Source organism: Fringilla coelebs (assembly GCF_963513975.1).
Source record: "Fringilla coelebs genome assembly, chromosome: 6".
In the NCBI taxonomy this organism is placed as follows: Eukaryota; Metazoa; Chordata; class Aves; order Passeriformes; family Fringillidae; genus Fringilla; species Fringilla coelebs.
The window spans coordinates 50,645,250-50,717,338 of record NC_140034.1 but is presented as its reverse complement, the minus strand read 5'-3'; the positions used below and the strand labels follow the sequence as shown (position 1 = coordinate 50,717,338).

Sequence of the window (72,089 nt, the reverse complement as noted above, 5' to 3'; positions counted from 1 at the left end):
GACATTTGTATTAGTACTGCCATTAAGAGTTTTTACAGTTAGGGCCAAAATGATTTAAAGGCTTTGGCTTCCAAATATTTCATTAAGCCATGCCTTCGGATTTGCTGAAAATGCTTCTTGCTTTTCTGAAAGCAAGATTTCACACCACATGTTTGACCAAATTTCTTTGTAATTCCCACTCTCAGGAAAGTTAAGTCATTTCTCGTTTCATTGTAGGAAGTCACAAAAACAAACCTGTCATTCATCCATGCCCCACAGGCTTTCTGACTCTTCTTTTGGCACTTGCCTCAGTACTGGAGAATCTTCATAGATAATCAGGCAATGAAGTGTAAATGCTTTTCAGTGTAGGAAGTAAAAGATAGCCCTTTTTTTGTCCAGAAAAAATGTCTAATGTTGACAAAAGCTCAGTTCTCTTTTTAACCTTTAATGTGATGCTGTATTTGAGCATGGATTCTTCCTCACCACTTCTTTCTTCTATGTCAGTCTGTATTCAATAATGAGAGGCATAGTGCAAGGACCACCTTTTCTGGCCATGTGGGAATGGATTGCCCACAGTTATAGACATTACATCCAAAGCAGCATGATTGCACTATTTTTGTGTCTCAATATATAAAAAAGCTGTCCTAGGGATTACAGGCAAGTCTAAGTAATATACGCATAACATAAGGGCTCCTGCTGTGTATTTTTGACACCCCTTAGCAGTGAGAATTAAGATCTGTGACTCCCCTCTCTCAGCTGATAACATTAAGACAGGCTGCACAGAGCCTTTCTGAAATCAAATTGCTCTCTGTGCAAGCACAACAGGTCACATGGGGACTGTCAGACAAGAACAGTTTGGAACTGCAGGTGTACAGAAACAAGCCCTGTTTGCTGCTCCAGGGGAGGCTGTGTAGTGGTCTCTGACTATTCTGTGACACAGGGACATGCTTTTGCTGGGGACATGGACAGCAACTGCCCCCAGCAGCTCATAGCTATGCAAAGAGGTAATCTCTGGGGGAAGAGAACCCAGCCATCACAGAATAATTAATCTTGCATTCCACTCGAGGTCTCTCCCACACAAATGGGAGAAGGTGTGTCATGATTCAGATCCCTGCCAAAATAGCACAGGGCGGCATTTTGCAGTTTAATTATTTCAACAGATCATTTATTCTTTCTGTAAGAGCAAGCTTGACTGGAGCTCTCATCCTTGGAGTACCAGGGTGAACTTCATCTGATGCAGTTTGCTTTTCCTGAGTGACTTACAAGAGCCCTGTGGGAAGCACAGCAGACTGCACATTCCTTAGCAGAAACTGATGCTCAGGAACTTCCACCTGAACATGAGGAAGAACCTCTCTACTGAGCAGTGACTGAGCACTTACCAGGCTGCACAGAGAGGGTGGGGAGTGTCCCTCAATGGAGATATTCCAGAACCATCTGGACACAATCCTGTGCCATGGCATGATCCTGATGGGGCAGAGAGGTTGGATGAGATGATCGCCCTGTGGTCCATTCACAGATCCATTCTGTGATTCTGTGAATTTAGTAATTTCTTCAGTTAATGTTGTTTTTTTTCCCCTAGAAATGTCAGAAGTGGCTTCTTATTTTAGTAGTTTTAGTTCTGCACTTACATATTAGGGACTTGGTATTTTAAAGTAGGTTTGTAATAAGTTCATAAAACTTTTGTAAAATCTCAATGCATTCAGCATGTACTTTTTTATGTCACTCTGGCTTTCTCAGAAATAAAAATTAAGGCAATGAACCCCTAGTTAGACAATTAAAACATTGGATACTGAAATGCTTTTCAGAGAAATATATGAGGGCACAGGTGTGACTACCAACAAGCTCTTGGGTTCTCTAACCATGCAACTACTATATTGAGAGAAAAATGCACAGATACAGGAAGTCAGTTGTAGAAACAAAAGAGAGTAAGGGGCTACAGTTTCCTGTTTTTCCCTACTGGAAGATAAAGATGTATTTGTATAATTTCCTGACCCACTATATTGAGATTAGGATGAATTTGATTTGATCTCACTGCAGAGTTCCTGAGCTTGAAGTATCCCTGGTGAGGTAAGCAAAGCACTCAGCAATTCACCCCAAGAGTGCCATCTTATCCATCTCTTTTTAAGGGACTAGTGCAACACTGGCTGAAATTGGTGACGTTTTTACTGCAGAGTTCATAAGAATTGTAGCCATCCAACGTGACAGAAAAAAGGGCCCTGCAGCCACTATGGAGGACACACGGACAAACAGGAAATAGATCTGCTTTTAAAGCGTCCTAGTGTTTACTGCAGGCAATCTGCAAGTGCACACCAAACACTCTATGAGTTCTTCATAACTCGTAAACTGAGGCAATTCCATTTCACCTTTACACAGAAATGGCCTTGTTCCTCAGCAGGGAGAGCCACGGGTCACAAGCACAGGCAGATTTCTGCAAGGCAGCAGGGTCACTTACCTTATCTCAGTCATGGAAATGGCACGTGAACTGGGACAGAGTCCCCAGGATCTTCCTTGGATATTGCCACAGAGGCTGTGTTTCAGCTTTTAGGAGCTTTCTTCACACTCCACTGCTGCAATGGAATGTTTGGGTTTAATTCACTACTATTAATAAAATAATGTTTATAAATATAGGTACTTAAGACAGGAGGTAATCTCTGATCCAGCAACCAATATTTGTGTTGTTTTTTTTATTTTTAAAGGCCAAGCTTAGGAGAAATGAAGCACAAGGGCTGCAATTCAATCCATACATCTTCACGGAGCAAATCTTCCTGAATCTTTCAGCTGCAGACAGCACCTGACCAGAAGATAGTTAGCACTAATTCCTAGTGAACTTTAACCTTCCTTAAATAACACATATAAGAAATACCAGCAGCACAAATAATACTCTCCCCTTCATCCCCCTCAGTAGCTGAAACAGAAATTTGTAGAATGAGAAAAGCAAATAAACCCACCACACATATGATGATGCTGAACAAAGGTGAAAGCTGAGCTGTAGTCTGGTTTGCAACAGCCCTTTACCTCCACTTGAGACAGCCAACCATGGCTTCACTGATGTACACATTAGGGATAAACAGCAGATTCCCTTACAGAGTAGTAGCACTGGCAGTGATTCATTCAATAAAAAGCAGCTCATGTCCACCCCATCACAAACCTCCAGTAAAGAGATTCTATTTATCTCTCCACCTACTTCTTATTCCAGTCTTCCTCAGCGCTCATTATTCTCTCAGCAGTCAGAGCATCTGAACTGTTTCTTCACCAGCACTCATTTCTTCAGTTCAGACCTCAACAGAGACATCTCCCAGTAGGAAAGCTTGATCCCCACTCAATAGGATTATTTCTAATAATAATTAGAAATAATAATAATTAGTCCTCCATGGGCTCCCAAACCCCTCACAGCAATTCCTTACTTTGCCCTAGGCTGGTCACAGTGGATCTCTAACAGTAAGTCATCTTTCCCTTCACACTGTCTTGGAGTCCACTCTTTCAAGGAATTCCTTTGCTGGTCTCTTTCCTTTGTGTTCATGTTTCCCAGCTTCAGTGACTGACACAGCCTCACTTCCATCATTGCTGCCATTTCCCTCTTTCTTTCCATAAAGCTTTCCTGAGCAACTCTTCCAACTCAAACCCTGTATCTTTGCCATCATCTCCTTTCTTCAGCTGCAGTGTGCTAAACCCGAGATTTCGTTCAAGCATGTTGGAGACAGAATTACAGTTTGAGATCATAAATGTCTGAGATCAGAGGTCATGTGTCAGGCTAATACAGTGTCTATTAAATGTGTCCCCAAGCTGTGTTAGATGCACTTGTAAAAACAGAAATAGCAGTAGCAGCAAGGAAAGAAGTTGCTGAGAATTTCCCAGAGCTGTAGCACATGCCAGGCAGAAAAGAAGGAAATGACAGTAATCAAGGTTAGACCCCTCTGTCAGAACTGTCTACTTGCCCCTCATACAAAGATTTTGCACTGAGTTCTTCTGATGCTCATCACCTCTAAGGGGGCAAAATGAAAACCCATTATCCCACAGGTTAAGGTGAATAGCTAGTAGGTGGGCTGGGAACAGCATCTGACAATTGTAGTAGCTTGTTTTCCCTAAGTAAAGAGAAGGAAAAGGCATTGTGCATCAGAAAAGCATGGAAGTGGCCTGAGGCTTCTCCTTGGACACTGTTAATCACACATAATCCTTACCTTAGGACATTTCCTTAGGCATTGTCAAAGAGAAAAAGAAAGAAAAAGACTTATAAGTTCAGGATATCATTAAAAGCATGTTAAGGGCCAAATTAAAGGAGGAGAGCGATGGAGGAAGGTACTGGAAGGTGAGAAATAGTATCAAAGGTTAAACTAAGTCTAAGTTTAAAAAAACTCCAAACAACAGAGAGTGGGAAGCTAGTGAACATGAATAAAAACAGAGCTGAAAACCTCTGAACATCAAAATATTCCAATATGCAATATCAGATCATTCTGATCATGTACGTACTGGGAATAAAGCCAAGAAACTGGAGAAAAGGAAATGGAAGAATATGAAGGAGAAAAGGAAATCTAGAAGAAGTATCCATTTCAATACTGAACCACTTCACAGTTTTCCCACTTTCACTAAAATAGATCATTACAAGCAAGCAGCTTTTTCCAGAGGGAAGCAAGTTAATAAAAAATTAAAATATTATCAGCTCTTGCTATAAATGATACTTGTCTCTGTGCCCAGATAAGCAGGTTTTTTCCCTCCATCTGCTGTTATTGGAAAGATTTTACAATATTTCCTCATGCTGCCTCCCCATGACTCCAGAATATAACATGGTGTAGACTGGGGCTATGGACAAATTTTATAGAAAGGAATAAGAGATGATAAATCTGGTTCTAAAAAGTTAGCTGTCAAGGTCATCTGCTGACAGGTTCCATATGACTGCCAGATTACTGTTTGAGTTCAGGTACTGCCTAGGAATATCAGACAGAAACTGAGAGTCTGTTTCTGAATGCAACATAGAGATAATTAACATAAATTACACCACTTCTAATGAATCACACCACTTCTAACAAATTAAAAAATGTAGACAAATCCTGTGCTCAGGCCGTTTCAGTGCAGAAGCTCACAGTCCAAGAGTTGGTTCTGACACAGTGGAAAGACTAAAGAGGAAAGAGTGACAGGGGCAGGCAACAAAATAACCAACAAGAAAGCAAATAAAGTCTAACAGGAAGCCAGGACTTTGAGGATACAGCTCCTTATTTGCTCAGTCTTCATCTCCTAAAAGTTGTGACAAGGTTCCCCCTCAATACATTTTGTTATAGAACCTTTTCATCATTTCTGGTTCATTCTATTCAGCAGTCACTCAAAAGTTAGATAATGGAAAGTAATATTAAAGGTTATGAAAGAAGCAGAGTAGAGTTCAAATTTTGAACAGACATGTGAGCCTTGTTCTTGCCTCTTCACTGGAGGAGAAAGGTGGGAACTAATACTCTACACCTCTGCTAAATACTCGCCTGATGTAAGGAGACCTGCAGTAAAAAAACTCTCATTTAAAAAAAACACATTTAAGAAGTTCACCGGAATTTTCTGCTTTTTTTATGGAAGGGTCTCCTAACTTCTGCAGATCATTCAGTATGAGGTCTTACAGAGTTACAGACATGATATAATCTTCCCTAATTGCTATCAGTCATTATTTCTTCACTAGTCATCATTGTTTTTCACACTCTGGTAGATTGCTTGTCCTCATTTTAATCAGTCAACGCATCCCACGAGTCAGAATCTGTAAAAATGTCAAGTCAATACTTAATTCTGTTAAAGTTGAAATTGAAAACCTTATCTCATAAACCAAACTACATTTTGCAGTCTGGGCTCTGAGTCAAAGTCAGGTGACGTGAGGGAAAATTCAGAGAATCAGAAGAAATTCCTGGAACATCTTGTAAGCCAGTGACAATAAATTGTGTGCCTCACCAAATTCCACCTCAGGTAGATCCCTGCCACTCTACATTACAGTACACTGTCACAGGCTTACCATTTCCAGGAAAGATAATTGTATTTTAGTGGGGACTGATTCTGCATCCATTAGTGGCCTGCTTAGTGCTGAAAGGCTTGATGAGTTGCTCAAGATATCTAGAATAGTATTTTATCACACAATTATTGGAAAAGCACCAGGCAGACTATCAAATGGCTCTCTCTCTCTCATTTTTGGGGTTTTTTTTATAATTAATACTGGAAGAGACACTTTCCTGCTTTTACCTGCAGGAAAATTCTGCAATCCTTAAATACACAGAAATCACAAAGCAGAGAGAAATTTAAAAAATATATATATAGAGGTGCCTTTAAAGAGCAGTAGATACCTAATCTACAAAGTTTCTCTAATTTTCAAGCTTCAAGAGAACTCCATTTTTGTGATTTACAGGAAGAGAAGAGTAGAGACTTGTGTTCCTGCTTAGATGTTTGCTGGGAACTCAGTCTCCCAGCATGGTGACTTTTTACTTGATGGTTTAGATAGATGTACGATTGAATTTACAGCCCAAATTACCTTCATAATATTAGTAAATGAGACTACACTGCTCTGTATTTATAGTCTTCTTGGAAATGTGAGATTCATCTGCCCTTTCAGAGACAGACATCAATGGACAGGCTAAGAACACCAAGCCAAACATTTTCCAGTAAAAATAATTTTATCTATTTTTAGGTTCGTATTATTTTACTTATTTTAGATATAATCAAGCAGATGCAGTAAAACCATGGGGGTTTGAGCTGCTGAGAACCCTGAATTTTCTGTGAAAGGTAAGCTGAAATAAGCCAGGTAGAAGGTATCCCTGGATGGGACCTGCTCAGCTCCTGAGAATGAGGAACATCTTGTGACTCCTCACAACACCCTAGGATGGCTTTAGGGGCACAGGGTAAGGGGAATGCAAATAAAACAAAGCAAAACAAAAAAATCTGAGCTGGGAAACTTAATAATTTCTCATCTGAATGGGTCTTACAGCAGAGCAAGGGCAGCCTTTAGAAATGCCACCACTAAATGTGGGCACTCACCTCTCTGGGAAATGTCTCATCCTCCAATCACTGTTGGACCCCTAAACTACAAACTCAGGTCACCAACATGTGGGGAAAGATTGCTGTGTTTAAAAAAATCACTTGTTTTATTAAAGCAAAACCTAAAACATTAAGAAAGATTCATAGATTTATAAAAACCCTAAAAATAATTTCTTAGGTAGGGCTCTTTAGCTGTTAGCATGGACTTCATTAACTGAATTCCCAAATAGCCTTGAGGCATGACCAGAACAATATTGGCAAAATCTCCCACCCTGAGCAATTGGACATGAATTTTTTACTCCCTCAAACAGAAATAAAACACAAAATTCTGCTGCTGACTAAAACCAAAACCAACCCCTCCCTCATTTTCTACGCATCACTTACTCAACAGAAATAGGGTGGGGTTAAAGGGTCCCCACAGTATGGGAAGGGGGATGCAGAGCTGCAACAGAAAGGGGACAAAAGTCACTATTTTTGGTACGCTCTGTGCTGGCAGCCACATCCCCACATCCCACTGGGACACTGCAGAGAGCAACTCCAGCTCAGAGCAGCCAGGGCCAGAAGGACATACAAGCATTCCTCTGCCTGAGAGCATCATTAGGTTTTCTTTGGGTTTGGGAGAGGACAGAGAGTGTTTGAAGTCACAGCTGCCTCTCCTGAGCAGCGAGATTCTGAGGAGATTTTTTCCCCTAAGTAGCCCAATTTCAAAGGACTTATAAGACCTGTTTAGGAAAATAAGGAAGGGTCTTCACTGTTATTCTTTTTATCTTGCTGTTCAGCAAATGGGACACAAATTAACCCTAACTTGTAACTTGCAATTATTTTGCACCTGTTTCTTGGGTGTGCTTCTCACAGAGGAAGAGAGAGCCCAGGCTGCCACCACCAGACTAGGGCTGGTGAGAAGGTCAGACGTCAAGCACTTGCAAACCTGTGCTGCCAGGATCCAGCTGAAGAATTCAGAACTGCTGAGGGGGTTAAAGCACACTCCAGGACACAGGCTTGGCTGGCTGCTGTTATCCAAACAAGCTGGCAGCAACTCCCTTTTCCACTGAGAAGAAAGGCTCCTGTGTTAGATTTGATAACTTCACCTTTCATCCAGCAAGTCTCCTCAGTATGAAATGAAGGGAAATGGGAATCCTGCACGATGGACTTAAAGCCATCAGCTTTTTGTTACTGGCTCAATGTTTTTAAAATTATGCAACAGAGTACCTGGGAAGTTCTGGGGAGTTCTTGGGCCTTAGGCTCACCTGGGAAAGATTGGTTTCTAAGTCAGACTTCCAGCTTGATTTGTGGGCTGCTTTGAGTCTGCTACTTTTACTGTTTCTGGTTTGTTTAGCCTTTTTTGCAGTGCCTCCTCAAACAGTGAATTTTTCCACATGCAAGTTGACTCCCACCGTGTATTTATGGAGCTCTGTAAGACAAACTTCCATCCAGGTCTTGCTGAAACACGGGTAATAATCTAGTTTGATTCTTGCTCACTAAATCAATGGGATTTAAACACTGACCTTATTATTTTAATGGCTTTAGGAAATCAGTAAACTCCTCTTTGAGAGCTGGTACTTGAAATAATCCCCAAAATATAGCACACAAGGTCAAGCAGAAATGCAAGCCTAGCTAGAAACCTGAGCATGGCAGGAGGTTTTTGTCGAGTCCTGCCTTTGTTCTTGGACACTCAGGCACACACATAATGCCAAGGAGGGCACGGAGCAAGGACAGAGGGGAGCTCACCCTAAACCAGCACATCATGAAAAACACCTTGGTGAGCAAAGGGGAATGTAAGAGCTGTAAGAGCATGGAGTCTTGGCTTTAGTGCTGAAGGAGGACCACTGGCCTCTCCAATGAACCAGGTCAGTTCCTACCAGTACCTCTTTCACCAGTTTCTCTTCAGTCAGACAATCAACAAGACCCTGGATAGGCTCATCAGAGTAACATAAATTCTAACAATGCCTTTAAGTGCAGCAAAAAAAGACATGTCAGACAAATAAGCCAGGGAAGATACACACGTGCAGTATTTTCCCTGAGTGATGGAAAAGAGCAGGTGGCACAAATCCCCAAACCCCACCATTTAGAAAGTTTTCCCCCTTTGATTACCCAATGCACTTTTATTTTGCCTTTGCTGTCTGATCAGGCAAAAAAAAAAAAAAAGAAAACAATACTGACTTTTTGAAACTACAAGGACCTAAAGCTCCCCACAAGCACAAAGGACCAAAGACCTGGGATCACACAGCAATCCAGACCTGCAGAGACACTGTGTAATCCTGCTTCCTTTTTTCTCTTAAGCAGAACAGAAACTGCACTAACATCCTGAGAGGCAGAGTCACCAAAGGGTGTGCTAGATGACCCAACAGACCTTTTGCACCTCTAATGTCTGATTCAGTGCAAAGAATGCAGACCTGTGAATCATGACTCTGAGCTGAACAAGCAGTGACACAGCTGGAGCCAAGAGACCTCCAAACATCACCACTCACCCAAGGCATCATTGTAGGCATATAATGAACAGAAAAAGTGATGTGTTTGAGACAGGAACACAAACCAGAAGGCAGTCTGCCAGCCTGATCCCTCTAGCAGCACGTTTCCCCACCCAGGTGGATTCTTTGGGCTAAAGAATGCGTGGGCAGGGGGTGGAAAAGAATCCCAAACGTGGTACCTCTCTGGCAGGTGGAGGATCTGATTCACATTGTAATCATTTGTAATGGCCTGCAGCCAGAAGGCCAGATGCTGTCGTCTCCTCAGATCTCACAAGCAAAGCAGTGTAAGCTGGATCAATATTTGCAGTGGAAGGTCTCCAAGTGGCACCAATGAGGGCAGGAAACGATGCTGATGAGAGCTGGGCTGGACCCAGCCCTGAGCCAGAACTGCAGGATGAGCTTTGGAAGGAGTTACTCAGGCAGGGTTGCCACTTCTTACACAGGGCTCTAAAGGGCAGCCCTGGTGATGAGGGGTCAAGAAAAGCACTTTCTTTTGGAAAGTGTTTCCTGATACCCTGGACAACGTCCAGCCTATACAGTTGCATCCTAACTCCTTCCTGCAGCTGAAGACAACAAGGATTTGCCTTCCTAGCAAAACCCCTGCAGGGCCCTGGGCTCTCTCTTTATGTGCAGAAACACAGTGATCTGCAGTTCTAGTTAACTCTGGCAATTTAACAGGCTGGGGTTACTGAACTTGCCCCAGTATCTTAGACTGATTTCAATGTCTAAGGATAACGCTTAAGGAATGCATTGGTTTTCTTGAGCTGTTTTCTCCAGTTAAAAATAGTATTCAAATAGATAATTCTAAGTTTGAAAAGAGGATCTTTGCATATGCTTCAGCCCATTTTGTCTATTTTGGGAATGGACAAAGAATTTGAGACTGAAAAAATAAGTACAAGCAAAATACAGTTGTCTCCTTGTTACTGAAACAAACACCAAGTCATATATTCTCATTGTCATAAAAAAGACTTCATGGGGACAAAGAGACTCAATGCTACAGCCTGCAGCAAAGATACCATTAATAAAATAAATCACATCATTCACCACTACAAGTGGTTCACTTTAAAGGCAAAACATAGGGAGAATAGGACTGTGTGTAGTTGGATGAAAGAGTACAATCTGTATCAGTGTACTGCACACGTCAACGCTGCTCATACAATGAATAAAGAGGAAATGCAGCACAGTCAAATACCTTTATTAATCTTCTGCACAATGACCTTCTACTAAAGCCATATAGCCAATGGTTTACATGCTATATAGGCTGTCAGATTGCTCCCCTATGAATAAATAAAATTCCACAGGAAAAAAAAAGTGAGGATGAAAGCTCAATTATTGGTATCTTTTAAGGCTCATGGGGAAAAATTTCAATAAAACATAAGATGACTTGGGGCCAAAAAGGAGCACACTGAAGTTTTTCAGCATAAGCAGCAAACTGATACTCCTGTTAATACCAATTTCAGCCACATTTGACATACCACTTGAGATGATTTTTTTTTCTTCATGTAAATCAGCTGGCTGGAGGACAGAAACCCAGGCAAGTAGTCACACAGAGAGGAAAAATGGATACTATGAAAGAACAGGCAGACTAACAAGGGCTTAAATACTGACCTACCAGTCAACCCCTCCCTAACTCTACATTAGCCAAAATGCTACTGCTTGTCCAGAGAAATACAGAAAGGGAACTAGAAAACCTTATAAAAGCAGAAGGAAAAGCAGTGTGGATATATGAGCATGTGAGGAAGGCACAAATATATATCGGAAAGCTACATTAGCTCTGCTGTGAACAAAAAACTTGCTTTTCTCGTGGAATTTTATAGTTGTGCTTTTCAACTGAGAAATCCACAGGCCAAACCCTTCATCCTGCAAAGGAAACTTGGTGTCAACACAAAGTGCAGGTTTAAATCAGACAGAGGTTCTAGCACAGAGTGCCTAGAATCTGAGGAGACTTTGTGGTGCCAGCCATCCTGCAGCCCCCTCAGACAGCCTGTGACAGGAGCAGGGCTGATCTGAAATGCATTGCATCACATCTTCCTGTAGCACAAATAGCTCTCAGTACGTCTAAGGTTGATTTTTAGACAAGAGAGGTTCTGAATTTGAGAGAAGCAATAATCTCCCCAAATTAGTGCTGAGGTTCAGGCTGTGATTTATCCCTCCATTTAGTTATTTACATGCTGGGAAATGTGTAAATAAATGCTTTCTAAATACTCACCAAACTCTCAGCTCACAGGCACACTCAGGTACAGTCAGAAAATATAAAAAAGTCCAGAAGAGCTGCTGAGAAAGGGGGGTGAAATTGCCAAAAGATGAATTTGCTTGAAAATTTTACATTGAGTGTTGAAGGCAAAAGGAAAAGCTGAGGCAGAGTGTGCTCAGGAAAAGATGCCATCAATTAATTCTGTAAACGAGGATGAGCTCGAACAGGAGAGGGAACAGCAAACACAACCCATCTTCAGTGCCTTGCAGGGGTACAGGGAAGGGTGCCTTGGGTCTGGGTCATCACAAGCACCCAGGCACTCTCCATTTCAGCTCCCCCCACCAGCATGGCTCTGTTCCTCACCTGACTGCTTGGTCCTGGTACAGACCTCGAGCAGGAGCGTTGGGATTTCCCACCCTACAGCAAAACCAGCCTGCTTGATGGAGCAGGAACTACCCTCTACAAAAGGGGAGGAACTACCCTCCACAAAATATGATGTATGTGGTTTAGCTGCACTGGCTCCAGATGAATTAGAAAAGTAAGGAATAATTAAAAGTGACTTTAAATCAATAAAGCAAAGAGCTATGTCTACATGAATATATATATGGATAACAGATCTCCTACAAAGGGGTCTGATTCAAAGTCCATAAAATTACTTCAAATAGCATCCTTCACAGCTGCATTCCCTTTTAGAGCACAGAAGAGGTGCATAGCTGTATTTAGGATCTCCAAGCAGAGAGCCCAGGAGCAGAGTAAGAACTGAAGAGTTTTTATGCCAGCAGAAAAGTATACTTTCTTCTCCTCTCCTTTCTTCTTTACATGAACATATTACGCAGTGCCAAAAAAAAAAAAAAAAGTAAAAAAGAAAAGGAAATGAAAAGAAAATGGATCAGTTGAAGCCTCCAGGGAAGATAACCTTCAAAGGAAATTTAGCGGAAAATTGAAGAAAATAGAAGCTGAGATTTCTCATGTACCTCATGGCTACAGAAATAGATAAGTAGGAGGAAAGGCTGCAAGCAGCTTTGCTCCTTTTTGTGACAAGAGAGAAAGCCTCAGCCTGAGCCATATTCAATCAGTTCCAAAGGGAGAGAGATAACGAGAAGTTAGAAATACCCATGAATAGGTTTGAAGTCTACTGCTTCTGGACACACATCATTGAGAAGAACATGAAATCTCAACACAGAAGAGAGTCAGGGAATCAAGTCATCAATGTGTGACACACTTAAAAACTCACAGAAACACCCAAGCAAACTTTTAGAAGTTGACAGTGTTATCAAACCACCATTAGGCTTCCAGAAGCTCTTTCCTATAATTACAGTTATTTATGTGGATGTGTAGAAAACTACTTCATCTCGAACACAACACTCCTGAAACTGTGGTATATGAGTATAGCTGTACTAGCAACCAAAATTTAACACTTCATTCCATCAACGTGTTGTTGCCTGCACAGGGAAGGGAGAATCTAGAAAAGAAAAAAAGAAAAGCATGGGAAAAGTATGAGACAGAAACATCAACATTAATATCTCTATTTGCAATTAGGAGCAATTCCAAGAGACAGGGGTTGTTTTGTTTAGGTTGGGGCTTGGTGTTGTCTTTGTTTGGAGTTTTTTAGCAGGATACAGATTGAACACTGGGTGAGCAGAGAGATCAGAGCAAGAATTCCAGTGTTCCCTTGGCTATACTATCCTGAATTGGCAGCAGGGAAAAAGATCAGTGTTTTCTTTAAGGTTTCTTGGCTTAATTAATTTGCCTGTTGTGGCAGTGTGTCCTGAAGTGGGAAAGTCTGCTGGAGGGAGAAGAAGACACCGAAAGAAATGTGAGATTGTCTTCTTTAAAGTGAGGGAGAAGGGTTTAGCAGAGCCCAGCACAGGAGGTGCTGCTTGTGTGTGCAGGGGAAAACCTTGCACCCATCCCCTCCTGAGACCAAACTATCCCACTGCTGGCCATCCTCTGGTACTTGCAGAATCAAAGATGATCCCAACAGCAGGAATCTTTACAAAGGGTAGCCATGGAAACAAGACACTCCTACCAAAAAAAAAAAAAAAGCTATTCTGTACCATTAAGGGATTGCTGTTATACCTCATTTTCTCTCACACATTTCCCCTGCAAACAATTAAGCACCTGCAGTTTTAAGATGATGTTTGCAAATGACTTGAATCCTTCAAAGCAGCCTCATCACAGATAAGCACTGGGGAAAGAGCGGAAACTCTTCCAATTGCCCAGCTCCCTTCCGTGGTTGCTGGCCTGTGATCAGCACTGGTGGTAGTCTTGCAAAACAAATAAATCTTTAAACAATAAGCTACAGATTAAAAGCCTGAGAGGATCCCCTGTGACCCATCCAGAAATAAGAGCATTACAGAGAGGGCTGGAGGCCGGTGGTGCAGAAAGTTGAGTCACTGGAGACATGAGTTCATATTTGATGCATGGGTAGAGGTGAAATGGGCTTCTGGCCCTCAGACACTTCAGGGATTTGTTCCAACTGCGGCACTTGCACTGTAGCTTTTTCCTGATGAGCCTAAGGACTGGAATAATGGATGTCCTGTAGGCAGAAGCAACTGAGCTTCAACAGCAGCACCGTGTGCAAATCTGTACTCAGTACCTGCTTTGTTTGCTGTCAGAAGCACCACGGGGTACCTGTCATCCTTGGGTTTAAACACCAGCTACATGAGTGTAATACCAGACCTGGCTGGGACCATTTCTGCCACTGACCAGTGAAAGATGTGTATTTCCCCTTCTGCTTATCTCTCTCAGACTCAGATGAAGTGCAAATCTCCCTCTTGAGCACAACTGTACCTTCCTCGGGACATCCAGAGGAATAGAAGCAGCACGAGGACATGCTGTAACAGAGAGTGTGTGTGCAAAGCAAGATGTGCTATCCCTCATCCTGAAAACTCAGAAAGGGAAAGCATGGACAGTCCTCTCTTAGCTGTCCTTGATGGGGGATCAGTTCCATGCCAGCATGATCAGAAAAGAAGCAGTCATTCCAAAGATCAGAGGAGTCAGTTGCCATCTCTTTGAAGCTGCTGTTTCTCCCAGCAGCACGCACGGCACGAGAGACAAACACAATTCCTTTGGGCAGCAGCGATCCCTATGCCAGTCCCTGGCTCCTCTCAAAGGAGGAAAGGAGGAACTCAGAGCAGGAGGCTCGAGCAGCAGTGCTTCCCTTTCCTTCATGGCACAGGCAGTGCCCTTGTGCACAGCACAGCCCTTGGGGGAACTGACTTCACTGCACCCTGCTCAGGGCCCTGGCTGCATTTACCTGGTGAAAGAAGAATTATTTAATTCAAAATGCAGTAATATCTCAAAACCCACTGGCTATGAAAAAAAGGACAGTGCCACAAGATTGCTACCTTCTGTAAGGCATTGGAGCAGTAAATCCAGGTCCTTTTCCATTAAAAACAAAGCAAAAAACAAACCTGACAAAGTAGGTGCATAAAAGGATTTTCCCCTACGGCTGACACTGAATCTAAATTAAACCAACTTGTTTTCATAATTTGAAACCTCTGGTTTCTCCATAATTACAATGTTGTGAAATGAGCAGGAACAGCTAATATAGACCCACAGGGAAAATTATATTTAGTGACCCTATAATGATCCAGGATGAAGAAGATGCAATAAAGGAACCCACAGTATTCACTAATGAATAAGAGCAGTAAGAAAGGAGGAAACTAAACTTAATGAATGTATATAGGATTTTGATGTAGAACCTGCAGGCAAAAGTAGCCAACAGTTTTATTCCAGCAATGGTCTTAGCTATAAAACACTTCATTAGTGACAATCAACTTTCCCCATTTGCAGAATGCTCAACAAAAAACTACTTTAAAAGTATTTTGCCTTTATAACACGCTGTGAAGAGGTCTTAATATTTTTTAAAAATGAAACATTCTGATAAAAACGACTGCAAAAAAATCAACTGATTTTAGAGTGGCTGCTTCCATCTGCTTTTCCCTTGCACTGCTAAACAGTCTTCCTGTTGACCATCAAAATTAAAACAATCTCACAGTGATAATGTGTTTTCTTTTTTTTTTGTCTAAGCTTTTATTATTATTTGTGAAGTGCTTAGAAAAAAACCCAAAACTAAAAGCAAACCACTTACAGAGGTGATTATGGAAAATTACAGAATTACACAATGTTAGAAGAAATTTCCCTTCCTACACACAATCTTCCTTTGTTTCTTTCTTACAATCCTTTGCTCCTTGCAGTATAAGAACATCCATGAGAGTAGGTAAAGAGAAGGCAAAAATCAGCTGAAGCCCTTATGGGATGGCTCAGCTTATGTGGTGTTAGCTGATGGCACGGCATACCATGGTCCATACATGTCTAGCACATATTAAAACATACCATCCCTTTCTCCATAAAACCTATCTGACCATTTGCATAAGATTCAAGTCACAATTTTACAGTGGGAATTGTCAGCTTATAGTTAACACAGCATCCTGGCTAAAGCCCAGTGTGAGGAGTCCCTTTTGGGAAAGGTGAATTCCCTCTCACTGACATAGTTTGCACAAATTAAACTGCAATTGCACATCACATTTGCACTGCACCGACTCTGATTCATGCTCATGCTGTGGCACGTAGAGACAAAAGCAGAGAATAAACTTTAGCCTGCTCCAGCATCATTAAAGAACGCAGCAGTCCATACAGACAAACTCTACCCTGCCTACTTAACACTCCTGTCCTTCAGGATTAAATATACACTTGCCTCTAGAGTACAATTACAGCTGGTATCAAAACCTGACACTCTATTCTAATAGCTTTATAAAATTTCTGAGAAGGGTGAGCTGCCATTTCCTTCCAAGTCCTTGAGAACCCCTTCTCCTACCTCTCAGAAGCTGGGAAAGTGCTCTGAGCTGGTAGAAAACACTGAGTAGTCAGAAAATAGGATTCTAAGGAATTTTCTAAAAATTCTAATTTTTAAAAGTTTACTCTTAAAAAAATTTGAATTCTTTATTAAAATAGTCCTATGTTACAAACAGTGTTACAGGCAGGAGGCAAATGGATGATTGGCATTTTGATTGTGCATTAGAAACTCCTCGCTGATAAACAAGGAGTGTATGACGTCCTGTACAAAAGTTTCTGCCTTTCTTATATTCAGAGCTGCCCACAGAAGTTAATAAATACCTCAGAGACTCATTTCATCTCTCAGCAATGTGCTAGATGAAGAATTGTGAAGCCATTTATTCTGCAAAATCCCATTAGTTTTTGATAAACTCTTTCAGACAAACGGTAATTTTGAGTGATTCACCTGAACAAAATAATGTGCCCACACTTTCAAAATGCCATTGGGGTGAGGTCAGGCAGAGAATGAGTCTACCAGGATAAATGACTGCATTTGTCTCCTGTCACAGTCCTTCTCTTTGGGCACAAAAAGAACTTCCCTAAGATTACAATTTGACAGAGATCGAGAGAACGGATTGATTTTTAATTCTCAGGAAGTTTTCAAGAAATTTGGAGTAATAGACCCTTTTAAAAAGCTTCAGATGCTCTGAGAGTACATGGGGTTGTGTTGTGAGCTCATCCCTGTGGGTTTTGGTGTAGGGGAACCAAGGAGCAACCTTGTTTCAGTTGCATATTGCTACATTATGCACAGTTGTGAACACCTGTGGAAGGAAACACGCAGTACCTGGGTTTCAAAATACAACACAGTCCTTGGCAGGGATCCCTAACTCCCCTTGGAGGAGGGCTGCTAAGCTTTTATGTAGAAGCAAGCTTCAGCAAATTTGCAAGAGGTACAGGAGGTTTGTCCTAAGGATATCAGCTGAGGCCCTGACCCCAAGACAGACAGGAGTAACTACTGCTCCAAGCATGGTTAGCAACCTGCCTGTGGATTTTATAGTGAATGCACTAGAGGAAAAACCATCCCATTGCCCTCAGGGGCAGTCCTCCTTGTCCTTCTCTTGTGGGGAGCAACAGCCCAGCCTCAGCCAGCCCCAAACCTCTCATGCTCCAGGTTTTAAGATTCCATCTTGCTCATGTTTCCAAGAAGCTCTCACCTGGCTCTGACTGGGACACCAGCACCAACTTCTAGGGAATGACAACCTTCCTTGCCTGCTTTTTCAATGACCTGATGTACTAGTCCCAAACCTAGCTCTGAGAAAACTTGAATTCACACTCAGTTACTGCAGTGCTGACATTGCAGCATGGCTGTGCATGAGGTGATACTTGCTTGCATGCCAACAGGGCAGAGATGGTCATCAGTCAGTTATTCCCAAGCTTAAATCCTGTTTTCATCACACAAATTCTGCATGGAAACAATTAAGACAAGACCCATTTCTCAAAGCAGCTGCTTAAGTTATGAAAACTGAGGCTCAGTGGAACTTCAGAGAGACAAGTATCTTTTGCTCAGTCACAAGCACCAGAATTAATTTTAGACATGGGAGCATCACACAGGTATAAGCAGTCAAACAAAATTGCATTGGATTTCCACTGGGCAATCTACTCAACCCAGCTGGATTTTGAAATGATTCCATGGAGCTCCTCTACGTGAATGGCACCAACTCAACATACTTTTGTGATGACTGAACTTTCTGTGATAATCTATAATTTTAGAGCTCTATCACATTTAAGGCTGACATCAAAAAACATGAATAGACAAGTGTTTGTAATACCAGCATGACTTACATCACCCAGGAAAACTCTGATCATGTGATACAGACCCACACCACAACATACCTCTGCTCCCTTGTCATTCACACCCTCCATATAGCAGAGTTTTAGGGCAGAAATATTTCTGAATGAGCGCTGCCAGGAGTTTAGTGGACGGTAACATTTCTTCAGTTGTCATCGCACTTCCAGCTCCTAATTATTCAAGTGCATTTTTAGGTTACTTTAAAAATACATCATATCTGCAAAACAAGAAGTTAAAAAGCCCCGCCCATAATTTCAATAACTACACTGATTGCACATAGCACATTTTAGGCCAGCAAAGTGCATATTCCCTTGCTTTGGTAAGATTTGGGCACTTCCTGGCAGAGGACAGTGCCATTAAAGGATTCCTGAACAACTTGGGGTCACGGACCTTTTTCACAAAGGTAGATATAGAATAGTAGCACAGAAAGCTGAGGGAATTAACTCCTTTAAAAGTTTATCATAATCTGATCAAGCAGGGTCAGCTAAGCCTTTCAATGGGCATTTAAGAGTTCTTTGGAGGAAGATCTAACTCCACTGCTCTTCCCTTTTACTATAAATACAAAACCCTTCTGTCTTTCCTTGGTGAAGTATCTGTCAATTTGCAGATTCTCCTTAAAACAGCAAGATCTGAGCCTCTAGGCTTCCCTTCATCATCTTGGTTTCTTTGCAACCTGAGGCAACTGGAGACTGGTGGAATATACTGAAGCACTGAAATCATGGAATGGTTTGGGTTGGAAGGGACCTTTAAAGGTCATCCAGTCCAATGCCTGTGACATCAGGAGACCACTGTTATGGGATATATGTGGCAAACTATGGCTGTTTGCGGGGGGTATCCTCAGCTTCCCCCCTAAAAGAAGGGGGAAAGCTGAGGATACCATTCCCTGAGGGTTGCTCTCCTGCCCCTTCTTGCACCTGGCTTCCCTGGGACAAGATGGTGACAAAGGTATTGCAGGAAGGTTGGGGTCTCTCAAAGGCACTGAAACAGACACTTGTTGCAGCCCTCTATAAGTGGATTTAGCCCCCTGCATCCAGGGATGTGCACACGATTTAACAGGAACAGTCTAGCAAGAAGAGGAGCGTCCAAAGTACTGCCCACAAATGCCAACAGGACGATTGCATTTGCCCCCAAAAGCGGCTGTGCCTGGCTCTGTTAAAGACAAACTCGAAAACAGAGCTAGAAAATATGATTTCACTGTAACAAACAAGGTGTTGCACAAGTCTTTTCACTCCTGGTGGCATGGGAGCAGCAGGACAAGTCTGAGAAGCCCAGCTTCCAATTATCTATCCATTTCATTTCCCTGGCTCATGGGAAAGGTTACTTGAAACACACCAGGCTGTCTCTGCTGCAGCTTTGTCCTGTTACTGCTAAACAACACCTTGTTGCTGTAAGCTAGAAAAATTATAAAGAAAAGCCTTATAAAAACAGGCCTACTCTGTTAGCCTGTCATTTCTTCTAAGTCAAGCCAGCACTTTGCAAGCTCCCATGTGAAAGCAATCCTGGTGTGAGCAGCTCAGTAGCACAACAATTACTCCTGGGTGAAAAAAAACCAGCACCTGTATAAACTGGTTTTACACTGTTAGATAAAGAAAAACTATTTCTCACAAACAACCTTTCCTGCACATACACCCTGGGGTTTGAGTGACCAATCAATACAAGGTAATAACTTGTTACTCACCAATAAAGAAATTGGCAAGAAAGATACTGACCAATTGGAGTCACACACGAGGTCTGTAAAACTGCATTAAAAGTTCTGTGAATAAAGAATGGGCTTTTTCCACCATGAAGAAAATGGAGTCCCATGTGATTTATTCCCTTAACACATCACTTACCTGTCTGTTTATTAGCTTTTGTGCCTGTCAAAAACTAGTCTTGCTGTACGGAGAACTTACTGTCTTCACACAAAACTACAGCAAAATGTAAATTCCATCATGGAGATGGCAGAGCCTCTGTTCTTCAGCCTGCTGCTTATCAGAGCAATGTGCTCACAGCCATCCAGCTCCCAGTTCTGTCTCACTGTACTCAGCCAGAGCTGTCTCTGAAATCTGTCTATGCTCAACTACCTGCCCATCTAATGAGGAGGAAGTGAGGACTGTTGACCACATTTTCAACAACTGAGCTTTTGTACAGAACTTCACCAGCAGATCTCAGAACATTTCACAAAGGTGGCAGCCTATCTCCACAGCTATGAAACTGAGGTCCTAAGGCAATTTCCTGGATATATGAGAAAAACTGACCTGCTCCCAGGTACCATCCATTAAATATTGCTACAAAAACCAGTTAGAACCTTTTGAAAACATTGTTGTCCCAGTTACAAACTCCAATAATTTCCAAGAAAAACAGCAATGCAAAAATACATTGTTTAAAAAAAAAGAGCAAAGATTAAACAAGATTTACAGGTTTGTTATTTATGTGCTTTACTTGGGAAGTTAAGGACTATGCTTCCAGAAATAAAAGTTTGTATTCGTTAGGGCTTGTATCTTCATGCTTTATAGCAACACATGAGGAATTAGTTGGAACACACACAATTCCTGATTTTTCACTTAATTAAGAAATGCATTCCATAGTCTCACACAATCTGTATTTTCCATAAATATTACCTTTGACTGATTACCTGATAAATGCCTTCATGTGCTCTTAGCACCTGCCTGCTGCAAGAGCAGGTTTCTGTGGTGTTTCTACGGTAACATTCCCGTTTATTAAGGCTGGATATAGTAGCACTGCTGAACTGGTACATCTGAAAGTGCAAGTGAGAACAGGCGTAGGAAAAAAACACCTGTTCTTACTTATGGATCAGGCATCCAAACCCTGCTATAATTGCATTTCTTAGTAAAGATGCATTAACATAGTGTGACATGCTTGAAAACACACCACTAAACTAGCAGGTCAAACACACTAAAGTTTTAATAGCTTCTTTTCTTTCACTGTTAAAAGAAAGTTTGATACGGCTGTCAAAAAATCCCACTTAAGAATCCAAGGCAATTCCTGATAATCTGAGTAAAAGATTAATCTGTTTTCCAGGATGGAAATATTTATAGAAGTAAACTACAGCAAAGAACATTGGATGAGCCAGAAAAGAAGAATGTTCCTTCAGAAGGGTTTTTACCGGTAGGTAGGCACCATCTGAGCAGGTAAACAGGGGCCTGAATGCAGCCTAGTAAACTGGGGAAGACTGGATTTATAGGAACTTTATAAAGTTTATTTATAGGGGTATATTTATGGAAAGTTTATAGGGGTTTTAGGAGTGAGTGCAGTCAGCAGGACTCTTCCTGGGCACAGGTCTGGGACCTTGCAGCCAGTCTGAAGCCAGCACTGATATGTGCTTTGCTGCATGTGCGATCAGTTACAGATTCAAGCTGCCTTCTCTTCTCCCTCAAGCTCAAGCATGGATGAAGGGATACAGAATCCTTGAAGATGACAAGACTTCAAAACCCCACTCCTTCTCCTCATGTCAATGTGGATGCAATTGTAAGCAGCCAGTGAACACCCTCATTTTCTAAATGGTGAGAACATCAGTTCACCTGAACTCACCAAACAAACTGGGTCACTTGCCTTCCAGGTTGGTATCAAACACACATCACACACAAGAACTTAAGCAGACCATTTCAAGTTGCAGTTTTCAGCTATTAAGAGTACTGTAAACAAGCAGAGATGGTGCTTAAGACCAAACAGACTGAAGCCCAGAGCATAACTCCCATCTGGTACAGAGAACTGTGCATTTGGTCTCTTGACAAGATGCCTGATGATGTAGAACAGCCTCCTACTGACAGGAACAGTCTGAAAGGTCTCAGAGCATGGGGTAATGCCTCAAGCAGGCAGCTACTTTTCTGCATGAGGTAGGAAAGACAGAGGTTAGCTCATGGCTGAATTGAAACTCAGACACCCACCTGGAGATGAGCTTTGATCTGCTCTGACATGTTGCCATTCTGGTACTGCAAGTCTAGGCTTGGTTTTGGCCAGGAATGAAGCTATTGCCACGTCCTGGTCCCAGGTGAAGATCCCACAGACAGACCTAACTGTGCAGGTCCTGGCAGCCACGGGGTAAGTGAGGCACAGGTTTGTGGCCTGGGTCACAACTTCAGGTCCCACCAGAAGGAAAACTGCACCAAGTTCGAGCCCATCCCAAAGGCTACTGAATGTGCAAAGCAGATCCCACCTAAAAACATGCACTGCATTATTACAAGAGATGGGTTTTCAGTGGGTTTTCAGTGCCCACGGGTCCCACAGAGCTCTGCCACAAGTCAGGACATCTCTGAGGTGAAAATTCGACCTTCCCAAATTTGAAGGGGCTTCCATAAGCCTGTCACCCACCATTCCTGGCCTCAAAAAAGAATCTCCTGCTATGGTGCATGCTTCTGCACATGAACAACCCTTTCATCTCTCAGTCATAGCTCAGAGGAAACTGGTCCACTAGCACCACTAAGTTCAATGGATATTAAAAAAAAATGACAGAATTTCATTTGAAATATAATTAAAAGTAGGGATGCCTATGCAACACATCATGGTAGTTTTGGACAGATCAAGTAGAGATCATCGTGAGTAAAAAATAATTAAAATCAAGGAAGGAAAAAACAAAAGGACATGGGGAATCCCATCTAAGTGAAATTTCTACAAAGTAATAAAATATTTACATATAGCTTAAGAACAACACAGCAGAAATAATTGTTTATTCTTGTGTCTAAATATTAGTGATAGAAGTTATTCAGAAAGATCAGATTAAGAACTCATTACCTCATTTTGAAATTTATCCCCAAACTTTGGATGTAACTAAAATCAGAAGCATGATAAAATTCTTACAACTCTTTCTGGTACTGTGAGACCTTAGAAAAAGAAGAGACCACACTTTTAGTGAAAAGATGTAGTGTGACCATCTGCTGTGACAGACTTTGATCAGCTATTACAGGAAAGACCTGAAACATCATCAAACCTGAAAACCACTGTGAATAAGATGCAGGAACAGTGAGACCCACTAACACTGCTTCTGAGCTGGGACCAGGATAACAATAAGCTCAGTATCTTCTGCTTCCCCTAAAAGAAATTCCAGTGGAAGAAAGAGCAAAAGAGGCACTTACAAGCCACAGAAACTGCAGATCTTGTACCTGTCTAAAGTAACTGGCTTAGACAAGTATAAAATGGCTACATTTTATATACATAAAATTTTTGTATTTTATAATCAAATTATGAAATACCTACAATCTATAGCTGGAAGAATTATGCTCATCTTTCAAAACAAAAGATATCACATTTTGCTAGCAATTCCATTCTATTCTTAACAATTGTGGATCACCGATGAAATTTAAAAAAAACCCACAGTTTATAGAAATTTAAAATCACAAGTTACAGAATATACACAAAATTTTTAAAAAATCCAAAGAAATATCTAGTGAAATACAGTGAATATTTTATGGCTTTGCTCAAACAGAAAATGGCCTAGGTTAGTATTACAAATGTACAGGCAAAGTTACAGCTAGAATTTCTTATATTACACCAACTTCCCTTTCTTAGTGAATTCATTTTCACATCTCTCAAATGGGAGATCCTCCCTAGGCCAGCTGTGCACAGCCAAATCTATGTCACTGTGCTTTAGAAAAGTAAAACCTCCAGAGACAAGACAGTGTTTGAACAGATGTACTGTATTAGTAATCTGAGCTGTGAATTGGTGTGCACTGCTTACACTTAGCTAGGCAACCTAAAAATATACAAAAACCAATGGAGAGTGACCCCAATAGTGGGCCAAAATTACTCCCTACTGTTTATATGACAAAACTTGCAGCACACCCCTGCACCAGACCCTTTACTTTCTTCCTTAACACTTTAAAAAAAAGACAACAAAAAAACAACCTCTGAAAATTTATCAGTTGCAAGACAGCACCCCCTGGTGTAACAACACAAGAAAACTTTGAAGAATTTATAAAATGCTTTAAATTGGTGCTGGGGTGCTGCTCAATTAGGATTAAATGACTGAGTCTTTCAGCTGCAGCTTTGTGCCAAAAAGCACACAACAGAGAGCAAACACCTCAAACAAGGCTTCACAGTTTTCAGGGGGGCATAAAGCTGCCTTTACAGAACCACTTACAAATCTTTCTCAAGGTCAGTGTACAAATGAAGTTCCTCTGTGGCCTGTTTTTTAATTTATTTTTTTACCTATAAAGTTTCTATAAATCCAGTCTCCCTATTCATGCTTTCTTAGGATGAGCCCCAAGTCTTATTTGACTCCCAAATAAGAGCTGCCCAGATCTGCCTGACCTCAGGTAAACATTTCTGCTTCTCATGTTAGCATCTAAATAAGACATAAATACAAATCCTCATGAGGCCCTGAATAAAGAAACCTGGCCCTGATTCCTGGCAGCAGGGACATCAGGAGCAGGGGCATAGGAGAAACTGGCTTCCTGCTATTCTAACACTGCATCCTGCAATGACTTTCTAAAACTTTTAATGGAAAAGCAGCAAGCTTTCTTGCTCCGCTTACTCCTCCCAGTAATTTATTCCTGTTCTTGTAGAAGTTTCTGAAATCAGAGCAGTGAAATAACCCTCCCTTAACCCTAGCACAGTATATGCAATACACACTGCTGCGCAGAAAACAGGGTATAAGAACTTCTATACCAAGTTTGGAACAATTCAGAGCCACAGCTGTACACCAGCTTTTACTGCAGTGAAAAAGCTGCAAGTGGCTCCTGAAGAATGATGGTCTGTGCAAGATATTCCTTTGTATGCACAAGACCAGAAGCAATTTGTTATCTGAGCTGCCGAGCAAAAGCTTAGCCAGAACACAATAGGATGGATGTATAAAAGAAGGGAATTTCATCTCTGAAGCATAGACATGAAACACAGATCTAACATTTTTAGTGTTCAGGCTACTGAAAAAATGCATGCCACCAATGAAAATGTCTGTACAAAACTAATTCTGCAGAAGAGCTACTGGAAAGTATGGGAGGTGGAAAATTAATCCCAAAGTCATGGCAGCTTCTGCTGCACAGATGTTTCCATGTCCTTCCATAAAATCCTGACAGCAAAAAATATCCCAAACAAAATTATGTTCCCCTCCCAGCTGACTAAGAGCCACTTGAAATATGGATGTCTGCACGTGCCAGGATGTTTTCTATTCTCCAATGAGGAGAGCAGATTGTGACTGAAGCATGGCTTGGATAACACATACTGGAAGTCATTCTCCTTCTCCAAAAACATCCTTTCCTTGGCTGTGGTCAGCAAATTCATCCCATCCAAACCAGTCAGTGCCCATAGAGCTATGATTCAGTCTCTGTTAGTGTCTTACAACTCACAGTGTCTTCATGAAGAGATGAAACCATCCATTGGACTCCTAGGATTTTCTTTTATCTTGGTTTGGCTGTAAGTGACTGCAAAAAGAGATTCACCACACTCACCCCAGAGCAACACACTGATATTCATGGAATTTCCCAGGAGCTCCCATACACCATACTCCTAATGCTTTTCTCCCATCAGCACCACTCACCCCCAAATTATGAAGTATTGAACAGTTAAGATCAGAATTTGATTATCTCTACTACATCCTTGTCAATTTGGAGTAAGTTCCCAGAAAGGAATACAGCTGCTGCGGGGTCATGCAGAGACACAAGGACATTATCAAGGCAGTCCTGCATACTCAGAGCTTCAGCTCTTGCTGCTATCATGTTATTCACGAGTTAACAATGGCAGAACCAAACAGGGATTTCAGAACAAGAAAAATTAATAGGTCATTCAGCAAAACCATGCTCAGGCTTCGCAGTGCACTTCTAGGGCCATCCTTTAGTCAGATAAAATACTGTAGTCCTAACTATTTCATTTCAGAATTTACATGTGTGCTCCTTGCGCTTACTCAGAATGATAAAATGTATTTTCATCACTGAGGCCTTAAATGTTTTGGCAATCAGCTACTCAGAATATTCTCTTCTGTCCTTCTGGAGTAGGTCACAGCTGTGGAAATCCAGCAGCACGACTTTCAGCCAACTGGAAGAGCACTGCTGGCTCTAGACACTCTTCTGTAGAAGCAATTGCTTGCAACAATTTAATAAATTCAGAATTAATGCTGAATAGATACAGCTGACAGTATTTTCACTCTATGGTTATATGTTTTAATCCACTGCTAATTTGTATAAGATTTAGAAGCCAAATGGTGTTAACTCACTTCAACATCCTGAACTGACCTTCACTCACAACTCTTCCTTTTCAACATAGCTCAATTCATTGCAAGCTCACAATGAGTCTGAATCTTTCCTTCCTGAGCTCACACACATGGCCAATGGCTGCATTCACTGAAAAACTGCTTATGCTGCTAGAGCTTTAATGCTGCACTTGGATGTCTTTTCCACAGTAACTGAAGAATAAGAACTCCACCAGCAATGTTTTTTACTCAGGATAACAATGCTAGGAAAGCACTTCAGAAACAAAGTTTAAGGTTCTGCAACCTGATGGAAAGGGCTGAATTTTGCCAGTCTCTTTTTTGATACTACAAGCTTGTTTGCGCCAAGTTATTACATTACCATCTAGAATATATAGCCTTTAATTTAGTTGGCAAATTTATATTCTCCTAGGTATACCAGAGTATTTTAATAATCATACTCACACATTCACATAGTCAGGCCTAGTCATTATTGCAAACACTGAAGCTATTACAGACTCTCACTTTCTCAGAGTTCCAAGTACCCCTGGACAGATATTCAATACTGATCAGATAATACAGAGATTATAATTTACAGACAAAACAGTACTGGTATAACTTGTTTATTGTACTGTGAGCATCAGTATATATTAGAGACAAAGAAAACATGACTTCCAGGACAAAGAAAAAAAACCCTGGAGATTTAAAATTTGCCCAATATCAATCATGGAGAACCTATAAATTATCTGCTGGGATGCTTTCAGCTCAAAAGCTTGGCTTCTACAATTACAGAACACTGAAGAATATAAGATGTTCTGGATCCCAAAAGCCACATACCTAAGGTTAAACTGTAAAAGACCTGAAAAGACATTAGGTAAAATTTATAAACTTGTCTTCTTCTGAGACAGATTGATCTTATCTCCAAGGCTCAGGGCCATTCCCTGTAAGGAAAAGGAAAACAACAATCATGACACAAATACTTCGTTTGAAAAGAACTTTATCTCATCTATATTAAAATGCAAGTTCCATATATAGAAACCTATTAAATCAGTGGCATGGAAATTTCTAGCTGCTCACTTCTTTGTACATTTCGTAGTGCTCACTTCCTTATCACTAGGTAAAGGTTAGGTCTACATATATTATTGAGACAATGAAACTTAACTGAGCTGGCAACTGTTACATGTGTTATCAACATGAAAAACAGAAGAATAAAACCTATTTTAACCTTTTGACCTCTCACCAATTGAAAGAGGACTACCAGGGGAGAAATTACAACTGCCTGTCCAGTTACTAAAATTCAACTGTTGAAAGTCCCAGTGCTGATACCAGCGCACTCAGTGCGCCACAGCTATGGAAAATTATTTAATCAAAGAGCCAGATTATTATTGCACAAAAACTGAAGAATCATCAAAAGAAACTGCATGAATAAATCCACATAATCAATAGCACAATGATTTCAAGATGAAACCATGCGGGTATATGTAATTGAATGCAGTCATATGTAAAAATGGCACTGTAACATATCAGAAACTTTTAATTTGAACCAGACCAAAATCTTTGTAGAGACATCACATAAACTAAATGTTTTCTTTGAATATGAAAACTCTCAGGTACTCCTTTACTGTACACTGTTGAAAATAATTCTATTTTACACTGGTGTTTTTGCTTTATTTATTCCAAACCCCAGTCTTTTTTTTTTAGTTGGGAGGTAGAAACTCTACAATCCAAACCAGACGCATGTATCTACTGAAAATACTCCTACTAAAAACCCTGGGCTTTTCTTTAGTTGGTTTTAAAAAGAATCCGTGAATAGCAATTACATGCATAAAATTTCCTTGTACACTGAAATGTGCAATTTGGTAGGAAAAACATCACATAACCCTGGGGCATGTTTGCTCTTTATTTAAAAGCAAATAAAATATAACATCCTATTTGCAGCACTATGGACAAAGTTGGGAAATCTTGTCACAAAGGCCTATTTTATGGTAACACACCAGGAGAAAAGAGTCAAAAACCTGTGGCTGTTTAGGAGTGCTCGGTACATTGCTCTAAAAGGGTGAGGATGGCAAGCCCCATTACCTGACTCTTGGCCCGGATCCGTATGTGGCCCGTGACAGGTGCCTCTGGCCCCAGGTGAATCGGCTTCTCAATGCTCACGTTGGCCAGGGCGTCCTCCCCGAAGATGGAACGGGCATAAAGATTGGCTGCCATGAAGCCACAATAGCCTGAAAGGGCCTATGGAAAGCACATGGGAACCCTTAAAAGACCAAAATCCTCTGAACACAGTTTAGTTCACCCTAAGTTTGCTAGGCAGTTATCAATGTATCATGTTTACACTTCTTTCTTGAGGTGCAATATTTTGTAACGTGGCAATCACGCACTGGGAAACTGGTGGCCTTTTTCTAGAATTCCTATTGGGAATTATGCAGTATCAAGACAAGGCAGGAGGGCATTTTATGGTTTGTTTTAACCAACAGCAAGATGGCAAAGAAGCTAAATAGCTACTATACTTAATTTGGTTACTATATATGTAATAGCTAATAGCTATCATACATGCTCTGCCTTAACAGCAAGTAGCTATTCTATATATTTATTCTCCTTTACAACAAGAAGGCTAAACTGGCAAAAGAAAGGTAAATTTTGTCCGAGAGGAAGAAATATGGAGCTACTAAAAAACCCCCTTTATGCAAACAAATGGTCCCATCAAGTCTGTGCTACAGCTTAGCTGCTATGAATCAAAATGGACATTCTGATTTTCCACCTTGAGACAACAGAATTTTGGGAACGTTTATCTGCTTTTATTCATTTTTGAGTAAAAGCTTTGAGATATCAGTACTATTTCATTTTGTAAGCAGGCATTTCTAAGAATATTAACAACAAACGTTGAACAAATTAAATAATAAAGCACAGGAACTAAAAAAGTTATCTAAAACTCTCCAAGAAATAACTCACCTTCTCTGGAGTCAGGCATTTCATGTTGGTTGACTTCAGTATGTGCTGTAAGTATTCATTTAAATCAATGATATTTGTGTTCACTGTTACCTTCAAGAAGGAAAGAAAAAGGCAATTTCTTTAACTAGCACCTCAGGTATTTCTGAAATCTCTTCTTCAGGGCTCTATAAAGGAGATCACTTCCACATTCCTCCTTGAGGAACAGCACACTCAATAAGCTGCATGCACTTCCCACTATGTGGTGGCATCATAGGAAGTCTTCCCCTCTTGCCCTCCACTTGTAAAGATGGAGAATTTCATGCTATTACCATGGTTTCTAAAATCTACTGGGTGAACATGATACTCTGTTGAACATCTAAATTCTCTACAGCAAACAGTGGACTCCTTGTCTGAATACAGTTTACTCATTGCCAGAACAAGAAAAAGCAACACCTAGTCCAAAGTTTGCTTTTAACCAGTGATAAAGATTCCTTTCATCCTCCCCTTCTAGCAACAAAGTTCTCTGGGCTGCCTTGGCTTCATCATATTGCATATTATGTACCTTGTTTAAATTGTTTTTTAACATCTCTCTTAGGAGGAGTTTACAAACTACTAAGGCTTCATGTATCATCTATTACAATATATTGTGCACAAGTTCCCCCCGAGACATTTAAACCCAGTCTCAAGTGAGCACACCTATGTACCACACAAGGCTACAGTTCATCCCACTCTGGTTTAATGTTTCTAGTCCATTCCTGTATGATATTATCTCCCTTAAACCCCTTTTTTCAGGTTTGGGCACCCTCAGTTACTATGAAGTTTAACCAGTGTCTTGCTGGTCTTACACAGCACCCAGAACTTTATGCTACAGCTGAACTGCAAAGTAGCAAAGTAAAAGAAAGATGTTCCTGTCCCCCTAGCAGGGGACTGGACTAAACAACCTTTAGAAGGTCCCTTGCAACCCACAAGACAACGTGATTAGAACTGGAGAGGCTGAGCAGCATGAGTAATTCTGCAGCCTCAGCATACACTTACACTTGTTGCCATCTCACCTTTGAGCCAAAATACACAGCAATCACCAGTCAGCTTGGACAGCTTCCATAGAGGAGGTAAAGCTCAATGCACACAACCTCTTTTGCAAGCCAAAACCCCAGTTACTGCATTGCTAAGCTTGTGAAACTGATAAGATAGCTGTAAGAGAATAAGCTACTTGAGGCAAACATCCAATGAGGATGTTGAATGAGGTTTATGTGGCAATAGATAATGCTGCTGTAATGAGCTGCTCTAGAACAAGAGACAGAATTGTATCTTGTCAACAAATTAACCCCAAAAACTAACTTTGTTTTCCCATTCAAATTCTGCCCACATCTGTCTGAACTCAGCATCTGTACAGGAAGCAGGCTGGATGTAATCCATGATGTCAATGTGAATATCACTGAGAACCACACAGTTTCTGTCGCTGGCTGCTCCAGACACATCGTACACTGCAAGAGAACACACAAAACCATTTCTGAAGGTTCCAAAAAGTGAATTTGCACTTAATAAGGGTGCTGAGCTACCATCTGCCAGTTACTAAGAGTCAACCCTAGCTCAATCTCATGCTGACAATCATCCTAAAGGTAGTACATTCTATGATGGTTTTAAGTAACAGTGATATATAGATTTTTTTTAAATCATCACAAAATATTCTTACATTGTAATTTAATTTCTTCTTTCAATATGAAGGGCTTCACTTATTTCTGAGCTCATTAATCAGTTACAAATGCAATGCATTCATGTTAATTTTGCACACTGAAATGGTTTACTTACCAACATTACCAAAAATTATTCCATTTTCTGTAGAAGCGACTTTGACATTAGCTTTAATGTTTGCAAAATCATGTGGAGCAAGTGTCAGAGGAGATGGTTTTTCCACAAGTTTCAAGTCACCTGTGTAAAGAAATTGGGAGATGAAATCAGGGAATACTAGCAGTATACAATGAGCTTAGCTTCTGTACAACAGCTTTGTATTTTCTTTTCATTCAATTTTTGCATCTACAGAGCTGCACTAAACACCACCATAAAGATATTAATTGATTTGGAATTGGCTGTTTGTTTTTTTTTATAGTCTCCTAATTGCAAGATAAATCACATTATGTACAAATTTCAGTTAAAATATTGCTGTGTTCACCCAAACCCCATTGAAAACAAATGCAAATACTGAATTAAATGGGCTTTGGGTGGAGCTTAGTATTAATTTTTAACAAGGAAATGGTTAATTCTACCTTGTATTTTAATCACTGACATCATCATAAGGCCTAACCCTATAGTCATGTGCCTCAAATCCAAAGTACAATGTCCAGCACTACAAGCACCAAGCTATTTACAAAAAGATCAAAATGTCCCCCAGATTCTGAATATAACTGCTCCAAGGAAACACTAAGGGGTGCATTTTTACTAATCCCGCAGCAAGCAATTGGAAAGACTCCTTAGTTCTATTAAACTGCAACTTGAGAACACAGCATGAACACCATAAGCTCCACATATGGGAGTGATGCCTCAAGTCAGCTTTTGCAGTACATCAGCTGGGAAATACAGAATTCCACTTTACTGAGCTGACAAATAAAAAATACAACCTATTAAATAATGCATCCATTTGATTTACTTCCATCATTAGTCTCATTGAAAGATTTACAAAATTTTAGGAGAAAGGTTATGCCCCTCCAGTCATGTCTACAATAGTGAAAAGTACAAAACGTGAGTTCTTCTAGCATATTGCAAATGTATTTCAGCTCCTGACTGCCAAAGCAGAGGACAACTAATAAGAAACTGGTTACTGTTCTTGAATTATCTGCTCCAGTGACTCCTCTAAGAGAAGCTAATGAAGCCTCAGTATTGTCCAAGCAGGGCTCTGATACAGCTGTTGGTACAGCGAACGGTTTCAGTTGAGTAAATGCAGTATTTAAGTACTTCAAGCTGAGTGCAAAAACTACCTAGGGCAGATGGCTTTCTGCTCCATACCAGTTGGGATTTTGACCTACTTTTATTTTCCTGTCTATGCACAATGAAGAATAAGTACCTCAAACAACCTGCCTATATCTCAGGAAAAAAGGAGAAGGGGAAATGGAACACTATGTTTTTAGTGATATAATCTGACTATGGTTTATATAATCAGATTGCATTATCAGTACATGCAAACTTACACCAAATATTTAAAACAGTGTATTTTAAAGGCATTCAAAATGGTGACTAACTGGCATCACTTTGTAAGGGTTTCAGGAATTTCTTACAGCAGGGTAATGTCCAATTCCCAAAAGCTCAGAGCTGCTTTGTTTGCAGCATGCCTCCTTACCCAGCGTGGCCAGCTCCAAGGTGCAGTTCTGCAGGGTGTCACTGGTCTGGTTGACCACGAGCACATCCAGCACGATGTCATACTGATTGACATGGACATAGGCTTCTGCATACACAGGGTCTGAGAAACCTGTCAGCTGAGTGACCTGTCACACAAGCCAAGGGATTCACCTCCTCAGAAACCAGTTTAAAACACAGAATCATTCAAACAATGACAAAAAAAATGAGAATAAAGTACACTTAAATTGATCACTCTTTAATATGGGCCTCCAAAACAAGTTGCCTTCCTTCACATGCCCCCCTGCATACAAACTGTAAGTTTATATACACATATAAACCATCTCCAAATGAAATGAATTCTGAACTAATAAGTTCCTAAAATATGCACTATAATGCTATTTATTCTTAAGATGATCAGCAGGACAAAGAAATGCTGACTTAAAATGAAAAGGTAATTTTAAACATCAAAAAGAATTCATCCATTCTTTCAAAGTCTTGGGGGTTTAACTCTTAACTAATTAATCACTCAAGTGATTTCTTCTCTTTAAACCTCCTCAGCAGGTTCTGCTAATCTACAGAAAAAAAGGCAAAAGAGTGAAATAAGGATGCATTGCACTTGGCAATAGGATATAGCAGCCAAAGAAAGGGGATCATAATCACTTCTGGCATCCCTGCTCCCTTTCCTGTGAACTTTACTGGGATTTTAAGGCAGCACACCCTAATTTCTTCTCCACATTCTACCAGCTCAGCACTATTCAAGTCTCCTTCTTGTTCTTCCTCTCCCCATTTGAGAAGGTAACAACTATAAGCACAAGTGCTTTTCTTTTTCTCCTGATCCCAACCAGGATACAACTGGGTCTTCCAATCAAGCAGCATAGTCTGGTTCATCAGTTCCAGTCTGCAATTCCCAGAGTGATCCCATGTATATAATTAAAGCACTGATTTCCCACTACCTTATTAAGTTTGGAAGCGAGAGGATCAGCAGCCTCTTTCCTCTGTGTGTTTCCCATTGCTGCAAGAAGGCTAAGCTGGAACTGGTCTTCTTTTGAGCTCATTTCATTTTTAGCAGTAAGCTGCATGAAGGAAATGGGATCATCTGGCTGAATTGTCACATTCCTCTTCTCAGATTCTTTCTGCAGGAAGAGAGTAATTCAAGAATTCAGTGAATTCCATTCCTTAGCACAGAAAAACAGTCAAATAATGGCTGACCTACACAGAGTCAAATGGTGACATATCTGGGACTGGCCTGGATGTGAACACCTGTAAAAACTCCAAGTGTTTATGGTTACACACTGGTAACAGCTCACCTTCTGGGAAAGTTTCTCCTCTTCTAGCTTGGCTGACAGCATGTGAGAGAGGGACTGCCGGCATTCTTTGTTGAAAATGTCATTCATGAGAGGAGAACATTCTGACAACACTTTCAGACACAACGAAATACGATCCACATCATCATCTGTAATTGGCTTCTTGGGAAGAGAAGACTTTCCCAAGTGGAGAATAGTGGCCATCAGCAGCATAGCTTCAGCAATAAAGGACTGAGAAGGAGCACAAAGAGAATGGAGGAAGGTTATTGCATTTTCCACAGCTTTAAAGAAATGTTGACTTCTGACTAATTCAGGAAAAGGTGCATATTAATCAAACCATAACATCTCTAAACAGTTTACAGTTTTTTAGTACTTGTTATCTGAAACCAAGCAGAATGATTTAGAGACTGTCTAGATAGAATGGCTGGAAAGCAGCAGATCCTGTTTGTGATCCAAGCAGTCATTATTATCCAATCACATAACTGGCACTTCACTTTGGACTTAACCCATTTTGCATCTTTGTAAAAGAAAAGAGGCAAAAAGCAGCTGTTCCTTAAATGTGAAAACACAAGAGATGACTCACATTTTGTTTCTTCTTTTCCTGAACTAGGGACACATAACGCAAAGCAATCTTGGTTAAAGTTGTAGCAAGAGAAGCTGCAACAAAGAAATCTCCATCCAGCAAGAATCCTCGTAAGGGAGGTCTGCAAAGACAAATGATCCTCAGAAAACTACTTGTGGATGACAATCTTCAGCCTACTTCTCTTGATACCTTAATTTTCATACTGTACAAGCAAAATAAGTTTGAAACACCTCACAAGGTTGGGTTTTTTCCTTCTCAAAGTAATTTTCTAGATACAGAGATTTTCACAAGTCACAGTCATTTCCATGTGGACTAGGGAGAGAGAGGTGTAGGAGTGCAAGGTGATATAAAGGGAACAAAATATTTTAATCTGAAGGCAGTATCCCTGTATCCAACTAAAACTGTGAGAGAACTTCATATGTAAAAAAATCAACTAGAATTCAGGACATCATAATTAATAAAGCACTTATTAGTACAGTAAGCTTTGATTACAAATCCTAAGCAATCGGGCAACTTTCTATTCTATCTAGCTGGGATAATACCTTACAACAGGAAACTCCCTCAACCACTGAACTCTGTATGACAGATAATACCACTCAAATAAACAAAGACAAAAATTAAGCAAGCCATTCCTGGCCAAGCATGAAATCACAAATACCTGTCTTCTTCCTTTTTGGCAGGTCGGGAACTGCTAAGAGCGCTTTGTGTTGCATAAGTGCCCATCTCTGTCACTAACTTTTGGGCTGGACCCACAGACACCTCTTCTTCAGGTTTGAGCTCACCAGCTTCTTTCTTGATTTCAGATTCTACTATTGGGATCTAGAAATGAGCAGAAAGCAACTCTTACAATTAAAATAAAAGATGTTTTTGTTCTGCAGGTTTTAATAAAAATTATCTGCATTACTGAGGCTTTTATAACCAAAAGGTCAGCTACAGTGCATCAGTCTGGGAAGAATTTGAGGAAATAAGCAGATATTGAAATACATACAGAAGCTTCCTACACGTGCAATAAAGCTCTCATTGATGAATTAATTTTGTCAGAGAAATCTTTCTCTTGGAACAACCCAGACTTAAAGCACTTTTTCTTTGCTACTGGATATAGTTAAATCATATCTTAAAACTGCCATAATTTTCTGAAATAAAGAATTTCCCAACTCTTCTCTTAATAGATATCACTTATGCTCAGCTAAAGTATGCTACTTGAAAAAAATGAGTAATGAATACAAAACCCTGACTGGTTTTTACTTAAGATTTCCTGTGCACATGCCATTACACATCACAAGTCCCCTTACACTTACGTCTTACTTGATCTTTCTAAAATACCTTTTCTTAGAAAACCCACTGCACAATGGCAGGAAAAACCACAAAGAGCCAGGAAATACAAAAACCCCCAAATATACAGACCTCTCCGAGTGATCTGCGAACCTCTGTCATTACACTTTGTATATCCTCCTTTGTGCTGCAATATTCTCCAAGGATCCATAATGCTCCTCGATAAATCCTGAGACAAGAACAGTAACTTAAATCATGCTTTTGTGATATACTCAAACAAGCACCAAGAAAAGTGATTTAAAGTGATTTATCAGGTAGTAAAGGCCAGTCTTGACAAATTCAAAAGGACACAACTGACAAAAGTAGGTTAAATCAAAAGCAACTATCTTTTAAGCCTCAGTAAGTTCATGAAAAAGTACATCTAATTAGATATATTCTCTGCTACTTATTTATTTTCATCTGTGTTAAACCTGAAATACACAAAATTAAGTTTCATTGTGATCATAATGAAATACTCCATTGCATGTGAATAAAGTCAGTTCTAAATTCTCCACTTTACTGAGACAAAATCATTTTTCCATTATACAGGAGAAAATGAAAAACCAGAACAAGAATGAAGATTAGGAAAAGAATAGCAAAGCTTCAGAAGGATTTCTTCCCCCCACTTAATGAGATTACAATGGAGATGGGATTCAGAGTTTTCTGTGTATTAGGAGAATGACAGAGTGCTCCTCTGACACAGAAAAGTTCTCATATGACTTAACCTTTACAGATGCATCAGCAAGCAAAGTTTTTAGAGCCTTGAAAGGTACTAAAATAGCTTTATAGTTTGTAAAGCTCAGGCTATGTTAGATTAGGTTTTCTAATAAATGTACAGTATTTCCAGTTGCCTACAAGTGCAAATTCTTTAGGAATTCTGTTTTAACAAATATATTACTTTATGTTTGGCCTTCATCAACAACTCTACCTCCTAGCAAGAGGAATTACAATTATCAAATACATTATAGAAATTAAAGTTGAATTTATTTCCTCTATTCAATGCAACAAACACCCAATTTATCTCTTGCACAAGTAGGCAAGAAGCTGTACCTAGAATAATACATTCTAAGAAATACATAAGAAAGCTGTACCTAGAATAATATTTAAGGTAGAATACCTCTAGCTTAAAATATCTAGGCTCAGAGTCACTCTGTGTGGGTAATGTGGATTTTGGTACTTATTTAATGACAATATACATTCAGTGCAAGTGAGCCACAGGTGCTCCCAAGTCTGTTTGATACCATATTCTGGACTCACTTGACAGATTTAATAGCATGAAAGACTTCAAGCATCTTCTCAACAATAAGAGGCCTGAGGTTTTCAAATCTCTGGATTGCTTCCCGCACAAACTCCAAGACATCAGCGGCTGCTGCTTCATTGTTGTCACTAAGGAACTCCATCAGCTGCCATGAAAGATGGAACATCAGCACAAACAGCAGCACAGAGAAGTTTGTACAATAATACTTTCCTTCTATGTTCAGAAAAATAAAACTCCTTATGTATCTCCAGAGAAAAAAACTGAAGTCAAACAACCTTAAGTACATTCCAAACAAGTCCAATTATCACATTCCCAAACTGTTTTTCTAGTCATACAAATTACTGCACTTTTAAAGGTCCTTTTCAGCTCTTGTTCTTCAAAAAATATAATAATAGTTTCAGAAGACAAATAATTACAGCATCAAAAGTGCTATACTACTTTAGGAATTAAAAATAGCATTGGTTCTTGTGAGGTTCATTATGAGGCCACTATTAGGAACATGTCAGCTTCAGCAATTCTGCATATGCTGGGTATAGGTGTAACACATGTAATGAGAATATAATGAAATCTTTGCATACCACTGGAATAACATTTGCAGCCATGTCTGGGAAGCGAACACTACAGGAATGCAGTGTCCGAACCAGGAGCTGTCTGTACTTGTCTGTATCTTCATGCTCTGTCACATTATTAGTTTTAATCACTTCCTTCTTCAGAACAATCACAAGCTGCAGAAAAGATCAAATAAAATTTTAAAAAAAGGGACATTTTTCAACAGAAAGAAAATAGTGAATTGAATCAAAAGCACATATAATTTACCTCCTCCACATTTCTTGAAGACACAAGATCCAGAGCCAGCTGAAGGGTTTTTTTGCGCACTTCTAGATCTGGGGTGCTCAACACCCTGAGGATGTCCATAACTAGATCCTGAAATAATAACAAAGTAAAGTATTTTGCCATTTAAAATTACTTCCTCTTCATACAATTCTATTTTTTCCTCCTCAATGATTTTCAAAGCCTTTCTGAATACATAATGTATGATCTACTGACAAGCAAGCAGCAGGCATTAGAATTCTCAGTGTTCATTTAATACATTTACACAGAAGTCTCCTATGCAGCTACACCATTAAACCTTACAACCAGGACAGCAATTGTCATTGTTAATTTTTATGCAGACAATAAAAGCAGCCAAGTCATAAACACAGAAGTCCATCCAATATATACTCAAAAACATACCAGCAGGAAATTGAAACTTCAGAAATTCTTTTCTCCGTGCATTGCAAAAAGCTGGGAGATTTGTTATTGAAGGCTTTTCTTTTCTAAGGCTTACAGGAAAACAGACAACCCATATACCTGCAACACTCGTTCGTGGGAGGGATGCTCCTTCAACTCAATCAACCGATCCAAGACAATCAGTTTCACATTATTATCACTTTCTTTAATAATCAAATCTATGTAGCATTGGGCAGCAGCCTAAAATTAAAAGGATCAAAACCAATTTTTAAGTCATGAAGAGGGTAAACTGGAAAATTTCTGAAATTGAGGAAAAGACTCCTATTTTACTATTAAAGCAGCTACTCAGAGTTGGCACAGAAATTAACCTGATAAACAGACTTTAAAATTTCTTGTTCACCATGTTACAAAAATCACACATGAAGGCTCACAATGGCATCAGCTTACAGTACACAGACTTGACTTCAAATTCAAAGACAGATATAAGATAGGTTATCTGACATGCTTTGGGTCAGCTGTGAAATATGCAACAGGGCATGAAAACCAACAAAAGAGTTGGCAGTATTAGCCTACCTAGATTAGGTTTTAATGACAGCTTCTATGTACAGTGTGTCTACTTAACAAAAGTGAGTATGCCAAACCAAGAATGTTGGATTTCATACTCCCCCCTGACCTTTGGAAGCTACATTTACAATGCTCTAAATCTATGCATAACCTATCTTTCAAATTTCCATACAAATTCCAAATTTCTAAGTGATCTTCAACCATCAGCTGTAGAAATACAAAACTAAGAACCCCAGGTCAATCAGTAATCAACACTGATTATACTTCTTCACTGCTTTATACTTCTACCCTGGTCTGAAATGAGTGATATTCACGAGTAAAAAATTTCATCCAATCTCTGAAATCTTCAGCTGTAGTCTGCTTTGCTAAGTAGGCCAAGTAAATCGTAGGTTGGCCCAACAGTCTGCACAGTATTCAAGCTTGTCCCCTACCAAAGAGACATGAAATCCACTAGCTCCAGGTCTGCTCAGTCTTTTTCTGTGACCAGTTCTAAGAGATATTTTAGGATAGTGTTTCATATGAGAAGTGTTACTAAAGCCTTCCCTCCCAAGTATCAACATGCAGCACACGGCTTTCACTTCAGTGCACTAGAAGCTACTGAAGAGCTGAAAACATCACTTTCATACCTTGATTGCTGTGGGTGCACTGGAGAGTGTAACCAGAGTACCTGCAGCCTCATACTTCACTGCAGGACTCGAGGACTGCAGCAGGTTGTAGATGCAGCGAATGAACCGAGCTCTCTCTGACGGATTCGCGTGACAGACCTCGATAAAAGAATGATCCACAGTTGGCACACAAAGCAAAGAGCAATCCTACAGCTCACCTGCTCCACTATCTTACAGAGAGGAGAAAATTACCCAAAAGGTGACAACCTTTTCTGGTGACAGAAGTGTCATTCACAGCTGTAAAAGTCTAATTTCAAAAGCTGTTCTCAGCAATTGAGTAATGTTACAGAGTCTTAAAATCTCACATCAAAAGGAAGGACAGAGCCTCTAACAGCCTCTGTAACAGATGCCCTGCTCATGCCCACAAAGAGCACTCTGATAAAACTGTCCCCATCACAGCAAATCTGGTGAGACTTATTGCTCTGTACAGTGCACACTTGAGCTCTTTATCATTTCAAGAGACAAGTTTTATTCAGCTCTATTAAGCAATGACATTTTCCTGACATGGACAAGAAGCCAGCTAAATTCCTTTTTCAGCAACATTCCATCCCTTTCTAAGAAGTCTAATATAATGCTGTAAATTAATATGTGCCATTTATTTTAAATGTGGAACAACATTTCCCTTTTACCTTGTAAATTAGTTCAACAATAACCAACTGCAGTATGTCACCAAAGGTCTGCACTTGGTCAATACACGTACTCAAATAATCCAAAGCTCGATCCTACAGAGAAAATAAATTATTTTACATTATTCAGAGTTTACTCAATCAGTTGAATTTTAAATAATAACACATGCTAAAAATTAAAATACAAAACAGCCTTTATGCAATGCTTCACACAACCTAAAGATCAAAATAATCCATCCTGTCTATAGAGGGTAAAAAGAGAGACAAACTAATGGTAATTAGGCACAAAAGGCAATTGCCTGTAGAACAAGTAACCCAAAACACTTAACAGACACTTCTATTTCTTTCTCATGCAACTACAAAAGCTTTAGAACAGCAGATAAAGGAGTGCTTCTCAGTAAGATTAAGCTCCCATTTTTCAGCACCTTCACCAAATAGAATAGTTCTCCTTTAAAATAAAGAGAGCACTAAATAACTACATTATCAGTACCAAATATCCCACAAAAGCATTAACACATTAACATACATGGGGTTTTTTATGAATACAAGTAGTTTATACTACCAACAAACTAATGGCTAGTTACCCAGCATATTTACAATTATTAAACCAAATTACTTTGAGGGCAGGTATCCTTACCTGATCTGCATGAATTAGCATCATAAATGCATTTCTTTTGCAGCTTGCATCTTTCTCATTCACCAAGAAATCATGAATCAGTTCAGGAGCATCAGGTATAAGATGTTCAAAGTTCCTTTAGAAGAAAAAAACCATAATTAAGAGCTACTGGCACGGAGTAGAACCCAAGGATGCCCATTAACCAGAGGAGGAAAGGCAAACAAACATTCTGAACACCACACTAGGCAGTGATAAATACTTGAGCTCTCAAGAACTGCAGGCAGTGCAGGTGCTGTGTGTGCAGGATTGTGCCTGGTTTGTGTGGTACCTGTAGATGGTGTAGATGGCCAGCACGGCGTTGCGGCGCACGTAGCTGTGCCGGTGCTCCAGGCAGGCGCGGATGGCCGGCATCAAGGGCTCCAGCAGCTCGGCCTCCTTCAGCTTGCACAGAAAGCGCAGGGTGGAGCCTCGGATAAACTCATTGGGGTGCTGGAGATCCTAAAAGCAACAGGAAACATATTTGAAATGCCACAGTCTCCAGATGAATGCACTTACCACCTTCTCTCACACTCAGCTCTCCCACTGTACAAATTCCCAACAGCCCCAATGACATCTCACTGTTTTCTCAAGAAATGCTTTCCTAAAGCACTGCTGCCCCACGATATTTAAAATATGTATTTATGTGCAATAATATTTTAAAATATTATGTATATGTATATTATGTATATAATATATAAAAATATTATTTATGTGCAACAAAACTTACAAAGCCTGTAGGATTTTTTTCTGGATTATATTTTCCCAACCCATTCCCAAAGTTGAAGCTCTTTAATACCTTTATGAAGGTGTTTCCCAAATATACCACAATAGTGTCCTTTTATGACCCACGACTTGTCCCAAGATGCCTGGAAGATGGTAACTATGTTACCCCTCACCTTTAATGTTCACTGACGAGGAAACACAGCACTATGTTTTTGTTAAGTTATACCAGTAAAAGAACACAAAACTCCTTGGCAGTAGGTCTGATGCCCATCTGCAGTTATCCAGCTCTGAAGCACTGAGACACAACGGATAGGAAGGAAATGCTGAGCGTAAACAATGTTTACATTTATTCCGTAACACAAAATGCTACCCTTTCTACAAAGATCCAGCAGAAGAATAAAACCAATGAAATAACCAAGAGGCTACCTTTCTGTATGCATCACACACGAGGATCATTTCCTGCAGGAGCCTGCCATCTGGAGTGGTCTTTGGCACGATCTCCCAAAAGACAAGCAGCAGCTTTTTGATGGTATGGTCTTGGAGAGGCAGCACAAAACGTATGATGGTCATCAGGAGCCCAGGCAGCTTCTCACCATTCAGAATCATAATGATCACCTTCTTCAAGGCCTCTGTCTTCAACTTGACATCTCCTTTTTCTAGAGAAGGAAATGAAGTGAGGAAGGCTGACATGTCACAGTTACTTTAACAGGAATATTGATCCTCAGTGTCAGAAGACACAAACTCCTCTGAAGGAGTGAAATACAGCATATCAATAAAATCCATGCCTTTACTTCTATTAAAGGATAAAGAGGAAGCAATAGCTATTTAAAAATAAGCATGGAAATCAAGGAATAATCAGAAGATCAATATATTGTAATTGAAAGAGTTCAAATCCCCAGGCTGTTTTAATGTTTAAATTTGTACCAGGATACTACAATACGCTCTGGTGTCACACTTATACCAACACTGCTGCTTTGGCCAGCACATTCAACAGTACACTGAACAAGTGACAACAAAATTTGTTGTTTATTCCAAAAAAATCTGCTCAGATCTGCCTTAGCCCAAGCAGGTATTATTTAAAACACTCAAAATAAAAAAAATATTTCAGATTTTCACAGACTGTGGAGTACACTGAAGCACATAAAATAATATGAAGTTTCTCAAAACACATCAGAGGAACACACATCTTCAAGAACTCAACAGAAAATAAACATGAAACTGACTTGTTTTAGCTTACAAAATGTAAACAATACTCTAGGGAAGGCACAATGAGAGATTAATTCAGGTAAGACGGAGTATCCTTCAGTCACTGCCAATACTTGCCTAGGTCATTTTTTAAGCTGATTTCAGAAGGTGGCTCTGAATCCATGGGAACATTGATCAACGTGTAACACACGTTCTCTGCAGCAGTCATGGCTCTTGGTTACAGCAATTCTCTCAAGGGAAGAATTGTTTTCACACAAATATTAGACAACCTAAAATCAGGCAAACAAAACCATCCCAAAGTTAAAAGACTTTATTAACAAACACAAAAGCATTATTATAACTGACTTAATGGCTTGGAAGGATTGCTGGGATTGCAGAGTTTCTTGAGAAGCTGCAAAAAAAAAAAAGCTTTCTTGCTTTGCTGTTACCCTAAAATATTCCTGTGAGCACCACAAAGATGAAGAGCATGGCATTTTTCAAAGACAACAAAAACCCCCAAGATTTTTCCAGTATTTTGGGCACAGTCAGGATAAAATAAGTGTACAGGGCACCATTTGACTGAAGCCAAATGGATACAGCAGCTTCTCCCTCCTGCAGTCATTCCCTGATCCCAGATGTATATCCCCACTATATTCCCTGCACTGCTGGTGCCCCTACAGGTGAATGACCCAAGCTGCAAAATCAGCTGAAAAACTTCACAGAAAAAAAGAAAAAACCGACAAGATAAAGTTCTGGACTCAATTAACAAGCTGAATCAGTCTATGCAGGAGGCTTTGAAGATGAGCGTGAGATCCAAGAGAGCAGAAACCAAGGATGGGAGAGCAGACAAAGTGATGGAGAGAGAAGCATTTTACCTGCCAGGGATCATCAGCTCAACCCTACTGTCTCCACTAGACACTAATGAGGAAACCAAGTCTTTTTATGGTGAAAAAGGACAAGAAGGCTACAGATCTATCAAAGCTGCTGTGTGCCTGGCAGTCCAGGTAATGAAATCTGCTATTAAGCTCAATTCTCATTCTCATGTTTGTTTTTTCCTTGTATAATAGATATCTAGGATCAAATCAACCCAATTGTTGTATCAATCCTCATTCTCATGTTTGTTTATTCTTCATATAATAGACATCTAGGATCAAATCAACTTTTTAATTCTATTTCTTAAGTAATGAAAAATGCTCAAGCTTGAGCTTGCTTGGCTAATGCTGTAGTGATACCACACTGACAAGCACAGCAAAGAAAACGGCTAATGTTTATTACGTGAGCAATTTTGTACTTTCTACAGAAATTGTGTCAAAAATAAATCTTTTATTGATACTAATTGTCTGGAAGTCTGAGACTCCCTTTTCTCATCAAATGGGCACCCAGAGAACCTCACCCTGAACAGGGAGCAGGGAAGTTGTGCTGGCCTGGGCTGCTGTCTCTTTCTCCACACAAGGAAACAACTCACATAATCAGCACCTAGACAACAACCCCAAAAATACTTGCAATACAAAATTTTAAGGAAACACTCTTCTTTCCATTATGAATTCTGTATTTTAAGGCCTAGATCCCTTAACTTTGCTGCTTACAAATATCTACATCAACCACTCATTCATGAAATTACTGGATGTTGCACTTAGTGCCATGCTCCAGTTGACAAAGGTGGTGATCAGTCAAAGGTTGGATTTGATGATCTCAGAGGGCTTTCCCAACTGTTTTCTTGCCTCAGCAGCAGCTTTTTTGCTTACATTTCCTATGCTGTTACCCAGAATTCCTGCCTCAAAGCCCTGCAGCCAGCACCTTCACCTACAAGAACAACTCATACAGACCATAAAACAGATCCTTGTGAAAGCAGGGCAGGTATCTTTACTCATACAGAGACATCAGCTGCAGAAATTTTCAAAATCACAGTCAAACATATCTCTGAAGTGTGATAAATGAGTGTACTTATGGCTCTGAAAAGCAGCAATGAAAAACAACTCTCCTAAAAGACAGAGCTGGGAGATTTGGCAGGGAAAACCACCACCCAGTTTTCCTCCTTGTAAGGCACAAAGACTTGAAAGTAGAGACATTGAGAGCCCACAGGGACACAGACATGGTGCTGCTTTAACTCTCCAGCAGTAATATCTCTGTCCCCCGTGGTGAGTCACTGAAGGGTTGGGGTCGGAGGGACTTTAAAGATGAATTCATTCCAAGCCCCTGCCCACTACCAGACCATGTTGCTCAGAGCCCCATCCAACCTGGCCTCGAACACTTCCGGGGATGGAGTACCACAACCAGAGCCCACGGGAATCGAAAGTTACGGAGTTTACAGAGCCCAGGAAGACAAAAAGCCACGCCTGCTCGCCACCGACATCCCCGGGGAGCCTGAGGAACGGGGGTACCTAATGAACCAACAACCTTGAGAATGCACCGTTTTACTGCCGCACAGCTACAACACAGGGTGCTCAAAATGTTTGCCAAAAAAATCCCGACAAATTTCCAGCCGGCTGAGGGCTAGTTCTCCCTTCACGTCCCAGGTCCTACTTCCACTCCAAACCCGGGCATTTTAAGCTATGAGGCAAAACTTCCCTCAATGTCCGCGTCCGCCTGCCATTCCCCTGAGCGAACCCCGAGCCCCGTAGCTCTCTCGGCACCGCAAACCCTCCCACAGCCGCCCGCGCCCCGGGGCCCTGCCGGGGCCACCGGCAAGATGCCGGCGGGGCCCTAGGGCCTCGGGCCTTGCGGCGCCCAGCGGAGAAGCAGAGCCCGCCCCTTTCCCCCGGCCCCGCGAGGCCGCCGCGGGCCGGCCGTGCGGCTCCGTACTGAGCGGTGGGGTCGGGCCGGTCCCGGTGCGGAGCTCAGCCCGCGGCGCTGCCGCTCCAGCGATGGCTGACGTGGAGCCGCGCCCGCCCCGGCCACATCGCGCGTACGGCGGCCGCGGCGGGACACGCCTCCCGCCAGCGCGAAAGGGGCGGCGCCGCCGCGCGGGAAAAAGGCGTTGGGAGGGGCTGCGCATGTGACGTCACGGCCTCGCGCGGGGATATCCGGGACCCTCGGGATGCAGGAAAACAGCAGAAAATAGCGACCGAAACTAAGATTAAACCCCCTAGATAGATAGATAGATAGATAGATAGATAGATAGATAGATAGATAGATAGATAGATAGATAGATAGATAGATAGATAGATAGATAGATAGATAGATAGATAGATAGATAGATAGATAGATAACAACAATAAAACAAAAAAGACAATAAAAGGGGGGGTAGGAAATGGCAAAGGGAAAAATAAATAAGAAAACAAATAAATGGGTGGGGGAAAGGTAATTGGGGGGAATTAGTAAGGAGCTGGAAAATAGATTATGGGAAATTAATAAAGAAGAGGGTACATAAATAAATAAGGGAAAGCAAAGGGAGGGAAAATGGAAGACAGAAAAAAACAATGGGGGGAGAAACAAAGGGAGAGAAAAAACCAACGGGAGGTGGAAAAAAACAAGGAGGGGGAAGTAACAGAAAGGAAAAAACAACGGGAAAAGTAAAAGAAGGGGAAAACAAAAAAGTGAAAAATTAATTAAGGGGGAAAATGAAAACTAGAAGGGCAAAAATGAGTAAAGGGGGAAATAAATAAGGGAGGAAATAAATAGAAAAATAATAGGGAAAACCTAAATTTAAAATAAACTTAGGAAAAATAAAAGCAGCTTTTTCTAGTGCTTAAAAACAAAATACACAGCCCTGGCACTACTGTTTTGCTATTTTCATGACTGAACTATATTTATGGATCCAAGTCAGTATTTAAAGGCTGTTCAAAACAGCACAATGATTTATTAATTTTTGTTTAAAAATTTATCAATATTTATTAATTAATCTGCAACTTCCAGGCCTTTTTTTTTTTTTGCTAAGTACACTGAGCAGGCTATCAGGTCCTATGTGGGCCCACCCCAGAAAGTTGTTCCTTGTAATTTTCAATGCAATCATTGGGGAGAATAATTGTATTAGAATGATCCAACATAGAATGCTTAAAATACAGCATCCCACCCAGGAAGCACCAATTCACCGGGCTTTCCAGGCAGATGACCCTGAGGAAGTGCCTGTTAGTCCCAAATTTTGTGGCATTCAGCTTAAATCCAAAGAGCATCATGTGCAGACCAAGCTGAAGGGACAAACCCTGCAGAACCTGTTGGTTCAGCAGCAATGCAGAAACTCCATAGCTCAGCTCAGGAGACCTCTAATGGGAGCTTGTGGTGGTTTTTTGTTACTCCAACTCAGCCCTCAGTGGGCTAAAAGCCCTGTTCTGCCCCAAGGCTGGCTGATGGCTCTAAAGAAATACTGGCATTCTAAAAGAGCGGGGGTTGAGTAAATCCCCCCAGAAAACCTGACCACAACTGGCTGTCAGCTTCACGCTTCTTCAGCCTCACAACCACACATGCCTTTTCAGCTGGGACAAACTGACACAGGGAATTGCTGTTCCCTGGTTGCTTCATCACTATTTTATGGTTTCATAGGCATTTTAAGATCCTCTCAGTTCTACATGGTAAGCAAACACTAACAAATGGTCAAACACAGAATGGCACCTTGATATGACACTGCTATTTATGAATAGCTGTTTGTTCAGACTGAAAAAGAACCAAACACAGCAGAGTCCGAGAAAGTAATTTATTTCCACTTGTCCTTATGAGTTAAAGACAGTATCTTTTCTTTATAAAACAGTATCATGTACTCTTTAGAAAATGATTACACCTTTCTTGTCCAAGTTACACCCAGATATGTCCTCCTGTCTTTTAAGGATAGGTGGGTTGGTTGGTTCCTTTCTTTACGAGCAATCCTCAGAATGTAGCATCAGAAAACATATATAGGTGAGGATAAAGTTACCAGCAAATGGATAAATGTTCCTGGATAATTATACATTAACAGAGGAACTCATCCACCAACTAGTGCTCCATTGGCTCCTCTGCCTTCTCCACGGTTTCTTCAACAGGTGGAACCGGCTTAGAGAGAGGAAAAAGAAATATTTTAGGAAGGCAGAAGACAACACCTGACAAATCAGCTTTATCCCTACTGGAGGACTATGAGTAGTAAATGCAGCTTGTGTCAGCCAATAGCTCACAAATTCCTGTTATCCAAATTAAACACAGTTGGTATTTAGGAGACTACAGAGGTGTCTTGCTAACGGTGTGAGAAACATATGCAACCACTTCTGCTGTAAAAGACTGAAAACTCATACTTGATCAGATATGAGGAAAGAAGATGATATTGGAATAGCCTGGCATAAATTGATTTAATAAGCCAGCATAAATTGATTTAATAAGCATCTGAGTTACCAGTTATGATTATACAGTGTTCATATAGCAACTACATATTTTAAAAATCACCTTCCTAAAACTCTGCTAGAGTAGTAGACCTAAATTTATGTTAAGCATAGTAGATCAAATCTAATTATTGTCTTTCAACTAAGCCTATTTATTCACATATGAACCACTCACCTTTCTCTGTGGTCTCTCCTCAAGACCTTCTAGGAATGGTGCTACATCATCATCATCATAGATGGTAAACTCCATGTCTTTGCCCACAATTCCAATTGAAACATTCTGTCAAGCAAAGAGTTGGAAGCAGTGAGAAGCATTCTCCTGCAATTAACTTTGGCTTTACAGCTTTCACTTAAAAAAGCTATATTTCATAATCTAAGTAAAGCTATTCGAGGGTTTCAATTTCTTTCATTTTGTTTCCTGTTTAACAACACACAATTTCTTAAAATGGCCTATTTTAATTTCATTTTGATTTTCAGTATTTCAAGACTTTTAAAAAACATGGCGAGCTAAGAATAAAAAAACATGGAAAATGGTAGATAATTGGATATCCTTAAAATTTTCTTCTTCAAAAGGTCCTCAATTCATTGTCAAAAGTTTGTGCAGCTTTATGATGCTGGATGCTCTATGAACTGTTGGTGCATTACCTTCACTCACTGCCCAGATGAATTACTGACTGTGCTTACAATGCAAAGTAAGGATTCTACAGCTGCAGGTAATGCATCTTAAACACTGATCAAAGCTTAAGATAGAGTGAAGCCACCAGGGGAAACAATGTCTTACTTAGTGAAAGCATCATTTTTGTGAAGAAACTTAAATGTGAGATGAACACAGAAGAGTAGATAAACTGGTGACATGAAATGAAGATATTATCTACCAGTATTCAGCTTCAAAGCTTCAGGACCAGCCATACTTCACAAGAATTTTGTCACAGTTACTTGCAAGTAATGGCAAAGGAAACCTAGTCCTTACCTTGGTGGTCAGATCCTGTTCAGCAGGAAGAGTCTCTCTCAGGGCTCTCAATCCATGTTTAACTAGCTCATTTAGATTACCTTAAAATGGAATCAGAAAGACATTGCAAACTATATGGTATTACCTCTAGACACTCATTCCCCTTCTTCCTAAATCTAGTTGACAACTCCAAAATAAGCTTGGGTCAACTTGACTCCCAGACCTCCTCTCCTTTCTGAGTAGAGCTGGTTATAAAAGTTTTCCTTGAGAAACCAGCCTTCCCCTAGATTTGAGGTCAAGCGCATCCATTTTTGACCCCTGCCTTGATTCAAGTTTTTTTCCCCCAAGCAGGTATTCAATGGTTCCTCATCATCATCCCATACAAAAATAAATTCACCACTTTAAATGCAGCACCTAAATACTTGCCCTGACATACCAACCCTGCTCTGCTATAGAAACACTTCCCCTGGGTTAAAAAGGGCAGAGGCTTTTCATGTTTTTCACAGCTTTTTTGAGCACAGCTTTTCTTTCCATTACATGCAATAAACATCCACATGTAAATGTCAACCATATTCTCTGAAATTTTGTCTTCGTGCAGATTTACAGTAATGCCAAACTTGGCTCACAGAATTTATCTTCATCTCACTAAATGCAAAAGGATGCAGTGGCAGCAGGAGATAAACTGCAGAAGTGATGGACACCAGTGAGTAGAGAGAGTTCCATTACTCACAGTCAGTGAACTCAGTCATGTGCCTCTCCAGGTAAGTTCGTGCTGACTGTGAACGAGCACCAATGGACATTGCTTTGCAGTCAAAATAGTTTGCAGAGGGACAAGTCTGGAAGATGTGAGGACCCATATCCTACAAAGAGAGAAGAAAACCCCCACAGAATGTTAAACAAATATATAAATTCACACCTACTCTGCTGCTGGAGCCTGACATTTTAGAAAAGAGTTTTGCTTCATGGTACATCACACCTATATATGTGCACAGAAACATGTTTATATTGCTGATCACATCACTGTTCTTATGCAATTCCTTCAAAACTGTTGTTTAAAAAACCACAACAACAATTAAATCAACCCCAAAACCTCTTTTTTTCCACTTCACTCATCTGCAGCTTCTGAATGGACAGGATGGCTGGCAAAAAAAAGTGTTTCTTCCTCTGTTCTACAAATTGCACTGTGCTTAAGTATGCTCCCTACTTCATGGCTTGCATCAGACATTCTGTCTTATCTACAAAAAAGTAAAAACTTGCTGTAGACTAGACCACACCATCCAAAATTTCAGGCAATATCATAATTTCCTCCAACCATCATCATGTCAACAATCTTGAGGACAGAGATTCTCTGTGTGCTGCATTAAGCAAAATGTTGTTGCTAAAGAAGTGAGAGAGAGGCCAGTGGTGATTTCCACATCCATTTTCTTACTGGAAGTTTTTAAAATAATAGCTTGTAAGCATCCAAAATCAATTGCAAAATACTTATATAAACAAATCTCATCTTTGCACCTTAAAATACTCAGTAAGTGTAGGTAGGATTAGCTATTAATTAACACTTCTGAACTATGTTTTAGGGTAAGATACAGAAAAGTATCTCCTAATTCAGAGAATTTTGATGAGTCTGCCTCTTCCATCTTTCCCTCTCAACATCTATTTGTTGCATAAAGTTCCCTAAGCACATTTTCCTGCAGATCAGTAGCAGCCAGAGCAGCGTACTCACATCATAGCCTGCGATGAGCAGTCCTACTCCATAGGGCCTTCTGCCATAGCGCTGGGTTGGAATCTGGGTTTCTTAAGAAAGCTAAGGAAACAATCTCAAAATTATATGATAATCACCCAAGAGTTTTCCTAAACCAAGCAGAGATGGACCAAAACACATCCTTATAGGGTGTTCTCTGAAAGTATACACAAGCAGTGTAAACAAAGAAGAATTGTCCAAAAACCTTTTTCAACTTTTAAGCTGTGATAGATGAAAGTCATTTTAGGAAGTGCATAAAAAAAGGATACTGCTTCCAATTAGTGATACTAGGCGAGAAACTGGAAGAGGTCTATCAAACACAAATCTAGAATCCAAACACTCTTGACGCATGAAATTGCTAGGGAGCAAAAAATATAAAAAAATAATTAGAAATTCAAATCAGTGCATAGATCAAAGATACAATGAGGTTTTTCCTCAAGGCTTGTCTGTTAAGGTAAGCATTTTTGTTTCAGCTCTGCTCATTGAGAAAAAGGGTGAAAGGCTTTCCATGATTTCATTTCTACGTGACCTATCATTGTTATTAAGAAAGCTGACCGCAGGTTTGATAAAGCATAAACTGGGCATTTCAGCCATACAAACACAGAGAAAGTAGAGGTTCACGCAGGCAACAGATGGATCCTCTGGAGAAATGGCAAGGTTAAATGGTAACATTGCTTTGTGACACTGCGGCAATTAAAACTTATTTCAGAAATCCTTCCCACCCCTTCTGATCAAAGTTGCTAAAAGCAAGCCCCCCTGAAGCCCACACAAACAGCACTGTATGTCTTTAATAACTTTCTCAAATATGTGTTCACAGAAGCAGCTGCCAGAGGAAAAGAAATGATGGAGTTTCTCAGACTGCATAGAAACCCTATCACACTGAGGAAACCAGACAGGACTGTTTTACTTGTAACAAAACCAAAGAGCAAAATTTTAGGCCAAGCAAATGAGATTTCTGCCAACTAGTTAAAAACTTGCCATAATTTCATGCTGAGCTCTTTGGCATAATACAACATTAAGCAGCAACTCAAGACTAATCCTTAGCAAAGCAGAAAATGTCATTTGCAATAGTCTGAATGAACTTTCCCTCATTATTGCAGCAATGTGTAAGACAACAAGCAGGATACTCACCACAAGAGTCTTGCATCGGCAGTAAGTCCAGCAATGGAGATACCAATATGGTTGTCAACGTACAGGATTTTTTTCTGATGAGCTGCCAGCTCAGACTGTGCTCTCTATGCATAAAAGGAGAAAGCTATGTAGCAAACTGAACAGTCTGCCAAGCACTGTGGAGAAATCTGCTAACATTTATAGCAAGAACTGAATATGCTCATGAAACAAACAAACAAAAAAAAATTATAAACTTGCAACAGAAGACAAGAAAAAACTAATTCCACTTCAGTTCTCTCAGAACAAAAGAAAAAAAATTTACTTACTCAAGTTTTGGGAAAACACTTACTCAAGTTTTGGGAAAAGAAAGGAATAGATTTACTGCTTAATAACAAATGAAAAGAAAACAAAAAAAGAGGAACACATCTGTTTTGGGAAAAAATCTATTCATTTCCTCCATCAGTTTGTGACGATCTGTTTTGTATAGGTACTGGAATTATTTCAGTCCTCAAGCAAAGGGAATCTGCAATTGCATTTACATTTCATGTCTCAGTACAGACTACACAAAACTAATTTCCCAGACCAAAACTTTTCTATGAACAATACTGTCCCCACTGAGACCAGAAGTTACCTTGAGAGCCACCAGGACAGCGTGTGTTTTTGACTTCAGCCCCACAGTAGCTGAGCCTTGTTTCACCGCTTCCATGGCATATTCTATCTGATGAATTCGGCCCTGCAAAACCAAGTCAAAGGGAATCAATCACTCTCTAGTTAATCCTCTGAATCAGTTTCCAATGGGTTTGCATTCTCAGACCTCTGATTCCCCACCCCAGTGGGGATATTCACTGCACAACAGGTTAAATCAGCACGTGAGTCAAAGACAGACAGAACTTCCAGCTGAAGCTGGACACTTTACTTTTAATTGGCTGAAGAAATGAGTCTTATGCAATTGTTGTGTCTCACCAGACACTCCCCTATAACTTCTGAACAAGTTATTGGCCAACTGCAGCCAAGTCTGAAACAGGAGTAGAGGTCTCAAAGAAAATTAAGTCCTTACAAGCTCTGCAGAGGTGGCCAGGAGCTTTAATGTCCATGTAACTGAAGCACTGAGGGTTTTCCCAATTTCTGCACTCCAGCCCATCTCAGACAGCCAACATGGGCACTCCTATCCTGCAAGCATGGACACCATGGAGCTGCATCCCATCAGTTGGGAGGGAGTGGAACACAGTAGCTCTTATGATGAATGTGCAAGGGATGATCTACAGGACACCACCTTTCCATAGGTTGTTGGGGATTTTTGGCATAAGGTTTTTTATTTAAATCTACTAGAGACACCCTAATGTCAAATTTCATCCCCTGCTGTAACAGGAATATCAATCACATAGGATATTTCCTGCCCAAGAGCAGCACTGAATTGCAGTAACCTGTCCAACATGAATTTGTCAGCTGTCAGGAACAACATGCAAGACTGTAAAAATGTGAAACTACTTCAAGTTTTTACATCTCTTACTTCCTTTTCTTTATTATTTGAAAACATCTAACATATTTGAAAACATTTCCCAATAAAGTGTGATTTGATCCTGCATTAACAGTGCCAAAAACTATTTTGGCATCACATCACTGCCTCACCTGCAAGAACGGATGGAATAGCAATTGCAGCACAGTAGCAATTTTAAATGTCCTTTTTTCAGAAAAAACCCCAACACTATTAGTATTTTCAAGGCAATTAAAGAAAAACATAGAAATTTGTGCTGTTGATATTTAGCATACCTGCTAAAAGTCTCAAGAGAATGTTATAGCTTTAAAAGTAATTTTTAAAGTAACAGATAGACAAAAAAAATTGAAATTTATCATACAGAACCTGCCAGAGAAACACAATCATTCAGAAGGATTAAACCAGCTCAAAGGCACCTACACCTATCATGGTACTGACTGAAAAAAAGGGAAATACTCAAGGTTGTCTTCATGGAGAATGGAAAGGATAGAACACTCTCTGTTGTACTGCATCTCACATGCAATAATACTACATGATGAAGAATTTCAGTAACCAATACAATTTTCTACTTGCATTTTAAATAAATCTGTAGTTTTGCTGAATATATAAATGAGTCTTCTTCCAAGGTTCTGGTTCTCTATAAGTATCCTGTCTTAAAATATCCATAGTGAGAGAAGAGGCAATATTAAATACCTCAGCTGACAGTGGCTTTTAAAATTCCAGAATATTTACTTTCAACACAAGCTGTGAAAGTTTCAGAACACACAGTGTGTTTTCAGTAACAATACACAGTGTGAAACTGATTCAGAGGTAGTAAAATTTCAAATTCAAATGCAAATCTCACTTGAACCTCCCAATTATAAACGAAATAGTTTCTTTCCCATATTATCTAGTGGACAGAAGAAATACCCAGCAGTAACTTAGGGGAGACTGAAACTGTTTCATGCTTTCTGTATCTTACTTACCAACTTATTGTAGCTCTGTGAATGGATCATAGAGTCGTGGAACGGTTTGGGTTGGAAAGGACCTTTACAAGATCATCCTGTCCAACCACTCAAAGATGACAGCATCTCTTTTGTACCTCACAGGTACACTTAGAAAGCAACTGCCTAAAGCACCTGGAGGGGACAAAGCCCAGGTAAGCAGCACTCAGGTTCATATACCAGCAGACAGGGATGTGCTGAGTGAAGGCTTTCTGGACACCTACAGCCTACAAAGGGAGAGGGGAGCAGCCTGCAGGAAGATTCAGGCAACTGAGCACAACCTTTGTGACTGTAATACCACTGCTGTGAGGTGGAGAAAACCCAAAAAGCAAGTTAAAACCCCAGTGAGCAAGTGCATAAAGGTTTTACCTGCGGGCTCCAAACTGTGACATCATTGTCATACTGGTTGCGAAACTGGAATGAACAAAATAAAACTCATTAGTATCCCTAATAAGCTAACAGAATGCTCCTGGAGGAAACCCTGCTTGTTTCCACAGAATCCAATCACCACGGAATCAATAGGGTTGGAAAGATTCCTGATATATCAAGTCTAATCTGTGCCTGAACACCACCCTGTTAACCAGACCATGGCACTGAGTGCCACATCCAGCCTCCCTGAACACCTCCAGGGATGGTGACTCCACCACCTCCCTGGGCAACCCATTCCAATGACCACCTTTTCTGTGAACAAGTTCTTAATTTGTTAAATTCCCTTTGGCAAACTCTTAGGTGGAAGGGACCTCTGGAAGGGACCTCGGGAAGGCAGGGTGGCAGGAGCAGTGGCACAGGAACACATTCAGGTGGGTTTAAATGTTGCTAGCGAGGGAGACTCCATGGCCTCCCTGGGCAGCCCTTCCAGTGCTCTGGCACCCTCAGTGTAAAGAAGTTTTTCCTTATGTTGAGGTGGAACTTCTTTTGTTTCAGTTTATGGCCATTGCTCCTCATCCTGTCCCTGGGCACCACTGAAAAGTGTCTGGCACCATACTCTTAGCCCACTTTTGAGATATTTGTACGCATTAATGAATTCCCTCTCAGCCTTCTCTCCCTGACTGAACAGGCCCAGCTCCCGCAGTCTCCTCACAACAGAGATGCTCTAGACCTCTGCAGAGATATTTACGTGGATCCTCACAGGGCCTCGGAACTCTCTGTCCCAGCCCCGAAGCAGGGCCCGCTCCCCGCTCCCGTTCGTTTTCACGCCGGCAGCGAGGCCCAGTCCCGCCCGCGGCCCCGCATGGCCCGGGAACTGCTTACTCACGGGCCCGCTCCCCGCCGCCCGCTCTCCCGGCTGCTCCGCGCCGGCGGGGCAGGCCGGGTAGGCGGCGGGGGTGCCGTGTCCCGGGCCGTGTGCCCCGTCCCGCCCCGGCGCCCCTCACCATGGTCCTGCTTCCCGGCGGCGGCGGCGGCTCCGGGCGGCGCGGGACAGCGAGCGCTCCGGGATGGGAGCGGGCAGGCAGCGCCAGTCGCGCCCCGAGTCATCGATGGGCCGCGCCTGCGCTCTGCCTCTGAGGGCGAGGCGGCTCCTGAAACGCCGGTTTAAATTACCTAAGTTGTTTTGTTATCTTTAGGCTGTGTTATGAATAAAGAAGTTTATTTGGTTCGGAAACGACTTCCTTTCCTCACGGTTTTAGCGTGGGAACAGGATGTATAAAGGTTTTATTAGCAGCCCTGGGGTGTCCCGGCGCTCGCAGTGACCGCTGCCGCAGGCTCTCCCCGGACGGCGCTCCCCGGTAACTCCCCAGGGCAGTGAGGGACTCGCTCCACACAGCTCCGTCCGCTCCGCCCGCGCAGCACAGCCGCACGCTGACATTTCCTCTCGTTTTGGCAAAACCGCCTTCGTTTTGATAGAGGGCTAAGCCACGCCAAGGCTCCCTCCCCATTGTTCTGTGTTTGCACAGCGAGGAACGGCAGCGGCCAGGATTTTAGCGATAAAAAGGCAGGGTTGTAAAACTTCGTGGAGAATATTGGTAATAGCTGCGTAAATGGAGAACTTTTGGAAGCTGTATGAACTGTTGTAGGCTTATTAAATAACAACTGGAGCATTTTCCCGAGTAATCTTTTCCCCTTTGTTAGATGGACAGCACAAGATATAACCAAACCCGAACTCACCAGATGTCCAGCTATTAAAAATTGATTCCGAAGGGAAGGGGGGCAGGGCTCGGAGCTGCGGCTGCCGCCGGGCTGCAGGCAGCACACGGGCTCTGTATTCCCAGGGCAGCAGGGCAAGAGCATGCCGGAGGCAGGAATCGTCTCTAGAACGGGGAAATGCTTACCGTGGGAGGAAGCTATTCACTTCCTTCTGGATGCTCCTTCTTGCCCTTTAGGCTCAGCAAGAGACCTCTACAGGCAGGGCTAGAGCCAGAGGGTTGGAGGTGTATTTGTGATTTCACCTCAATGTGCTGGTGTGAAAGAGCCTATTCCAGCCTATTCCTCATCGAAGTATTTGAACTGAGGGTGTATGTGTCGATTCGGAAGGTGAGAAAGGCAAAATCAACAAGGCAAAATCAAATAGCTCTTTTTCAGATAACAAAGGCATCACACCAGAAGGGAAGTATTTTGCATGTATTACGAATTTAATTGCAGAGCAAAAAAGTGAATGACAAGCAGCAATCAATGTATTACATCGAGACATCACAATGTGAAAGAGTACACGAGTGAGAAGCAAAGCTAAAACTATCCTCACATTTTAATGAACTACTTATTAAAAAATCTGAGTTAGGAGAAAATTACTGGTTTCTCTGGGTCTGGATTGAAGGCTCTTGAAACAGTAGTTCATGTTCAGACTAAGGTGTTTTTTCATTAGCAAAGCACAAAATGGCCAACGATCTCTTGTTCAAGGTCTTTTAAGACTAAACTATCCAGTTAAGAGCTGACACCTGGACTATTTTCCCTTTTAACCCAATAACTGATCCCAAAGAGCTGCAATGCGGAATTTCTGCCCAATTACAAAATGCCACCCGAACCCATGAAGAAGAAGGAAGAGGAAGCATGAAGGAGAAACCCAGGATGACACCCTGTGCCCTCCATCTTGCTTCCATCCACAACATACTGAAAATCCCAAAACCTAAATTTCTCACCAAGTGATGCACCTACACTGCTCTCTATAATCTATATCACACTTCTGTGGATTCTAGTCTATCTTGAAGTCTAGGAAACTTTCTCCATGAATGAAGGTCAAAGTCAGTGCTCCCACGGGGGTCAGGGCACCCCAGAGCAGACAGGGAAATATTCCTGGTGCCCTGGATTTCCGCAGAAAAGAATATTTTCTCCCCTTTAGTTTCACAGTTGGCAGCCTGGTTGCCAGGGTGACTTCAGAGCAATGAATACACAGTTGATACCTGTATGAAAACAAGTTCAGTGCCCAGTAGGGTCCAAATTAAATGTAGGAAGGAGAACAAAACATAAAGTGTTGCTGTGCCACTGTATAAATCCATACTGCATCTGACACTGTTGAACATTGGCCGTGACTCTTGTTCCCCACCTTGAAATGATGTGGCACTGGGAAAAGTAGAAAGAAGGATTCAAATTATGGAATAGCTTCATATAAAGGACAGTAAGGAGTAGAAGTGCTCAGTGTAAATAGAAGGAAAGGCTTTGAACTCTTGCCAAATCACAGCTGGCACAGAGATGCTGAATAGATTCAATGCTTCTCTCTGTCCTGCAGTGCTGGTAAGGGGTGCCATTAAAAGCAGCAGGTTCAAGCCAAGCCAAAGTAGTACTTGTGGGTCTTGTCATACCTGTGCTGTGGAAACCTCTATATCTGAACCGTGGGCTTTTGGTCATGTATTGAGAGATTCACATTGGAGATATTGGACAGATTCACAGACTAAACAACTGTCCGAGCCACCAATGCTGCTGCTGCAATATTTGAGCTAAGTGCAGCAAAGAAAGCATAGCTAACCTAAACCATGCATATACAGTCTCAAGAGAAACTAATGAGCCTGTTTTATTCTATGCTGTGTTTCCAGCAGAGTTATAAACAGCATCTGACATCTGAGCGATGACAGGCATTGCTCTGCAGAGATTAATGTACAGCAACTGAAAGGCAAGGCCATTATGCCTCCGCTTCTGCTGATTCACGAGAGGAAACAACATTCCTGCAAGTCCCTTTTTGGGATACCACTCAGCCCACATTAACCCCTGTGTGCCATGCTCCTGTAGTTAGATGGAGTATTTTGGCAAAAGATTGGCTCCTCTGAGGTCAGTGGTGACACTCTGGGAGCACTCCCCGGGGCTGCACGGTGTGCTGCTTAGGCACAGCAGACTGCCAAAGGAGGAGGAAGAAAACTGCTGTGCCAGAGTAAGAGACAGACTGAATGAAGGCAGTGCCTCCATCCCCTTGAAGAAGGAGAATGATAGATCCCAGAGAGATCACAGAGCCACTCCTGTCAGATGGACAAGTGGTTGCCCACAAATAGCAGTGCTGTCATAATGCGCTCAGGACTGAGCATTTTGACTAAGTTATTTTGAGAGCTGTCTTACTGCCTTGACAATGTGAACAATCCATATTTGGATTTAATACAGGTAAGAGACTTGCTTCATTAGTAGATATATGGTGACAAGACTACTTAGACTACTTAATTAATTAGAAGCCTTGGTGTATGACATACGTAGTATTTGATGACATTTTCATCAAGTAGGTTAAGGCTAAAAATAAAAATTTGACAGCAGCTATAAATGTAAATACTTGTCTTTAGAATAATTTAAAGACAATCTTAGAAGTTCTTACAAAGAAAAAAAAATCTATCATTCTGTATTAATACTGTAAATAGGAAAAAAAAAAACCTCTCTATATAAATTATACCAGACTTCTTTCCTACTCTTTTGCTGGCACATTAGTAGAGATGCAGACATTTCAGGCTCTATGACAAACTTGCCTTCATGTTGCCAAAGGCTTTTTTTACCATTTTTAAACTACTGACCAATTTAAATCACTGGAATATTTTTTTCACGAGAGGTGTTAACTACACACATTTCAAAGTCCACTCCTTTTTTTAATCCCTAGCTTTTGTGGACTGACGTCAGTTGACCTTTTCAGGACAGGCCTACAGGGCAACTAACCTTGCTTGATCATCAAAGCTGGCTAGGAAAGACCAGGCAATGCTGAAGGCAGGCTTAAATAATCCCTGTGGAAAGAGAGCTGCAGGAAAGAGTCTGGCTCTTTCTGTCCAGTTCTGGAACAGACAAGGGCACAAGGTTCAACACAGCAGAGCTGTTGTCGTATATCCTGGTCACAGAAATAGTTTTTATTTGTAGGTTCTTGTTTGAATAGACCAAAAATATATTTAGAGATAAATTTAGATGGACATTACTGCTGGTTATTTCTTGGACCTGAAATTTATTTCTTCACTCCGAGTGAGGAAGACTTTCTGTATAATATGCTTTTATTTTACAAGAAAAATGTATTTTTAGCTGTAAATGGCTTGCTAGCTAGAAGTTAAGATTTAAACAGCATACATAGAATTGTCTGAGTCATCAAAATACAACTGAAGAATTATTATCATAATTTAAGGAGCATTTTGAAAGATATTGTTGCAGTTATCAGAAAGTGTGCTAAGCTTCTCATTTCAATGAAAAAGAATGTCAGTTACTAAGTTTCTGTGGCTGAGAGATGCATTTCAGTGGGCATATAGCTGCATAAGCTCTTTCAAATATATTAACTGCTCTCTTGATTCATATTGTTGGAACTATTTTTAAGTATACCTAAATCAAAAACAAAGCGTCATCAAACCTTCAGCAGTGGATATATAACATTTTGAGACAGAATGGTGAACAGATTCACTAATAAACACTATCCCAGGTTCAAAATTTCTCCCTATGAAAGAATCATCACAGATAGGAAATATCAGTGTGGCACAGAAATGAAGCCATGAGACCACTAATGGATCCCATTTCCTTACCACCAACATTGTTGTCATATTAAATTAATGAGTAGACAAAGTATTACCTTCTTACTCATGCATTTATATGCCATAAATATTTTACAATGAGTGCTTATATGTAGATCACACAATAAAATGTTCACAATATTTTTGCTGCATCTACTGGTGCCAAAAATTTCTGCTTGGAAAGTGAAAAGACATTTACATACAGAAACAAATTTTCTGGTGGATATTAAACTGGAAAAAAAAAAGAAAATAAAAAGGAGAGAAAGAAAAGGCCCTAGGAATGACGTACTATCCATGGCAAAGCATTAAGGATTTATGTGACCCTTCTCTTTACAGGCATTTTCAAGTTGTGTGGGAGAGATAAACATTGTAATAGTTACTGTTTAGGCAATGGTTCTGGTATTTGTAGACCACATCTTTTTAAAAGTGACTCAGCCTATTCTTACTGTGAATTGAGTTTTCGATTAGGAAAGACATCAATAGGGAATTAATATGCAGGAAAAATAGATGTTTGAGTAGGCTTTAGTCTTAAAATTCCTGCTGTCATCAGCCAGGTTTTTTTTTTTTACGTTTTGCCAAGCTCCTAATTTTGCTACATGGATTTTAACAGCTTTGCTGTCATGTATATCCCAGTTTTCATAGAACAAATTTTGTTTGGCACTGTCATCCTTATTGCATGTATTCCTAAACTAACAACAATGCAAGCAGAAATTTAAGCCTGTCCTGACAAATGTGAGAGAGCTTCTGGCACTGCTGTGTCCATTGTCTGCAATAATTTGGACAGATCACGGAGCTCAGACACTGCATCACACATGCTTAAATTATGAAAAAATTCCATTGATGTAAGGATAATTCTAAATCCAGAGTATTTGGCACAACCCTTGGCTTCTCTGCCTGGTCCCTGGAAGGATTCAGTGATGGGCCAAAAGGGCTCTAAATTAATTCCAGACCACCTTGATGTAACCCTGCCTTGAATGTAGTGAGTATCTAAAAAGCTCTGCATTTGTTATTAACATATCAGCACAGAATCACACATCTGCATGTCTGGTTTTAATTTTAAGAAGTATGTATCAAATAAATTTGTGACTACAGATGTCTCATTCACAACAGATTCCATGGCACGAAAATATTTTTAAGCTGTGTTTATCAGATCATTAAGTGAATGGGAATAATGATTATTCAGACAAAAGTTGTTACCAAATGAAAGGTTTCATACTTGGAGCACAGAAATGAAAAAAAATAAGAGTAGACTGTGAAATCAGAAAACTATTCTTGCATTTATATAGACCCTTTCAACTGTTTTATAATACTCAGTAAGCACAGGAAGATATTTTCCAGGTTGAAAATTGAATACATGCCTTAAAATTTTGAAGGGACCAGTGATAGAGGCTATCAATTTTTTGTTATGGAATTCAAAATGCATTACATCAATACAATTACCAGAAAGCCCTGGACACCTTCTTGCCTCACAGTGAGCAGTGAATATGAATGGATTTGTATTTCTTTCTGTATTGCAGAAAATCACATGGGTGAAAGTTACAAAATAATTTTCTCTCAAACAGAATGCTCCTTTTATCAAATTCTGTATTCTCACTATTACCTTTACACAATACTCAGCACGTTATTTAGATTAGTTTCAGACAAAAATACTCTTCTTACCGCTAAAGCTAAACATTAAGTTAATTTGTTTAGGATCTTATCCAAAATATCATTTATACAATAAAATTTGAAGCATTCCCTGGTGCTGCTTCCCTAGCAATAATAACCAAGCCTTACTTGCGTATGTAGCTTGCCCTTTCATACTGTAGCTTTCTTCTAAAGTGACATCAGTATCTATTGCTAATGCAAATGAGACTCATTAATCATTTCTTCAGAATATATTCAACCTGGATTTTAAAATCCAGTTTCTGGGTTACACTCTTTAGAGCATTTCCAGTGGGTTTTTTGACTGACTTACTTCAGTATAGCTACAGTTTTACTTAGATCTTGAACATGTAGTTGGTACTGCCAAATTTAAAACAAATTAGGAAAGCATATAAAATATATTGTAGTTCTACTTTTATTTAAAGCTGACAGTTACATGATTAAATCTCCAAATTCCATATCATAACATCTGCCTGGTGAGTTTAAAGGATTAATCTAGATACTGAGTATAACCCTCCAGCAACACATTTGTGAATGATCTTCTGGGTTTTGGCCTAAATCTGATTAGCCACAAAGAAGGAAAAAAATTGAAAAATAGGTCAGGAATTGACTCTATAAAAACTTCATTAAGCACATTTGTATTTTTACCAAGTTTTTAGTAACACAGCATTGTGCAAGTGTAGTATACCAGTAAAATAACAGCAGTGCTTCATTCTTGGGAGGGGTTTACCTCTCCTTTAGCTCAGCCTTTTGAGCGTTGGTTAGAAGTTGACCAACTTTCTCTGGTTTCTAGCCAGGGATGAACTCATTGTACACTCTCTTCTGCAAAGTGAAGTGAATGTGAATTTCAGAGAATGTTTCTCAGCTCATGAAATGCCATTTCTTAGTCTGCACTGCTGCATAAACATTATCACCATTTTAAGGTCTTTTCTTGAAATAGTTGATAACTTTTAAAACATATATCTATCTTTGCATGTGTTCTTCCATACTTTTTCTTTCTTAATGAATACTCTTCTAAGATTAGGCTGGGTTATGAAGGATCTGTGATGAGCATTCTCAAGTACTTCAAAGTTTAAGTGACATTTCTCCACTCCAAATTGTTGAGAAGCAGAACAACCGCAATACTCAAAACCTACTTGAAAACTAGCAGATAAAGGAGAAAAATAAATTAACAAACCTTTCAAGATAGAATTACTATTCTAGCAACAAAACCAAGGAGGGTACTACTCTGGAAGTGCAGTGCTAAAAGAGCAGTCAAGTAGATTGAGCTGCTAGAGGAATCCAGCACCATCTAGGAAATAGAGCAGAATTCCTGACAAGGACAAGGAAAAGAAAGTAGTCTTTTCTGTGTGTCACATAGAAAATTAAGCTTACTTGGCCAAATACATTTGGCTTTTACTTGTTCTTCTATTAATTATAGTATTTCTCTGAAGAGAAAAAAAAATCACTCTGGGAAGTTAAAAAAAAAAAGGGACATGAATGCATTTGTCTCCTTTAACAATCGATTACAAAAGAGTCTGGAAGCCACTCTGGAGTAAAAAGACTGGCATTTCCTATTCACATCCATGGGAAGACTAGGTCTTGGTTAAACACATTCCTTGTAGAAAAGTCTCAGGAACATTGGCATGGACTTCCTGCATGTGATATGGATGCTTGACTGACCTAATCTGTTTCCCAGTTCATTCAAGAACCCGGGCAGATTGCTAGCAAATGTGTCTGATACCTGATATATTTACTTCTGGAGAGGACAGCATACCTCTTTCCCATCTCAAGTCTCTCAGGCACAACTTCTAGCCAAGGAAGTAAGAGTCTGCTACAAAGACCTGGGAGAAATGGGTAGTTAGATGAATATTCAAATAATAAAGTTCCTCAGACTCATCCATGAAAAAGTCTATACTTTAAAAAAAACAAAACTTGACTAAACAACCAGCAGAGGAGTGAGTAATTTCCTATTACTTCTGCTTACTTCTGGTGTGATATTCCAGCTCACCCCCCCTTTGTAATGCTCCTTTGGAAAGGATGCTCAGGAATCTCTTTTTTCATAATGGCTTTATTCTTCCTGGAAACACAGAAGCCAAGAAAATTGTCTAAGATATAAGGGAGCGGTGAAAGCCCTGACTGCTGTCCCTGCTGCATCGAGTGAAGCTTGCAGGATTGTTCTAGATGATATATGACCCTCAATAATTGGAGTGTCAAACTTCTGGCAAAAATCTTTAGGCAGTAATCTGATAAAGGTCACCAGATGGTCAAAGATCGTGTGGATATAGTTTGAGAAGCACACAAGGTAGTTCCAAATGTGGAACTGAAATAAGGCTGAAGAGTCCAGTCTTTTATGGAGCACAAGTAACTCCTGAGTTTTAGAGAAGTAGCCTTTGAAAGTACTTCTGATGAGGGGAGCTGAAGATGTTGATCACAGGGAGATCTTTTCCTTAAACTCTATGATAAAGTATATGATAATAGCCTGTTTTAGGGCTCTCTGGAAAACAAATAATGTGATGTTGCAGGTCTGAAAAGCCTCTCCAGTTGCCGCGATAGTCATGGAGCTGACACGCTACTAAGGTCTGATTCAGAAATCAGAGTCCCAAGTATGGGGTTTTGTCTTTGGAATGCTGTTTTTTCCCAATCTGACTGAAACAATGCTCAGAAGAAATTCTCTAGTTGTGTTGGTGGAATAATAAGGTATTTTGATATTTGGTCCTGAAGAGCCCAAAAACCTAATTAACTAATGCTCCTGACACTAGTGCTAATGATCTCAGTGCGTATAAAGAGAAAGTTGCCAAGGAATATTGGCTATCAGTGTAAAGGGAATGATCATTTGAGATTAGGAAACAATTGCCAAGATCAATGCACCTCTCAAGAGCCCAGAGTAGACCCCAAAAAATGTAGACTAAAAATTCCAGCAGTAACCGAAATCCTCTTAGCTGTAAGAAAACGGAAAAAGTTTCCAGGTTGAGAGCCAGCATTCCACAATGTATGAAATGAGTAATCATTTTGATTCAGTGGACATTCCAACTCAATTAGTAGAAATAGGTTTGTGCTTATTGTCCCATTGTCATTATGCAGGGAGCTGATACTTGTGCCCTTCCCTGCTGCCCTCAGTAAGATTATCTGGCCTGGAGCGCTGGTACAGATAAGGCCCTCAGGGTGAACAGAAACACATCAGGTGATAAAGAGTATGGAACCTTTGCTTTATTCAAACAAAGCATCTTTAGCTTACTCCTAATCATCAAGAAAGCTGTTTAAGAAGTGAGCCCTTCAAGTCCTATAGCCTGAGCTCTTCAAGTCCTGTAGACTGTCCTATGGAAAAATGAGGTGAATGGCCAGGAGAAAAAAGGTGGGGAAGGAAGAAAAACAGATGGCAGGTTTCTTATTGGAAGAAAGAGCTTTTGGCTCTTGGAGCATATTGTTTGCATTCCATATCTTAAAATTTTACATTTGCATTTGTGAATGATTCTGGCTGATTAAACAATTAAAAATTCATGGGAAGTACCCCATTGTACTGGTTAAGGTTCACATAAGTTAAACTTCTGCAGGTAATTTTGTCACTTGATACAAACTTTTCAAGTAACTTGAAAAGCTTTGCCTGACTTCACAAACATCTTCTAAACCATCATGTCCATAGTTTATCTATGTTTCAGGTTAATACAAACTTAACCAAATGTGCTTGTAGATACTGCTGTGGCAATTGGAACTTATACCACATAACAATCAATTATATACTCATTTTACTTACATCCCAGGCCAATATATTCCTGTATCTACTATGAAAACAAAGGCTTTTAGCTAGACCTCTCAGAAGTATGTTTATAGATTATTATTGTCCAAAGCCTGAGTATAAGATATATATGTTAAAGCAGTACTCCTGCCTATTCTCTCTAAGGCCTGTTTACTTTGGTAGGCAGTAAAGAATCAGGCCTCTCAACTGAAAAGCTGAAAATTACCTAGTTATTTTCATTTACATGCCAGATTATTATATTTTACAGCAATTCAAGGTTTTTCTGTTCAGAAATATGCTAATTTCACCATTAGATTTGGTACAGATCAGTTGGTGGAGGAGACCTGACTTGGGAGGGTAACTGGATAGGATACATCTCAGGGTTTCAATTAACACCACAACTGTCTCATGTACCTTTTAGCAACTAAAGTGTTGAGTCTGGAAAAATATCGTTCTTCTTCTATTATATCAGAAAGCACTGAAAATTTAACTAAACTTTTCCTTAAAACTAGAATGCTGTTTTCCTTTTTCCCTCCAATCCTTTCAGAACTCACATTAAAAAATACATCAATCATGGGAAGGGGACATGGCAATAAATAAAAGCAAAACTTAATTTATGTGTAGCTGATGTATTCCTCACTTTCAGCATTAAAGAAAGTAAACATGCCAAGTATGCAATATTTTAATGATCAGGACTATTTAAATAACTTCACAGTAAGAAATCAAGGCCAAAATTGAAAATCGTAAAATCTTGTTTACACCCGAATGTTAACAGTACCACCTGACATGTAAGGATCATTTTTTAATACAAAAGTGCCTCAGAATTAACAGCAGCAATTTGAATATATGATGTAAAGAACTTCAGCTAATGTGTGTCAGCTGCTTTGGTATCTAGGTAACCTCCTGGTACATAGATTTTTTGTAATATTCAGACATCAAATAATGAAAGTAGTGTGTAGTATTTAAAATCCCAAAGATTGCGTACATCTAGGAGACCTACATTTAGGGAACTGCTACTTTACAATAAGCCCTACAGTAATAAAGTACAAAATACCAAAGTGGCCAGGAATCACAAACTTTCAAACTGTTACCAAGCACACACTGGTACTGGGCAGTAATTATTGTGAATTTTAGAGTCTTTGTAATTAGCAGAGAAACAGATTACAAACCAGCAACTTTTACAAATCAGTAAGTAAACAATAATAAAGGGTAATACAGGTTCATGTTCACTTCATTTACTAATTGTATTGTTTGTTCACTATGCTTTTCTCTCTAGCAATATATTGGCAAAATACATTATTAGTGTTTAATAAACATTCTAATTGTAGTAAATACAACATTTTTAATGTAGCAGTAAAAATACTCAAATAAACAGCACTGCAGTTTGTTGTAGGTCAGTGCTAGTGAATACTGTAGCAGTGAAATTTACTAGGAAATGTCTGTTGCTCTGGAAAAAATATTTGAATGTTGACTAAATAAAAACATCTGTAACTCATTTTATGGTCAGTGTTACGCTAGTAGTTATAAGAAAATAAGATATATGTGTTTCATATGACTTGCAATCGATATAGTATTTTTTCCAAATGTAAATAAAATTCCATCAAGTTTGAAGTAGACAGATTTTCAGGTTACAAAAAACCCTTGAGATAATTTTTTCCATGCTTTCATAAAATCTTACACAGTCACAGAATCACAGATAGGAAAGGACCTCTAAGACCTTGTAGTCCAGCCTTTGACATATCACCATTGTGTCTCACCAGACCATAGCACCGAGTGCCACGTCCAGTTGTTCCTTGAACACCTCCAGGGATGGTGACTCTACCATCTCCCTGGACAGCTCAAATTCAGGTCCTGCCTGAACCTCCCCTAGCACAGTTTAAGACTGTGTCCTCTCATCCTGTCACTGGTTGCCTGGGAGAAGAGGCCGACCCCCACCTGGCTACAACCTCCTTTCAGGGAGTTGTAGAGAGCGATTAGATGACACATAATTTAACAATCACAACAGGAAACATTATGGAATGGCATAAATGATATTGCAAGTGCATGACAAATAGGAACTCAATTACTGATGTAAACTGAAACACAGTTCTTGGCTCATACAGTGTTTGAGTTTCTTATGTTAAGCATCAGTCATTGCTAGCTTGTTATTACTAATTGAGCATAAGTGCAAAAATATCATAATGTCGACTTCTGGGCTTCCCTAATCAGCTCTGGTAAAAACCTATTGCTGTGTCCGGTTTGTTTCCTTTCAAGGTCCTTTCCTCAAAGGTTGTTGTAAATTCAAATGCAAAAAAAAACCTCCAAAGCAACGGAAGAACCCTTCTAAATGTGTTGCTTCTGCTGTTGCAGGTCAATTGTTATCCTTTCATTGCAAGGTCCAGCAGGTGCACGTGGCTGATTGTTTCTACACCATGACTTTGTATACCAGCATGCTGGGCTCCTTTTAGCTATAAATAAGCACATAAAATTTAATCAACAGAAGATAATAACTTGCATTATCTAGGTTTAGAATTGTAAAATTTCCACAGGATATACCCTTATTTTTACTTACGTAGTCAGTCTGGACATTCTATTAACAATTTTGTAAAAGATCTTACTTATTAAAAATATCAACTAACAAAAATACACATCTTGGAAATATTTAAACACATTTCCACATCTAAGTCTTCTTCCTCTTACTGTAACATCATGCATTAGGATGATAAGCACTAGTTTTGAGTACAAAAATAGCTGAGTTAAATGATCCAGTCACTTACATGTTACTTGATCTTGTGACACGGCTTTACCTCCATTTGTTTGCCTTTGACAACTAAATACATTTGGATTATTTATAAATATTGAGGGTTGTATCATTGTGATTTACAGAGGCGACAAAAGCAGCAACCCCATCAGAATTACAAAAACATTTCACTTCACTCAGTGTGCAGCTTCTTATGTGGTAAATTCTGAGCTCTCTTAATGGGTACTGCTTTCAATAAACTGTGGTTCACAGAATTGGAAGGGACCCACAAGGATCAAAGTCAGCTCCTGGCCCTGCACAGGACACCCCAGGAGTCACACCCTGTGCCCGAGAGCATTGTCCAAATGCTTCTTGAGCTCTGTCAGGCTGGTGCTGTGAGCACTGCCCTGGGGAGCTGTTCCAGTGCCCAAACACCCTCTGGGTGAGGAACCTTTTCCTGATATCCCCTGACACAACTTCATGAATGAATGGCCAACAGGACTTTCAGCTAAGATGCTAAGAGCAGATAAATTACTGCAATTTTACACAGTATTGATTACAAATGCTAAGCAATCCTATTGTATTATATGAGGAACAAAAGTGACTTTTAGCTACAAAAGTAGACTTAAATAGGAAAAATTATTGAGCCAAGTTGTTTGAAACTGGAACGCTTTCACTGCCTTTGATGGTTTCCTGAACAACATAGAAGGCTCAGGTTATGTGTGATCAGCAACTTGCCCTTAACAAGTAATAAAAATAAAATTAACAAAGAAATGCAGGTGCTGGGTTTTAGAAGACAGACTTAAACCACATAAATTTATCATTTTTAAGCCAGACAATTCCTGTCTCCTACCACAATTTATTCCTGTCTGCTTTTTTACTCAGATGAATTCCTTCTGTGATTAGAATGACAAAATACTTCCACATTAATGAGCTAATTAGCTTAATTGCATAATTTTGCTGTATTTTTAATCTCATGTGGAATCTCTAGCAGATATAATTACTAAGTCACAATTACAGGATTCTGTTATATTTTTTCTTTTGGAACATGTTTTTGTTCTGGAGATTTGCTTGCACAGACTGTCTTGTTAGTTCTTTGTTGCTTTGAATGCTAAGAAATAAAAATAATCTCCAAACAATAGAGAAGATCAGAAGGCTTAAAAGTCCAGATTTTTTATTCAAGAGGTCAGATACTATACATATTGCCACTATTTGTCAGACATGTGCATGTTCAAGTTGAAGGTTCCAGTTTTATTGAACTATGAACAAAACAATTAGTGACTCTGTTTATGCTGTTTTCTTCAAGGTCCAAGCTTGTCCTGTACTTACCATAAGAAAGCATTAAAGTCTGATGATTTTCTGAATACATTAAAGTCTATAAGATTCTCATGTACAAAACTGAATGGAATAATACAGCCAAGCAAAACAGTTGAGATTATCTTCAAGCATGTGCTGAAACAGGCCAGACCCTGAAGAGGTATAATTCAGCAAATTTCTTTACTGGGTTATTTTATGCCTGCTGACAGTATAATGCAATTTTAGCAATTTAACAGAATTTAAAAGAATGTTAATTAACAAGGACCTGTCTTACTGATTTAAGGTCAATAAAATGGGTATCTGAAAGACCTGGAAATGAGGGAAGCTCACTGAAAGACTCAGGTCATTTTTTTTGTCCCTTCTCCCTCACAATAAATGACCTGATTCAGACTAATTTTAATCTTTCTCAGAATATATTTATGCATCTGATGCTCGTGCATTAAGTCAGACTTCTCTGAAAAATCAAACCAGCTCCCTAGTTAGATTTAATCTTTAACTCTATTAATAAGCAGAGTCCATAAAATGCCTCTATTTCAATTCAAGACAGAAATTTCAATTAGCAAGTTAAGGACTGAATTGACATTGAAATATTAGTATGTATTTTTAAGTTTAATGCTATTTCATTGAAAGTCCAGATTTTATAATAAAACACGATTCAGCATAAAATAAACTTTTTATAGAAATGCTAGATATGAAGAAAGTCACCTTCTGTTTTATTATTAACCTCCAATTTCACTTATAATATAGGGTGACAAACTGTACTTGAATAATTGGGTGAAAAAGGGAAATCTGGTAATGTTTGATGAATTCCTACATTTTTATTATTACCCCCCCCCCCCAAACTATACCACTATTCTCTAAATAAGCTTATGTAAAAAAATTAGTACCATATATAATTACACAGTTCTCAAGTATCTTAAAGCCAGAACTTTGACAGCTATTAGTTGAATGTTATAGCCCATTATCTTTATTTTTGCTAGGATGGGAACATCCAAATTCACGGTGCCTTGGAAAAAACAATTGCCAAAGACATATGAGTTTATTTAAATGTGTACTTTCTGAACAACTTCTCAAAATTTTTTTCATTTATACTTTATGTTGTTTTTAAAAGTTATGCAATCCCATGAAAATTTTCCATAAATTCAATATGAAGTGTTAGACAATTCATTTTATTTGAAGGGACATGTAGATTATACATGACCTGACTGCTGAAATCACATCAGCATCAATAGATTCTGTTTGTAAAACATTAAAAATAATTTTTGATGTTTTCACCCTCAAAGTGAGAGCCCAGCTATGATTGAAACATATTTCAGCTGTAGAGGTGCACATCATTACGTTCTTATCTGGGGTTGCACATGTTGGTCCATTTCCAAAGAGTCCCAGTTTGTTCAGATGAGGAGGATGATCCCTTAGATTTAAAAAATAAAATAGTGGAAGCATCTGGATGTAGTACAAAAAGCCAACATGCTGCTGCTTCTTCTCATAAAAATAAAAATATGGACATAGGAAAGATTTTTCTCCTTGTAGTTTCTAAAGAGAGTTCTTGTTTCATTAACTTGATACAATATTTCTGCTATTCACCATTAGTTTGTCAAAGATCATCTCATGGATATTTTCCTTCACTAGAAATGGGAAATCTCATCTAACAATGCCTTCCACAGCAACCCCATCTTTCCAGTGCATTGCCCATGCTTTTTAAACTGACAAGCACAACAACCATTAATGACACCTTACCATACAAGGAATAACTCATTTTTATTACTCTTTTCCAGTCTTCTTTCCCATGGGCCTCTTTTTTGAGAAATTCAACCAGAAGATGTAATTTTTAGTAACTCGGTCTTTGCTGCCACATGAAGATCACAGTGTTGTAACTTACTTTGAAAGTGAGTGCTTTGCTTGATGTGGAATGCAACTGAATCTCTCTTTGTCACCCTTAGACATGACTGACTAACAAAAATAGTTACAAGAATACTGACGCCATGCTTAGTGAATAAACTTGCACAGGAAGCCTCTTTCACCAATATATTTTGAATTCCTCCAATAACTGCATTTTGCCATCTCCTTAAGGAGTTTGTTCCCATTATGCCTGGTGGCCTACAAACCACCACAGCTCTCTCTCAGTCTTCAGCACTGGAGATGAACAAACACCTTAGCAGCTGATACAGGCTGCATTTAAGAGAGAACATGCAGCACATGGAAAACCAGGAGATGACCCAGACAGCTCCAGTTGCTGGCTGCAGCAAATGTTTCTACAGAGTAACCACAGTGATTGCCACCACATGAACTTAGAAAGATAAGGCACAATGCTGGTGTTTCTCCCAGCATTGAACTTTGGTCAAAACTTTTCCCTAAGTAAGCCACACTTGCATGGGTTTTCTGGAGGCAAAACGTTTCTTTAGTTTGTTGTTTGCTTGGGGTCTTGTTTTTTTGTTTGTTTGTTTGGTTTGGTTTGGTTTGGTTTTTTGTTTTTTTTTTTTTTTTTCCTAACTGGTTATGTTGTAATAAT

The 72,089-nt window shown here is 40.0% G+C and overlaps 2 protein-coding genes across 2 annotated transcripts; both read right to left on the bottom strand.

Annotated features, from left to right (window-relative positions):
• Nucleotides 1-26,985: 26,985 nt before the first annotated feature.
• Nucleotides 26,986-45,648, bottom strand: COPB1 (COPI coat complex subunit beta 1). The gene is made up of 22 exons (XM_084208566.1): nucleotides 45,546-45,648; nucleotides 42,882-43,033; nucleotides 41,985-42,214; nucleotides 41,125-41,294; nucleotides 40,818-40,932; nucleotides 40,184-40,276; nucleotides 39,516-39,653; nucleotides 38,446-38,565; nucleotides 37,912-38,019; nucleotides 37,674-37,820; nucleotides 37,095-37,240; nucleotides 35,931-36,027; nucleotides 35,185-35,345; nucleotides 34,527-34,647; nucleotides 33,947-34,174; nucleotides 33,593-33,772; nucleotides 32,641-32,785; nucleotides 31,119-31,238; nucleotides 30,648-30,793; nucleotides 29,331-29,420; nucleotides 28,458-28,613; nucleotides 26,986-27,319 (listed from the first exon to the last, which is right to left on the bottom strand). Exons 2-22 carry the CDS (start codon nucleotides 42,970-42,972, stop codon nucleotides 27,260-27,262), a joined length of 2,862 nt encoding a protein of 953 aa, XP_084064692.1. The 5' UTR covers nucleotides 42,973-43,033; nucleotides 45,546-45,648; the 3' UTR covers nucleotides 26,986-27,259.
• A 1,711-nt stretch (nucleotides 45,649-47,359) lies between these two features.
• PSMA1 (proteasome 20S subunit alpha 1) lies at nucleotides 47,360-55,757 on the bottom strand. Its single transcript, XM_084207307.1, has 10 exons — nucleotides 55,674-55,757; nucleotides 54,670-54,714; nucleotides 52,454-52,555; nucleotides 51,844-51,947; nucleotides 50,982-51,070; nucleotides 50,695-50,765; nucleotides 49,705-49,834; nucleotides 48,996-49,075; nucleotides 48,201-48,305; nucleotides 47,360-47,705 (listed from the first exon to the last, which is right to left on the bottom strand). The coding sequence occupies exons 1-10, from the start codon at nucleotides 55,674-55,676 to the stop codon at nucleotides 47,649-47,651; spliced, it is 786 nt and encodes a 261-aa protein (XP_084063433.1). The 5' UTR covers nucleotides 55,677-55,757; the 3' UTR covers nucleotides 47,360-47,648.
• Between the last annotated feature and the right edge of the window lie 16,332 nt (nucleotides 55,758-72,089).

What these genes read in the sequence shown, in the direction of transcription:
- COPB1 (XM_084208566.1), bottom strand. Translation starts at nt 42,972, where the DNA reads ATGACTGCTGCAGAGAACGTGTGTTACACGTTGATCAATGTTCCCATG. An exon ending in AATAATTTTTGGTAATGTTG is followed by an intron (nt 30,794 to 31,118) that starts GTAAGTAAACCA and finishes GTTCTCTTGCAG; the next exon opens with TGTACGATGTGTCTGGAGCA. An exon ending in GGATCCGGGCCAAGAGTCAG is followed by an intron (nt 27,320 to 28,457) that starts GTAATGGGGCTT and finishes TTTTCCTTACAG; the next exon opens with GGAATGGCCCTGAGCCTTGG.
- PSMA1 (XM_084207307.1), bottom strand. An exon ending in TCACAGTTTGGAGCCCGCAG is followed by an intron (nt 52,556 to 54,669) that starts GTAAAACCTTTA and finishes TTGGTTTTGCAG; the next exon opens with GGCCGAATTCATCAGATAGA. An exon ending in CTGTCCTGGTGGCTCTCAAG is followed by an intron (nt 51,948 to 52,453) that starts GTAACTTCTGGT and finishes TTTTATGCATAG; the next exon opens with AGAGCACAGTCTGAGCTGGC.